The sequence below is a fragment of the Amphiprion ocellaris genome, chromosome 17, assembly GCF_022539595.1.
Source record: "Amphiprion ocellaris isolate individual 3 ecotype Okinawa chromosome 17, ASM2253959v1, whole genome shotgun sequence".
Lineage (NCBI taxonomy): Eukaryota > Metazoa > Chordata > Actinopteri > Pomacentridae > Amphiprion > Amphiprion ocellaris.
The window spans coordinates 1,371,727-1,441,800 of NC_072782.1; the positions used below are offsets into that span (position 1 = coordinate 1,371,727).

Sequence of the window (70,074 nt, forward strand, 5' to 3'; positions counted from 1 at the left end):
CACTAAAAAAAAAAGAACCATTAGGAGTTGTGGTTATTTATAGGTTATTATGCTGTGATTTTACTGGTCCGGTCCACTGCAGATCAGACTGGACTGAATGTGGAAAATGAACTAAGATGAGTTTGACACCCCTGCTCTAATAAATAACACACAACAATAACATACATAATACAGTTGTAAAATTCCCCATCTTTAAATTAACTGTAGATCAAGCTTTATTCTTACCAGACGCCTCTGGCAGCTTTAGACTGAAATAATGGATGTTGATCCGAACCTGAAAAACACAATAGCATTATTTCTTCAAAAAAGAACCACAAAAAAAGAAGAACACATTTAACAAAGTATCTGTTTACATTTTACTAAACCGCTAAAGAACTACATGAAAGTACAATATACAAAGAAATGCATTTTGGTTAGCAAATATTTAGACACAGCTTAAATAGTTAATATTTTCAGAGATTTTTGACTGTTTTCATCCAGCACTGGAACTCACCAGGATCTGGAGCATCTGGTTGAAGAGCAGGGAAGTCATTTTCAAAGACGAAGGTACTGTCATAGTTTGGATTTATCTGTAGAAAAACAGCCAAATAGACATCAAGAAACAGAAGATAAAATTATTGTGTGTCCAAAAATCTGCACAATAAGTAAAGAAACATACACATGAATTAAAAAATACTGTCAATGTTGTGGTTTTTAATTGTGCTTTTTGTGTATCAGCTACAACAGTGACTGCTGAGAAGTCTGGATGAAGCATATGTGATGTTATGTACATGCGCCTAAAGCCACGTTTAAGTTCTGGTGTTGGGTTAGCAGCACGCTGTCATCTTTGCATCAGCTTCATGCAAGTCTAATGGACGGCAGACGACATGACTGACGGGCTCAGAGATCCATTAAAATGTCACAGAGTTTACTATAACTGCAGAAAAAATTTGGTCAGTGTGAAAAGAAGGAAAACCTTCAGAGAATCAGTGTTCAGATCTATTCATGTAGCTCTTCTTACCTCTCCATTTGCTCGTGTGTTCCCTGGACAGAGCGGGTTACGAGGGTCAAACCTGGGAATGTGCTCCTCGGGGGGTTTTTCTACCTGACCGGCCCACGGTCTCTTCATACGGTGGGCTGACACCAGGACCCAGCTGTCCCGCAGAGGGTTGTAGCGCAGGTGCTGGTGCTCTGAGGTCCAAAACACATGGAATAAGACATGACAGCATAATGACAGATGCATACAGGTGTGAGAAAGAGTGACCGACGGTGGAGTGTAATCAGACATTTGTCTAGAAATCTAATCACTCAGTTATCTGATTCATCCTTGAATATTACTAGGCATGGTTACAACTGGTAATTAATTGCATTAAGGCTAAAAAAAAAGGCTATAAAATGCCAAAAAATAAACATTTAGTGGTGTGATTATCACAGATAAGTAACACATCTAACAGTATTTAGGAACAAATGGATGGAATCAGAGGAGCGCCATAATAAAAGATAAATCTCTTACAAAATAAGGGAATAAATGAGTAAATATAAAGAGGAATAAATACAATAAAATAATAAATGAATAAATCTGTTAAAAAAATAAAGAAATAAATGTCTAAATATAAAAAGGAATACATAATAAATAAATAAGTCTGTTAAAAATGACAAAAAGCAATGACAAAATGTAAAAAAAAGGAAAAAAACAAAGGGAAAAGTGAAAAGCAAAGACAAAACTTACCTTTATATGTCCATATTTTTTAAATTTTACTTATTTTTTTATTTTTTATTCCTCTTTATATTTACACATTTCCTTATTTTTATGTTTTATTTATTTCTCTTTATATTTACACATATATTTCCTTATTTTTTAAACATATTTATTTATTTCTCTTTATATTTACATTTATTTCCTTATTTTTGAACAGATTCATTTATTTATTTATTCCTCTTTATATTTACACATTTATTTCTTCATTTTTCAGTTTTTCATTTTTCATTTTTATTTATTCTTTGATTTATTCCTCTTTATATTTACATATTTATTTCCTTATTTTTAAACATATTTATTTATTTATTCTTTTGTTTATTCCTCTTTACATTTACAGATTTTTCCTTATTTTTAAACATATTTATTTGTTTATTCCTCTTTATATTTACACATTTATTTCCTTATTTTTTAAACAGATTTCTCTTTTATTATGGCACTCTTATGGTTCCATACAATTGCTGTTGCAGCAGTAAAAGCTGAAGGAAATCACGAGTCTGCGCAGCTGGCAGTGTGTTCTGCTGGATAGAAGCATTCTGTCAGTGGACAGATAATATACTGACATCAATAAACCTAGAAACGACTCTTTCAGAATGAAATTCAATACGACCGAGCTCCATTAAAATATATTGTAATTTAAAGATTACACTGGACTACAAACATTCAGCTTCAGGATAGATTGTAGATAAAGATATTGGATGAACTGCTGTGATCTACCAGTGAATTCGGCTAGTAAACATTTCACAAGAATAGATTGTTTGGTAGTTAATATTTGCTTCCAAATCATATCACTTTGGCACATAGCAGCGGAGAACTTCTTCTAGAAGCTGAGAAACTCTCTTGAAATTCCGCAGCATAGCTTACTTGTATTTTTTAGGCTTTCTGTTAGGGTAAGGTGTATATTGTATAGAAAGCTAAGGCTAAACTGGCAGGTTTACAATGGAAATTTGAATTATTTTAGAGCTGTTCTGCAGGATATTCTGAATATATATTTATCTAAGTACTTTGTTTTGGTGAATTGTCAAAAAGAAAACACACCTTTGGGGTCAAAACTGACGTCTTCGTTCCCACTCATATCATCCACTGATGCATTTAATTAACTGTCAGCTCCTCTGTGTTCTACCATTCAGCTCTATTGAACTTTAGCTAACTGCTACCAAACAGCACCCCGTGGCCTACTTCCTGTTTTTTTGACAAGCGATACAGCGGGCTGTTTGGGACAAAATGACGTAACAAGACAACCGCCTAATAGTCCAAAAATAAACAACATATAATCACTACTTATCAAAAACATGACACTCGAATGTTTTAATTCAACACATGAACTTAAAACATATCATTCCTGTCGACGATTTTTCGCATAAATGTGTAGAGGGGGATACATGATGTGCTGGCAACCCCAGACCCGTCGTTGCCTACACGACGTACTCACTCTGTGATTGGCTGAGCGGCCGTCAGCTGGACTCCACACTCGGAGCAGCCCGGCCGCCTCTGTGTCCGCATGTAGCCGAAGCCACCGCTCCGTTTCTGCGTCTGTGTTTTGTCTGAAACATGTCTGTAGTGAAAACGGGTCTCAGGCTGCTGGTGTTCACCGCAGTCACCGTCCTCTCCGTGCTGCTGCTGCGCCACTGGATGGCCAACAAGAAGTACATTTTCAACAAAGAAGACGTCGCCAGATTGGCCAAACAGTACGCAGGTGAGCTTAGCAGTTTCTGAATGGAAATCAAGCCATACAGTTCCCAGATTACCATCATTTAGGTTCTTACTTCCCTCAAATCCTTCTGTGAATGTGTCTGTTCTCAGGACAGGATCATGAGCAGGCTTTCTCCAAAGTGGTGGTGGAGCTCAGGAAGAGGTAAAAGGGTGAAGTCTATGGGAGATACCTGGCATACATTTTTATTCCTTGGATAAGAAATAAGAGATTTTAAAAATTTGGATAACCGTGACACTAGAAAGTATCTGTAGCAAAAGGTGTGCTATTTTCTTCATCAAAAGCAACATTCAAGTTGTCTGAAAGCAGATTTCCAAATTAGTATAATGCTGTAAAAGTGAAAGGGGTGGATCTGACCTCTGACAGGGTGATCTTTGGATATCAGGAGGAGGAGTCCTGATCCAGTTGGCCCCAGCCGATTTTTCAGTGAATCAAGTAGTGGTTTGCAGTTATCCCCTTATTTAAACTGAAACTGTGTTTTAATAATCTAAATATAAGACAAGAATACACTTAGACATGAGGGACTACAGATCTGTGCTGTGTGTTTAATGACTAATAAAGTGTCACCTGAACCAGGTATCCGGGCCACATCCTGCCAGATGAGGACCTGCAGTGGGTGTTTGTGAACGCTGGAGGCTGGATGGGCTCCATGTGTCTCCTCCATGCTTCCCTCACAGAGTACCTGCTGCTGTTTGGTACCGCTGTGGACACAGGAGGACACTCAGGTGAGGAGAGATGGGGTTAAAACTCCATCTGTTTACAGAATCGAATAGTCTAAACAAAAATCTGAGTAATTATAGGAATGCTTGAATTGGGTAGAGGATGACTAGACATAGAGTTTGTTGTCTTCATGCTGTGAAGGGGAAAATGTCTTCTTTTTTCTTTGCAGATGTCATTTATCTCCCGTTGTTCTCTTCTGTTTAGACACACCATTCATTTTAGTCTCTGTCCTTTTTCTGTTTCTGTCAGGTCGTTACTGGGCAGAGATTTCTGACACTATCATCTCCGGCACCTTCAGACAGTGGAAAGAGGGAACAACCAAGAGTGAAATCTACTATCCTGGTAACACATTTCAATCTGCAGTTTGAGAATTTTTATCAAAATCATGGGTGTCAAACATGCGTTGTCTGTGAACACGAAGAGCCCTTGATCTCACAGATACTCCACTCAATGTACCCACAAATACCTGCCCACACAACCATTTTTTTGTCACTTTGTAACTTTTTTGTCTAATTTTTTGTCTCTTTTTTGTTTTGTTTCATGTTGTTGGTCTCATATTTTGTCATTTTTTTTCTTGTTTTTGTCATTTTGTCTTGTTTTTGTAATATTTTGTCTTGCTTTTGGTGGGGTATTTTTTGTCTGACTGTCGTTTTGATCATAAAGTAAAATACGATATTGTTCAATTCCAGATACCTGTGATTAAAGTTAGTAGTTGTGGTTATTTATAGGTTATTATGCTCTGATTTTACTGGTCGGGCCCACTGGAGATCAAACTGGACTGAATTTTGCCCCTGAACTAAGATGAGTTTGACACCGCTGATCTAAATGTTTTTTTTCAGTCTAATCTTGTTTCCTTCCACACCGTCCCCACAGGTGACACCATCGTACATGCTGTAGGAGAGGCTACGTCGGTCCAGTGGAGCGCCGGGACGTGGATGGTGGAGTACGGTCGAGGTTTCATCCCCTCCACTCTGGGTTTTGCTCTTGCCGACACCTTATTCAGCACCCAGGACTTTGTCACCATGTTCTACACTGTCCACGTCTACGTCAAGGCTCTGCTGCTCGAGGCTGGTACACTACTCACAGAGGCTGGAGTTTTCTGAGGCGGAAGAGGCTCAGACTCATGGACAGGAGCATCAGAAGTTCACCTTGTCATGCCATTTTGTCCCTGACTGAGGATTCTAAGTGCAAAACATTAAACATTTTTTACCCTGAAATTGTAGACACCCCAAAACTGCATCAGTAGGATTTAACTCATCTTCATTCGGGTTCCTCGTAAAGGTTCTACACAAGAAAATGTTTAACTCCACCTCAACTTGTGGTCTCAGCTTTTCCCATAGGACATCAAGCTGATGCACTACTAGCCAAAATCACACACACCCGAGAGCATTTCACTCTGAAACAAGCCCTGACCCATTGCCTGGAGTTTGGCGATGAGACTCTGCATCTTCCACCACTCAGTAAGCATTCCTGTTAGAGCTCAGACTGCCTCAGTAGTCACTGAAGTCTTCATATCAGTTTTTAAAATCTGGCCTTATGGCTTCTTTTGATTCATAAGATAAAATCTGTCCATATATGCAACCACATTCTGGAGTATTAACGAGTAAGTTCAGATTGTCAAACTCTGACTTTCAGAATGGTTGCTGATAATTGCACATTTGTGGACCAAGGAATTACTTTTTAAAACAAATATGCAACGCTTAATTTGGCATTTAGAGCAAACAAAAAATATATAATGCACAGCCAAAGCTACTATTTTCTTATTAGGTACCCATTTCTTGTTTATATGCATGTGGATTCTCTGAGGGTCCTGAATTTAGCTTTAAGAAGATCCGACTCATTAGAAACCAGCAGAAAGAAGCGCTGATGTCAGGCTACTCCTGGCATTTGGCACCATCTCCTCATTCATAGCTGACCTGTTTGCACTATATATATTTTTTGAAAATGTGTAAGACTTGAGAGGACATGCTGATAATGAAAACTGCCTGGATGATGCATGTTGTGATCTCAGATTCTTGTTAGCTGAGGGACAACTAGAGGTTTTATTTTTCTAGTTACTGTCTTGGTGTGTGGTCGACTTTTTCAGAGCTTCAGTGCAGCAGCGGCGGCAGATTTCAAGCGATTTTAAGGCGGAAATTTGCACGCTTTTCTTCAAAATTCAATATTTTTTCATCCTAAAATCTATAAAAACTAATCAAAGCTGCAGCCCATGATTTTTTCTTTTTAAATTACAAAGCAGGAAATACTCTGTCGTGGTGACAGAGCAGCAGATCTGTGTTTGGAGAGACCCCTTTAAAGTGAAAAACACTGCAATTCTTCAAACCACTGCTGTGCTTTACTGTAACTGTTTCATTGGGAACTTTTATGACTCTAATGTACAATGGAGATCATCTTGAATTCTATTTGGACTCGGCTCTTTGGTGGCTTCTGTTCATGGTTTGGAATTTTGCACAAACACCATCTTAATATAACGCCGAACAGAAACTTAATAGTGTGTTTTGTTTCACTTTTTCACAAGGGTAAACAGAAAGTATACAGTGGTTAACTACAATAGTAGATGTATTACTGTACCAGATGTGCAATTTACTGGGGGTAAAGATTGAAACTGACAGTGCCAGAAGAAATAAATGTTTTTGAAATAAAATCAAACACGCCTGCTTTACTATTGTGTATTATCATAGGATTTTTTTTTGAAGATTAGTTTCAAAACAACTGATTTTCCTGCTTTTGTTCATTAAGTGAGGACAATGCATGCTGGATTTTAGCAAAATTATTAACATATAAAAGTAAAACACTGCAACTGGCAGCATGCTTGTACACATATACTATAAACAAGAAGTAAAGGATCAAAAACATTCAACATGCAAGTTAAGAGCGATGAGACATCAGATTTGCTTTGTTTGAGACTGATCTTTAAAGAGAGATATGTAGAGCACTCCTTTATGTGATAGGCTGTTCAAATATGTCAATGGAAAAATCCATCAAATTCACAGAAAACCTGCAAAATACAAATCAGAAACAATGGAACCATGTACAATCATAGTGTGGAATATCACCTTATTCATCAGTAGCCAATAACAACAGGACTGTATCAGTATTGGATCCTCTTGATTACATCATGTATTCTAGTCCAGATACATTTCCTCTGCAAAACAAACAAAACCAAGCAAACAATCGATCTTTGGTGCAAAAACAGAAGATGAGTGAAGCCACAAACCTGACCTTATATACTCCAGAGACTTGATTTAAAGATATAAAGAGTAAAGGCTTTGGGTTTTGGGGACTGTGGTGCATGTGTTATTCAATAAAACACATCAGTCCTCATCTCTGTCTGGAAATGTCAAGAGGATGCAGACAACCCGGTTTGTTTTCGGAGCCACAGCAGAGTAGAAGATTGTGTTTGCATGGAAGTATGTGAATACTCATGCTTGTGCACCTGTGTGTGTTTTTCCTTTGCCCATCTATCCACCAGTGTATGTGTTTCCATATCATCCCAGATATAGATTTAATGTCCCTCTAACAGACCAGCCTAACCTCACTGCCCTCTTCCTCTTTAAGCACTTTAAGGGAGATATATTCAGAATCGAATATGTGCTGAAATACCAGCTTGCTTGAACAGTAGTCGCACCTTAATGGGACAGACGGCAGCTTGTTTGACTAATAGTTTGGCTTACTGCAGCCTGATGATGTCTGTTAGACAAACACAGAGTTAGGGATGCAAGTATCACCATGGATACAAACACACCTTCAAGAATACACACCACCAACACAGATATGTATCCATCACCCACATAACACAATAGTCACCAGCACACAGTAGAAAACCACTCACACACAACTAGAAGAACAAAAAATGTATAGTGAAACACAAAAAAGAACATCAAAGCCTTCATTAATGTGTCTGTCTTCCTCGAGACGACATCACACCAAAGAACCAGGCAGCTAAAAGTAAAATAAAACAAGAGAGAACATCTAAAATAAACAGGACATAATACAGAATAAAACACCAAAACTAAATAAATCCAAAAGTAAACCTCACATAAAAGCAAGTCTATAAAAGTGGGTGTTCAGAAGTGATTTAACAGAAATTACTGACTCTGCAAGTCTTATCTCTGCATGCATCATGTGACTTTTTTAAAATGAAATATTAGAAAACATAATGTCCAGATGATAAAGTTTACAGACACCAGAGGTCATATTCAGATCCTTTGCTTTAGTGAAAATACTAACATAACAATGTAAAAATCTCACTTAGGTAAAAGTACATAAGCATTATCAGCAAAATGTAGTTACAGTCTATAAAGTGTAAGTACTGGTTTGTTGCTATGATTGATAGATAAAGACATTAAATTATTATTATATCATGAATATCAAAATTTCCTTTAAATTATCGCTTTCTCCTGAATTTGCAAATATACTCTTTTGACCACATTTCTTTTCATTTTCAGTCGACCCTGAAACCAGGATTACTGTGAAGCAACAACAAAACCAAGCAGATGAGGTACCAGGTTAATAACCTGTTGTGTGAACACACTCTGCCAACGTAACTCCATAAAACAATTTGAAACTTTACAAATGGCAGCGGTATAAAAGAGAAAATACAACTGTAGATATCTGTGCCATTGTGTCTTAATTATACATATGTTAAACATAAAAAGAAAGGCATTTTTTATATAGTTTTGTATTGAAGTTTGTGTTTTTCTGAATTTTGACACCAAGATTTTCATCTTCAATGCAAATTTACAAAAAAACAGTTATATGCCTCATTTAAATATTAATAAAATGTTTTGAAACGTGTAAAACAATACAAAAGTAACGCTAAAATAAATGAACTTTTTATTTTTTTAGTTTTGTTGTATTTGCGCTTGTTTACTGCTATCGCCTTCATCCTTGTATGTACGGTGGCCCTGAGGGACACACAGAAACAACGCGAACAGACTCCAGCAACAACCATAGAGCCACAGCGCTTCACAAACTTCTCACAACAATGATGGAGTTTTCCTATCAGTCCATGAAGATCGCCCATCAAGCTCGGGAGGCGGTGAGTAAACGGACGGTTTGATTTTTTGTAGTTTCCTGCAGGTTTGACGGATGCTGGTTGGGTGAGCTAACAACTTTTATGCTAACTAAGTAGCAACTGAAAGTCGGGATGTCCTCCTAAACATGACCAAAAAACGGTTCCACACGATAAGTGCTATAGTATTCGGGTCCAGAGCCAGGTGGATTTGTTTCACACATGTATGATGTGCTAAGCAGTTGTAAATTGTCACTATGACAAGTTTGGCAGTTAGCAGTGGAGCTAATCATGCTAGTTTAGCTTCATTGGTTGCCTAGATACCAGTCAGCTGGTCGTCATCGGTGGTGACTTGTCGCCCTCTGCTGGCAGTTTGTCTTTCTTCCCAAACCATTATAATACACATCTAGATATGTGTTATAATGCAGGTTATTTAACTCTGAGCAGAAACAGAAGGACAGTTTGTGTTTTGTATGTGCAGAGAATGTATTGTCATTCATCGCGCTGAGGGGTATTTATTTATCAGATGTGGTCAGCAGCCACAGGTTCCATTTAATTTATAAAGGGGAAATACTGGAGTCCTCAAAGACTGGGGGATATTTCCCAAACTGACATCTGATGTTGATGCATACCAGCAGTTTATATGAGGTTAACAAATTGTGTCCAATGCAGGGAAATCCTGAAGTCATTGGAAAACTTGTGGAAAACACTAATGTCAAAGAGTAAACTAACACCAGGTTGAAAGGCAGAACTTCACAGCCTTTTCTGGGTCACATCTAATTCTGTTCTTTTTCCCAGTATAGTTGAGTTTTTGGCACTGCGCAAAGAAGTTTAAGCCTGCCTCAAAAGAAACTTCCCAAACTGATTACTTAAAATCTGACAAGGGTTTTTTGTATTGCAAGTTTTCTGAAATTATGTGTTTAAAAATGCAAACAAGGTATTCTATTTTTGTTCTGATTTGCATTTCTTCTTTGCAGTCTGAACATTGAATAAAGTCCGCTTCAGTTTTGTTTTCATTGTTCACATTTTCACGTGTTTTTGGTTAGTTTTCTTTCCATTAGTCTGAAAGAAGACATGTTATGGAAACAAAATATCCCCATGTGAGCCATTTTAGGGAAGGTGGGAATAATTTTCTTATAAAAACTTCTAAGAATGTAACTGTGAAATGCAGAAATGACATTTTCAGGGTTTAGTCAGTGACCAGAGAGTGACTTTGCAGCAGTTTTTCTTATATCTTATTCTGTGTTGTTGTTCAACAGGAAGAGGTGAGGACCGAGATGAGGAAGAAGAACCTCCTCATCCTCATCTACCACCACCTGCTGGGACAAGGGTCAGTATCAGGCTATGAAGTCCAGATGCTTTTTAAAATGTACTTGGTAGTTCATTTTTAGCATTTAGATGTTGGGTCAATGTATAACTGCAGGACTTTTTGTATCATAGTTGACATTTTTGCTGTTTTCAGGCCTAAAATCAACAACGCCTATAACCAAACACCACATGGTATTTTAAAAAAAGATTCTTCTAAATATTATATATACAATTGAGCAAAACTGAAATGTAAAGTTATTTATAAAGATGTTGTAGGAAACCTGTTGACTACTTTCTATTAAATAAGTGAGAAAGCCTTGGAGTCTGGCCAGTCTTTTCTTCAGGAGGAAATGACATCATGTGGAGCAGGTCATGTGATCTGGAATTAACACACTTCCTGGAGAGGTGTTTTTGTAATGGGGAACTTAGTGGAAAGTGATTTAATTTGTTATTTTCCATATAAAATTTGATATATTGCCAAAAAAGAAATATCTGTCATGATTATCTCAACTTAATAAAAAGAACACAATCCAAACTATTTTTGAATAAACTCATTTTCTTATTGTTTAGCTCATTAGAAGGTGGTTGGTGTTAAATTCAGACGGTTATTTAGTTGACATTATAGTGATATCCAGTCATTTTTTATTAATAAGTGATTGTTTCCATCATAAATAATTGTGGAATTTGTAAAGACATAATCATAATGAACATAAAAAACATTAGTTTTTTTAACTTTTAATAAAAATGTATGCAGATATATCCCATGGACTTCAAAAGTCCCTCAATTATAGATTGGCACAGACAATTTGCGAGTCATTTTGGACAATTTTCTTGCCATTTTCAACAAGGTTTAATATCAGTTTGGATGTTTTCTCATCATTTTGGATCATTTTTGTGTCTTTAGGATAATATTGAAATCTTTTAGGGCAAACTTCCTGTATTTATGGCTCATTTTCAAGTCATTCTGAACATTTTTTGAAGCAATATTTGAGTCATTTTGGACAAGTTTTTGTTTTTTAGACAAGTGATTGTTTCCATAATTAATAATTATGGAATTTGTAAAGACATGATCATAATGAACATAAAAGACATTATTTTTTTTAACTTTTAATAAAAATGTTTGCAAGATATATCCCTTGGACTTCAAAAGTCCCTCAGTTATAAATTGACCCAAGTAGAAAAACTAGACTCGTTTTTTACAACAAATGTTGCACTGGAGAGTGAAAGAACACAATTTAAGAGAAGTAATGAGGAGGATAAAGTATGAAATACTTGTTGGAGGTGAAGAAGCAGATACTGGATCGATAGTAACGAGCCTACAGAGGGTCATACATGTCTGTGTGTGTGTGTGTGTGTGTGTGTGTGTGTGTGTGTGTGTAGAGAAACACATGCAATTCATCAAGAAAAACACATTGAAAGTAAATTTTACAGACAGCTGGCATGGTTGACCTTGTTTGTGTTACTTTTTGTGTTTGTGTCTCCAGCTACGTAGCGGCAGCTGTGGCCTTGGACCAGGAGACAAATGTAGGTGTGAGGAGGTTCGAGGTTTGTGATAACATCGATCTGGAGATGGTGCTGATGGAGTACGAGAGTTATCACTACGTCAAGTTCCAGAAGTATCCCAAACTTACCAGAAGAGCAGCAGAACCAGGTACAGGAGCAGCAAGAAGTCATGTCTTATACTCAGTGGTAGAAATTAAATCCAAATCCTTTTGTTTTTCTGTCAAGGTGGAAGCAGACATGCAAGAAGTGGTGGAGTTAAAAGGTGAGTCACATTACATTTAGATGTTTATTTCATTTTCAGGACCTAAACTAAATGAGTGTAGTGATTAGTTTGCCTCACCAGGTGTCGTGTTCCTTTCTGTCCTCAGGAGTCCCTGTTCAGCTGTGAAGCCTCTTCCCAAAATCAGCCCGTCTCAGAGCCCACGGTCTGGAAACGGAGTGAAGAGGACAGCTGCTGGTGTAAATGTAAATACAATGAGCACAATAATGAAACACCCTAAGTATGCTAAAATATCAAGTTATTGTCTTGATTAATTTCCCAGGAGAACGGTTCTTCTGTTGCTCCGGAGTCGTCCGAGTTTGGCCTCAATGTCTCCTCAATCAGAAATGGACACTCTGGAGGAGCAGCAGGGATCAAGAAGGTACTGGAAAGCTGTTATTCTAGGAGATAGACACAAATTAATCATAATTCAATATAAATGTGATTTCAGAAAACAATGAGGGAGTCAACAGACAGATCTTGATTGAATTGTTCCCCATTAAAAATGGATTGTGGAGCTCGTGTCCTTTAACAGGCGTCCTTTTTAACTTTTTTTTCAGATTTTTCTCTGAATAAGTTTCTGGTGTGGTTTGGCAGCAGTTTTATTTAGGCTGCTTAACGCTCATGCATCACTGCTGCTAGAATGTGTGACAGAAGTATATTTTTCTTAACTGCATTACATTAAAACCTGCATATCAAACCTCTTCTGAATATTCTACAGACCAAATACATACATATGTTCATAATTTTATGAAATTCTGAAATTACTGCTGTCAGTTTTATTCTTATTTGTGTGTCTTAGGGCCAGATTACTGACGGCAAAAGTACAATTGGCATCGACTCGGACCACATGGTAAAAACATGGAAGCATTTAAGAAACACTAATGAGCAGTTCAGCTGGTCTTTAAATTATGCCACATAAACGTTTTTTAAAATATTGTATTTTTCTTTTATTTCTCAAGAAATATGAAATGTAAAAACTGCAGTATTAACTAGTAATGTTTGTTTGTTGCAGGAACGGCTGCTGAAGCCTCTCAGCGGCTTCTCTGGAGTGAATGGAGAGATGAGAGACCTGGCAGCCATCATCAGCAGGGTAGCCAAATAAAATACTGCACAACAACAACAACAACAACAACAAACTCCTAAAGAAGCAGATTTTATCTTAACTTGTGCCACCAGCTAATGTTTTTTATGTTCATTATGATCGTGTCTTTACAAATTCTATAGTCATTTATTATGGAAACAATCACTTGTCTGAAAAAAAAAAACTTGTCCAAAATGACTCAAATATTGCTCAGAATGGTTTGAAAATGATCCACAATTATGGAAAATTAGTCCCGCATGACATGAAATTTGTCCTAAATGACTTGAAAATTATCCCAAAGACACAAAAATGATCCGAAATGAAGAGAAACGATCCAAGCTGACATAAAACTTGCTGAAAATGACAAGAAAATTGTCCAAAATGACTCAAAAATTGTCTGGGTCAATCTATAATTGAGGGACTTTTGAAGTCCATGGGATATATCTTGCATACATTTTTTATTAAAAGTAAAAAAAGCTGATTTTATCTTAACTTGTGCCGCCTAATCTGATGTGTAAACATTACTTATCCTCCATATGTCCACTAGAGAGCAACGCAGAGCTTCGTTGTGAATCAATTGATGTGTTGTATTAATGAAGGCCCAGGTTCTATCTGTTTCTCTTATCTGATGTTTTATTCTAAAGGACACCTATTTAGCCTCATCCCATCAGAATGTGTGTGTGTGTGTGTGTGTGTGTGTGTGTGTGTGTGTGTGTGTGTGTGTGTGTGTGTGTGTGCTCATTTCCAGCTGATATCCTTCACCCTGTGTGTGTGTTTGTGTGTCTGCTCACCCCTAAAGGACATCTATTTGCACAGCCCCAACGTGCGGTGGGAGGACATCATCGGTCTGGAGGACGCCAAGCGATTAGTCAAAGAGGCCGTCGTTTATCCCATTAAGGTGTGGAGGCCGCCCGAGCACGCTGGTATTTCAGCGCCGCTCGCCCGTCTTCGATTCTGAATACATCTCCTTTAGAGGGCTTTAAGAGGAGCAGGGCAGGGAGGTCAGGCCAGTCTATTAGACTGACATTAAATCTATATCTGGGGTAATATGGAAACACACACACAGATGGATAGACAGACAGGGAGCCAACATACAGAGAAGGCTGGTAGAATTTATTATAGCCACAATCACACAACTTTACCTCTGTGTATGGATAAAATCACACACACACACACACACACAGAAAACACATCCACACACTTCTATCATCATCACCCAGACCTTTCTCATGGATATATGACAACAAATCAGGCTGTCTGCATCCTCTTGACATTTACAGACGAAGATGAGGACTGATGTGTCTTATCTCCTTCAGTCTATTCTGCTGGCCTGCTTTATTGAATAACACTGTCCCTCCACCTCTCCACCATCCCTAACTTCTGTCTCCATTATTATTCATCCTGTGTGGTATAAGGTCAGTTCGTTGATTTGAGTCCGCCGCTGTTTGCAGTCCTAAAGTTTACACTAATTTGTGCTGTGTGGTATTTGCAGCAGTGACTCGGCCATACATCAGACTTATCCGCTTTCTTAGCACACAGCTCAGCTTCTGAATGGAAACGCATGTGTTGCTGCTAGAAGATAATGTTTGCAGATATAGAACAGTCTCATATTGAACGATAATAGGGTTTATCTCAGTTGATCTATTCTCATTTCAGTTCTTTCCCCTTCTTTTTGTTCAGTATCCTCAGCTGTTTACCGGCATCCTGTCTCCTTGGAAGGGCCTGCTGCTCTATGGCCCCCCAGGTAAAACCTCCAGCAGCTTATTGTAAAGACCTGCATTCTGGAATTCAACCTGACTGATATTCACACAGGCACAGGTAAGACGCTGCTGGCCAAAGCTGTAGCTACGGAGTGTAAGACGACCTTCTTCAACATCTCGGCCTCCAGCATCGTCAGCAAGTGGAGGGGCGACTCTGAGAAGCTGGTCAGAGTAGGTAGTCATTCAAAATGTACAAGAAATCAACCCAAACAAGTTTACATACATGTTGTCTCTCATACCTGTGGATTTGTCAGTAAATGTGTGTGTCTGCAGGTTCTGTTTGAGCTGGCTCGCTACCACGCCCCGTCCACCATCTTCCTGGATGAGCTGGAATCAGTGATGAGCCAGAGAGGAGCTGGAATGGGGTGAGCTCAGCCACAGAGTGCAGAAAGCTTCATTTTTCCAATCTATTTTAGCTGCTTTACTCAGTCAGTTTGAATTGTTCTATATATCCTTGTGCACTTTACCCAACTTGTCTGTTTTAAATTAATTCATAACCTAAATTCTGATTACGTTTCATTTAATTTCTTTTTTTTTATCTGCAGGTAATGCACATTAAATAACCTCTGTGTAAGATAAGGTGCTACATAAATAAACTTGCTTGCTTGTTCACAAGGGCTGTAAATGACTTATGGGGATTCAAACCAGAATAAAACTTGGATGTCTGCTTTCAGCGGTGAACACGAGGGGAGTCGCAGGATGAAGACGGAGCTGCTGGTCCAGATGGACGGATTGGCGAGATCAGAAGACCTGGTGTTTGTTCTCGCTGCCTCCAACTTGCCCTGGTAACACTTAAACACATGTCAATGTCAGATTTATTTATTTAGCACTTTTAAAAGGCCTATGGCCAACCAAAGTGCTTTACAGTGAAATAAATCATCAACAATACGAAAACAATAAAAGAGTAAAATAAAACAGATAAAGATCCATTAAAGGTGACTCTGCTCAGCCAAAGGCCAGAGTGAACCAATGGGTCTTAACCCTCCTGCTGTCTTCATTTACCAGCACCAAAAAAATATTGTTTCCTTGTTTGAAAATAAAATCAAAAAATTCAGCAACAAAATTCGCGAAATATCTGAAAATTTGCAAAACCTTCAGTACCAAAATACCAATAATTCCTCGAAAGTTTTATTTTTTAAAAAAATCCCCCAAATTTGGCAAGAAAATTCTTGTAAATATTTTCAAAAAATGAGTAAAAATCTTCCAAAAAACTCCTAAAAATATCTAAAGTGATTACATATATATCAGTAAAGCTTCCTATATTTTCTTTAGGAACATTCACAAAAAAAATCAACCAAAATCCAGCGAAATTCGCTGGATTTTGGATGATTTTTTTAAAAATGTTCTTAAAGAAACATATATTTTTTTTACATTTCTTTTTTCCACAAAAAAATGTTCAAAACATTTCCCAAAAATGTTGAAAATGTGGACATAAATTTTTTTTTTCTCCACATTTTCAAACTTTAAAACGGGTCAATTTGACCCGCAGGACGATACGAGGGTTAAGACATGTTTTAAAAATGGAGAGGTTTTTCTCAGACTGTATTGAGAGGGGCGATGATCGACAGCGTGGAGCCACAACTGCAAAGGCTCCATCTCCTCTGGTTTTCATGAGGGATGGAGGAACGTCCAGGACCATGTGGTCAGCTGACCTCAGGGCTCTGGAGGGTTGAGGCACCTTAACAAAGGCAGACAAATATTCTGGGGCCAGTCCATTCAAAGACTTAAAAACACATGAAAGAATCTTAAAATTAATCCTGAACCTGACCGGAAGCCAGTGAAGTGAGGAAAGCACCGGCGTTGTGTGCTCACGGTTCTTCGTCCTGGTTAGGAGACGAGCTGCTGCATTCACGTGCCTTTCTATTTAACAACACGTTTGTGTGTCTGTTCCATTTAGAAATGGAAATAAAGATGTGTGAGAGATGAACTAAAAGTCAACTAAAAGTCTGCTTTGTTTTTCTTTCTGACTCAGTTGCTACTTTCCTAAAACAAGAAAAAAAAACTCATTATGGTCTTACCATTTGCAGTAAACTCTATTAGGACTTAAACATCAGTTCTAAATTATTTTTGCTGGCCAAAAAGAATAAATTGCACGATCTTTCTTGGATCCAACATCATTTTTTATGTCAGAAACAGAATAGTAAGAAAGGAAATAAGGGTTTGAGACAGATATGAAGGGCTAATAGATCGTTTTCTTCCCTCAGGGAGCTGGACCACGCCATGCTGAGGAGGTTAGAGAAGAGGATCTTAGTGAGTCTTCCCTCCTCATCAGCTCGACAAGCCATGATCTCTGAGTGGCTTCCTCCTCTCAACTCCACCGGAGGAGTGGAGCTACGAACTGAGCTGGACTATAAAACACTGGCAAAGGTATTTGATCATAAAATGTCTCACATTTTCTTTGCCACTGCCGTGATAACTGTTGTTTTGTTGTTCGGACAGATGTCTGTTCACTCATGTTTCTGTTGCTCACATAAGGAGAAAAGCTGTCCTTTGTGTGTTTCAGGAGATGGAGGGCTACTCCGGCTCTGACATCAGACTGGTGTGTAAGGAGGCCGCCATGAGACCGGTCCGCAAGATCTTTGATGCTCTGGAGTCACATCAGGACGGTAGGACGACACACAGCAGATGTCCGGTGGATAAAGAGCTTTACGATCCAGGCTGACCCTTCCAGCTGCCACGTTTTCTGTCTTTACATAAACCACCGCAGGCTCACCATGACTCTCGTCCACAGGAGACACCGACATGCCGGCCGTCCAGCTGGAAACGGTCACAACAGCCGATTTCCTGGAGGTGATCGCACACACTAAACCCTCAGCACGAAGCCTGATGGACAGATACATGGCCTGGAAGAGAGAGTATGAGTCCGTCTGACACTCAGCCAGGCTTTAAAACAGAAAAAAAGACTTCCACACCAACTTCCACAAATAACTAAGGATAATACTGAGTTTTTCTTGATTATAAGCTGTTAATGTTTGTCCCACGTTACTGTGAGTCAGAGCAGAGCAGGTTTCTAACAGCTTGGAGCTTTTCAAAGACATGATGAAGGGAAAAAGAAAACCCAAAGTTTTAAAATAATGTAGAACAGTAACCTCCTGCTAATTTATTTAGTGTCTATGCAAAATCCAATGAAAAACAGTAAAATAAAAATGTTTGCTAATGCATGTATTTTTTTATTTATGTATAATTGTATACATCCTAATATAACAAAAAATCTGATCTGTGAACTGATTGGCCACCCCGTGTGCCTCTCCAAAATTTTCGTTGGAAATTTACATTACTGAAATTCCGATTTCCGACGGTCCTGAACGCAACTTCGTTGTCCCACTGCAACTGAATGCACCAATGACGTTAGTTTGATCTTTTGGTTGTATTTCGTTTGATTTGAAGAAGCTTTGAAGACGTTTCCTGATGCCGGAGGAGAAGACGAGCAACTTTGTACCTTTGCGGTAAGAAGACTATGGCCGTTTCTCAGTACGTAACATAGACTGTATATAAAGATATGTGATATATGCTACGTAACTGTCCGGACTTGGTTCTCACGTACTCGTGAAACGTCATCATGGAGACTGCATTGGACCAGACTAGTGGCATAGATATGAATCAGTAGATAAGACACGTCAATAGATATGAATCAGTAGATAGGACACGTCCATTTGAGCTGCGTACTAGATATATATAGATCTATCATCTATCATGATGATAGATGATAGATTTATATAGATCTATGATATATATAGAATACTAGATATGCTAGCGCGCTGTAGCAGCCAGCTATGCTATGTGCCTACGTGGCGGCCATCTTGGAGGGGGCAACGTTCCGTTAAAAGCAATCCATGTACATTGAAAATAAATCATAATTTGCTCATTTCTCAACCGATTTTCATGTGGTTTACTTTATTGTCAATGTCAAAACATGTGCTATTAATACAGAACATTTGATTTTTAAAAAATGGAAAAAATCTTTCTACATTCAGCCATTACGTATATAAATGTAAAATTTACATTGTAAATAATTAGATATATTGCTATATGAACAAAAAAAAGATAAAGATATACATATATAGAAAATATGTTTTTAGATCAAAAGATTGAATTGTAAAGGTAATCAAATAATAATTTAGATTTATTTATCTATCTATCTATCTACCTACAGCTATAGGTTGTTATATACATATAACATGGAGATAGAATAGAACAGAATAGTTTATTGCCATTTACAAGAAACAGGTACGTTGAACTGAATCATTAAGCATGACAAAAATAATTTAAAAATACTTAGACATACTCTCCTCAGAGCTGCTTCCACTTCCTCCTCAACCCATAGTCTCTGGGAAACCTACATGGAGTAAGAAAAGTAGACAAGTAAATAAGTCTGTACACAACATATTTAAAAAGAAATCATGCTAATAAATTAAGGACAAAGAACCGAATTAGCCAATATACTGGAGACCAAAGCTATTTAATTTGATAATGTATAACCTTGTTTAGTAACATTTCAATTATTTGAGAGCAGTCCTAAAGAACTGCCTGTAATCCCAATCATAAAATGGGTTTGGAGGAAGAACATAGATGGTAATCTGGATATATATGAGTTAGGCTTTATAACTACTATTGGTAGTATTGGTGGTAGTAATAGCAATGTGACTCCTACTAGTAGTAGTGGTCTTACACTAACTACTGCTGCTGATACTGGTACTGCTACTACAAATTGTAATACTATTACAAATGCTGATACTACTTCTACGACTCTAACAGATCTTTATACTACTACTGCTGCTTGTACTTTTAGTATTACTACTACTGCTTGTACAACTATACTACAGCCACTATCAATCATCTGGTATTTGGATGTCAAGCTACTAGCTCGCGTTAGTGTTTTGCTAGTGGCTAACTAGTTAGCTCTCATAGACTGGAAGCTCTCAACAAGATTTAATCATGAAAAAAGAAACAAAAACTATTCTTACCTATGAAAAGTTATTCCAAGTTTCCTTGTCTCAATCGTACGACGTAGTGTGTAACTGTATGCAGCACAGTGAGACGGCATACTTGTTGTTTCTGTTTTCACGCTGTCTACATCAACGGAATGCACTGAAACTTTGCCCCCACTAGCTTAGCCTCGCTGTAGCACGCAGCTCAAAGGGACGCGTCCTATCTACTCATTCATATCTATGCGCGTAACTGTCCGTACTTGCATTCTCAGGTACTCGTGAAACATCATCATCGAGACTGCATCGGACCAGACTAGTGTGAGCCTTTGGTCCAAAAACGTCATAGTCTTTTAAAAACACATTTTTTTAACTTGGCGTATGGCTCAGCTTAGAGCTGACTTTTACTGTACAACCTGTGTCTTGTGTCTTACTTTTATACTAGCATTATTTTATTTGTATTTTTATTTGGTTATTTATTCTTTTATTCTATTATTTAATGTGTACACCGCTTTGGTCGACAGTGTTGTATTAAAGTGCTTTAGAAATAAAGTTGGATTGGATTGGATTGGATAGTATAGCATGTCATCCAAAAAATGTCAGAGTATAGCATTTCACTCTAAAAATGTCATAGCATAGCCTTTGGTCCAAAAAACGTCATAGAATAGCATGTTGCTCAACAAATGTCATAGTATAGCATGTCGTCCAAAAAACGTCATAGTTTAGCCTTTAGTCCACAAAACGTTGTTATGTCCCGGATGTCTGAAGTAGGTGAGGAGCAACACAAAAACAGTCCAAACGCTGGTTTCCAGAGGGTTAGATGAGTATTTATTTGAAAGAGTAAGTTTACAACAACACAAAATGTGAGGGGGTTAAAAGCAAATGGGTGTTAGTAAAATAAATATAAATAAACAGAACTAAAAGTGAACTTCATGTTGACATTGATGGGCATTCAAACCAGGAACAAAGTAAAAGATAATCAATAGGAAAAAAACTATTTCTGTTCACCTCTTAAAACCCCAAAACACACCGCAGTAGCACCCTAAACTTAAACTACCAATGGGTTCCCTGTTTTCCTTTCTGAACATTTCAAAGGTCCCTCTCTATCTCCCCACACATCCACCAACCACTGGAACACATCTCCAAAGTTCTGCTGGGCCAGCTCAGCTTCCCCTCAGAAGAAGTGCTGCCACCTGCCAGATGAAGGATCCTTTTGAGAGGCAGCTGGCATCATGATTGGACTGTACTTTGGTCTGTTCCAGTCCAGCTTCAGCTCCAGAGACGGCAGGCGGGACGAGTCAACAGAGGCCTGGTGGACGAAGACATGAAGCTGAGTACAATGCAGAAAACAACAGAGGAGGAGTGCAGCAGCCCAGAGCCAGAACAACCAGAGTAGCATGGTATGTCTCCTAGAAAACATCATAGTATGAAAAAATGCCATCATTTACATCGTATATTGTACAAATAACAAGTCAAAGGAAAGAGACATACATTGTAGAATTGTAGTAATTGTGGGCTGCCTGATTTACTGATTATCAGTATTTTATGTTTTACTGATTTCCGGTAATAAATCAATTTAAAAATGGCGCTACTTTGGCTCTGAACCTTTATCTACCTGTGGTCGCTGTCTTCTGGAGTGATTTGATTGGTTATACGTCACGAATAAAACTCCTTTAACTTAACATCTGTAAACAAAACAAAAATGTATCAACAAAGTTTTCTGTTAGTTTGTGTTCTTCTAAGTTTAACTCCAAGATTTTAAATACTTTCATTTACTGCAAATGAATATCTACTCCAGATGTCTCACTAATAATCATTATCAGCCTTAAAGACCCACAAAACACCCCTCTATACTGGACCACACTTAGTACAGTCCAGTTCCCCCTTCTATAAATCTGCTTGGAATCTTCCACTTCCTGTTTGTCAAAGTGGCCTTCTACCTGGACAGGTTTTGTTGGAGCTCATGCAACAAACATTTTGGGTAACTGCACTTTAATATGGATGGATGACACTGAATTAGAGTCTGTTTTAATGAGACTGAGTTAAGATGTGTAGCTCTGTCATTAAATAGTAAATTATTTCTCAGAATTCACAGAGAAAAGTCTGAAATGTTTGCTAGGTTAGCGTCCCACATGTTCTTTGGCTCAGCTAAAGCCAACTCTCCAACTTCTGGATCTCTTGAGTTGCTTGTTGTTAAAATATCTTGCTAGAGGTGCTAAAGCTCAGAAAGTCTGAGATGTTTGTTCAAAATAAGCTCATTCTGAAGTCTGATCTGAACTGTCCTCTTTTGTTTGAACTTTCCCTAAACTTAGGAGTTAATGACAGAGCAGCACATCCAGACTCGGTCTCATTTATGTAGAGGTTAAACTTCAGTGTCATTCATTGATGTCAAAGTGCAGTTTTTCAAATGTTTGTTGCACATGCTCCTGACCAAACCAGTCCAGGTGGAAGATGATGTGAAGAGAAAGCTCCAGAGGATGAATATCACACATTTACGTTGGAAATAAATGTCCTTTAATTAGACATTGTCTTGCAAAAGTTGGATTTCCCTTTAATGATGTTCAAATCTTTGAGTGTTTTGTTGATGTTGGTTTCTAAATGTTTTCTGACACTCGGCCCCAAAGATTAAAACCTTTTACGGCTCACAAGCTGCAACAATTCACACATTATCAACTATCTTTCTGACTAAACTAAGATAAAAAGTGAAAAACTGTCTGATTCCTGCATCTTGAATGTAAATCTTTTTGGTTTTTATGACAGTAAACTGAATATATTTGGGTTTGACATTTTATAAACCAAAACAAGAAATGAATTAGTGGAGAAAACAATCAACAGATTAATGGACAAAGAAAATGTGTTTTCCAACATATATGGCTGAATTACTCCAACATTACAAGATACATACAATTTTAATTCAATTTTATTTATATAATGCCAATTACAGGTCAAATTGTCTCAAGATGCTTTATTTTTATATTTTTTGTCATATTTAAAATATGACAAAGTAAGAAATTTAAACTTCTTGACTAATCCAATTTATTATTTGGTTTTTAAGAGACTAATAGACAATTAAAATAACTTTCTCCACTAAAACTAATAAACATGAGGTCAAATAGAAGGAACAGTTTTAAATACTGCAGTCCCACGATGACAAGAATAAAGTTTGTCAACAAAAACTAAATCTGCTGGTAGATTCCATTAAAGTCCAAATAAATGATAATAAAGTGTGATACTAAAGGTTTGTGGTGCTAAAAATCTCCAAGTAAAGATGTAAAGTTGAACATCTGGATGGAGGTTGATAAAAGTTGACCTCCCTTCATTTCTCTGGAGTCGACTCCATGGATTTTATGGATGATGGTTAAAGACCTGCTCTTCTAGTCGTCTTCCTTCTAGTTGCTGTAAAAAGTCAGTCCATCCTGGCCGACTTCAACACCTCTTCATGACAATTTGTTCTGCCTCCGACTTGGTGGAAACTCCAGAAACTCGGGAAAACCTGTCGAGACTCGAAGAACTCGTCGGGCGGGGGAAGGTGTGGTGGGTGGTGGGGAGAGGTGGGGGAGTAGAGGGGGGAGGCCGCCACCCACCTCCCCACCTACTCTCCGCCCTGACTCCACCCAGACTCCGCCTTGGCTCTGCCCATGTGGTGACTTCAGTAACTACGATGCCAAAGGGACGACGAATTTATTTCTTTTTATCTGATCTGTAGCTCAGTGAGTTAAGGATTTGCCTATGGAGCTGCAGGTCGCTGGTTCAAGACCAGACCCTTCTTAAATTTTCTCAAAATCCTGACAAAGACAAAGAACGAAAACTGCCAGTGGCGGGTCTTGAACCTGCGACCTTCCAGTTGGTAGTCTATCTTCTTATCCCCCTGAGCTACTCGCTCAGATACTAATTCTTCTTTTTTTTGCGCATTTATCATCTATTTTTTGTCATTTTTGAGTTTTTTTTAAACTCGAGTCTTGACTCGACCGTTTTTCTCAGGAGGTTGGGCTTCAGCCTTTGTGCTGGAGGGTTGAACCCTCAGTTCCAAGACTTTCCAAAGCCTCCACACCTCCCGAGTCTTCAGGACCTGTGCTTTCACACAGTCTGAGGGCTTAAATTTTCTAAGTCCCACAGTAGTTCTCTGTTAGATTGAACTTTCAGACAGTCCAAGGACTGATATCTTCTAAGTTCTTGAGTAGTTCTCTGTTAGTTTGAACCTTCAGACAGTCTGAGGACTGAAATCCTGAAAGTTTCTCAGTACTTCTCTGTTAGTTTGAACCTTCAGACAGTCTGAGGACTGAAATCTTAAAGTTTCTTAGTACTTCTCTGTTAGTTTGAACTTTCTGGTTAACAGAAGCCTTAAAACTTGTGACCATGAGTCTTGATTTCACATTTAGACCATCCATCTGAGTTCTTCTCAGACCTCCACCTGTGGGTTTTTTAGAAATCCTCAACAAACTTTGATTCTCTTCACTGAACAGTAAAGTTTGTGGAGATCAGAAGGTAACATTAGTTTGATCCATGCCTTCAACTACTAGTAGACTTTATCTGGAAAGCAGTTTTCTGAAATTAATTCTTAGTAAATCTGTCCACAATCAAACCAAGAACATAGAAAGAGGAAATGTTTGAAGAAACAACTTGTTTTCATTTCAGACTCGAAAACACTTCAAGACCTTTATGTGTTTTTGCTCTTTTTGATCGTTTTATTGTCTCTTCTGTTTAATTTGATCTTCTAAAGTTTAACTGGTGTCTTTTCAAATGTTTTGTCTTTAGTTTGATTCTCCTTAAATGTTTAGTTTTGCTCTTTTCTCACCTTTTATTCTTTTCTAATGTCTGATTTGATTTCAAAATGTTTTGTCTTTTTAATTTAATTGTTGTTTTTTCAAATGTTTTATTGGCTTGTTTGAAAAATGTCCTTTTCTTTCCCAATGTTTATTTTTTTGATTAAATCTTTAAGGTTTTTCTTTTTAAATGTTTTACCACCTTTTAATGTTTAATTTTCTTTTTAAATGCTTCATTGTATTTTCACTTTAATTCATATTTAAAGTTTTATTGTCTTTAAGATTTAATTTTCTAATTAAACATTTAATTTTTTAATTAAATGTTTTGTCTTTTTAAAGGTTTAATAAACTAATGTTGTGTATTTTTTAAAAATGTTTAATATTCTTCTTGTTTAATTGTATTTTTAAATGTTTATCTAAAATGTTTCATCTTTAATGTTTAATATTTTTGTTTAAAAATTGTGTTTAATTTCATAATTGAATATTTTGTATCTTCTGTTTAATTATCTAATTAAATATTTTGTCTGTTTAATATAATTTAACTGTATTTAATGTTTAATTTTCATTTTAAAAGTTTTATTGTATGGATGCTTTTTTCCATTGATTTAAATGCTTTTTTTTTTTAATGTAGTTTATTTCTTTTATCTTTTTTTCTGTCAAGATTTTAACCCCAACCTTAAAAATGAAACAAACCCTTAAATCACAATGAAAATACTTCTGTTGTCACAATCATGAGTTAGTCAATTATTCAGTTTATCAATTCAACTTTATTTGTTTAGCACCTTTCACACAGATGACAAAACTAAACAAGCAAAGAGAAAAAAACTATGCTAAAACTATGATTAAAACTCAAAAAAATATTTTAAAAAAAAGATTTAACATCATAATAAAATATGTTGTTTCCAGGGGATGGAGGGAGTTTATTGAAGTCTTGTTGGACTCACATGGGAAATCATGTAAAACATAAACTTGATATTCAGTCTAAGGAAACTGCAGAGTGACAGAAGAACCAACAATATCTCCTGTTTTCTCCTTTAATGAGTCGACTCTTCTTGTGCTGTCAGACCAAAGAACTACAGACTCTTCACAACCTGCTCAAACTCTTGGTACAGGACCTCACCACACGGGTCAAGAAGGTTTTTGTCTCATTTCTACTCTGAAGCTCACCTTCTCCTGCTCAAACTGCTGACAAATGTTTCTGCTGCTCTAAAGTCTGGTCTCCAGAACTTCCTAAACACTCTCAAAGTCTCTTCTGCTGCAGGTATCTTTGTAGAACTGTTCCAGAAAACCTCACTAAACCACATGGAGGGGCCTCAAGATAGTCGTCTAAATGAAACCGTACAAAAACCAAACTAGCACAACCCAAACGCTAAAGTCTCCTGCAGCCTACCAGAGAACCTCTGAGAACAGAGAATCAGGACAGGAACTCTTACCTTCTGGACAACCAATGCTGGTTCTCAAACAAGAATACAGAATGTGTCTGAGCAAAAATCTCTGAAGACTCACTACAGCCAAGATAAAGACACAACTCAGCTGAACCAAATCCACTAATCACTGCACACATTAGTACCATGTGCTAACTGTGGCTAAAGAACCACATTTACCAAGACAACTATCCAGTACAAAGTCCTAAAACACACCAAGAAACACATTAAAGACGATTTTACTGCTGGAAGCTGCAAGCCAACGCCTAAAGAACAAACTAAAGCAATGGAGCCAAACCCGGTTCACTGGTGAAGAGAAGAGGAAATGTTTGTCTGCAGCTAAACAAAGCAGGAAGACACTGAGCTGCTCAGGTGTTCCTGATAACACCAAGCAGCCATCTGGACAGCCAATAGGAACACAGCCTCCTGGAAGTCCAGGGGGCTGGCTTAGTGAAGGAAATTTAGTTTAAAGTTGAAGCAGAAAGTTAATAAAGAAAGTTGAAAACCACCTTCTGATCCCTGAAATCTCTGAGTTTTCACACAAAGAACGCCTGAACATGTCAAACTGGTTCCATAGTAGAACCCTCATTGTAAAAACGTCATAGTATGGTGTGTTGCTCAAAAAACATTAGGACCCGGCTGTCTGGGGTCGCTGAGGAGCAACAGAAAAACAGGACAAACGCTGGTTTCCAGGGGGTTAGGAGGTTATTTATTTGAAAGAGGAAGTTTACAACAACACAACATGTGAGCAGAAAAATCACAAAGTCTGTCTTTAGTTCAGCTGAAAATAACAGTTTTTGTCTTTTTTATTGACCAAACTTTTCAGGAAGTAGATGAAGAATAATTAAAGCTCTCATGTAGAAGTAAACTTATTTTGGATCCTTGTGGAGAGTTTAATCTTAGAGTTTGTAAAGCTGTTGAGTTTTTAAAGTCACATGGATTGTTTTAACATTTAATAACCAAGTCCTGAAATAAAATTACAGTTGTGGATTTCTGTCATTTAGTCTGGACTAAACAAATAACAGCAGCATAAATCTCAAACGTCATTATGAGGAGTCTGGATTGAGGTTTCTCACTTGATAATGATCAAAACATGAAATTTAGCTTGGTTTAAAAACTTAACAGCGGTGTAAAAAAGCAAACACTCAGGCATAGATTAGGACTCAAACAAGTATCTGATTGAAGGAACTTCTGCAGAGTCCTGGTTCCAGAACATGATGACAGAATTATAGACAAACTTTAACAAAAGCTGCCTGAGAGTTTACAGGTTTTTATGTCAGATTTCTTCAGTAATTTAAGCACGAGCTACATCAAGCCAAACGGATCTTGGATAGAAAGAAGGCAAGTGGAATGAAGGATCTCACCAGTTTGCTTGAGTTCACAGTTTTCTTGGAAGCATTCAGTGAAGTCTTTTTGAACTCTTCAGACTGTGCAGAATTGCAGTTACCCTACCTGTAAGCACAGCTGCTTGTGAACGTAGCTTTTCAGCACTGAAACTAATAAAAAATCACTTGTGCACCACCATGAACAATGACAGACTGAGTGACCTCGGGGTGCTCAGTGTGGAGTCCAACAGAGCCAAGGCCTTGGATATGGATGAGTTCATCAGGTTGTTTACTAGCCCACATGGAAATCACAAAATACAGTTGTTTTGAAGTGGTTTTGCCTCTAAAAAAAAAAAAAAAAAGAGAGAACTTGAAGTTGCACTAGACTGATTACTTTGCACAGCACTAAAATGCTTCAGAACCAGAGCTGAGCATGAGGTACTTATTAAGACTAAATAATGTTGCTCACTGTGAAAGATTATTGAGAGCAGCTTTTTCTGATTTCTATGCAGAACACTATGATGTTTGCTGAGCTGTGCACTATTAAATGACTTAAGAATATGGAATATTGTTACTGTTTATTATTGTTCTCAGGTTTCCTATTAAATATATAGAGTGCTACTTACTGTATTTTATTGTATTTTGAAATTTACATTACTGCACAGAATGTTTCAGATTATTTTACCACAGATCAAGGGTAAAGATTGTTATTGTTCACTGTGTATTGGGTAGTACTCATTCTGATTTAGACTGATTAGCATACAGAACCCTGTGATGTTTATGGTTTACAGCTGAGAACTGGTTGCTAAAAGTACAGAATATTATTTCTTGTTTTATGTGTGATAATTGGCAGTAAACATTCTAAGAAGTGGAAATTGACAGGGTTGTAATAGTGCTGTTCTTGCACAATATTTGTCACTTAATTGCCCTCAGGATGCTGTCGTTGAGCTACCAGTTTTACATAACAGGCAGATGTTGCAGCTAATGATGCTGTAATTCACATAAACAAGGAAACAAGTCCATCATAATTTGAATGTTAACAGTCCAAAATGAAAAGGTCATGTACAGCTTTCCTGTTGGGTTAAAGAGCCAAAAAAACCATGAAAAATACTTTGTGCAAGCGAGAGCAGCTTTCATTTATTCTTACAACTTTTCGGTGACCCCCCCAAAAGATCTGTTGTACCCCCCTGTGCCCCCCTACTGAAATTAATCTGGATCCACCCCTGGATCTGACCTTAATCAACATGTTTGGGATGAGGACAGTGATTTCTGGAACTTCCTTCTCTATGTTGTTAACACACGACTTGTGTAAATGAAACATTCCAGGAGCAAATGAAGCTCTGGTGGTTTGTTGTTACTTGTAGCTCATAGCAGGTTCTGCAGGATGTGTTCAACAGCATCTGGGAAACTGTCACATGTCAGGTGGGGAGGTGGGCTGATTTTATTCTCATCTCCTTCTCTGTATTTACCTGAGAAGTGACAGGAAAGAAGGTGTGAAAGAGGAAGCTGAAGGGATGATGTTGAGTTAAGATGGTGGAGGAAGGTGAAGTGAAGCTGGTGAAGGACAACATGCTGACTGTTAACTCACCGGTTCTGACCAGAATACCCAACATTCCTGCATTCTGAGCTCCGCCTACATCATCCCTGGCGTCCTGTAGGGACATAAATCACCAGTAAAGTGTACAAAGTTAATACCCTCATGTTCACAAGCTGCTGAAGAAAAATATATTACTGAGTTGTACTCAGGGAAGAATGGAAATGTTTTCTAATTGGTATTTTTCCAACCAGTAAAAGTTGAGGGAGGTTCTAAAAATGACAATAGTTTGACTTTGCAGAAGAAATGTGGAATTGGAGTGAGTGGTCTCATGTTTGAGTCCCAGAAACAGCCTCTGAACAAAATGTTGAAAGTTCTACTTACGTCTCCTATCATGACAGCTTCACTGGGGCTACATCCCAGATCAGACAGAGCCTGTTGGAGGAGAACAACCACCAGAGAATGAGAAGAGACTCTTCATTTACAGGGTCATTGTTAGCTCCAAAAATATTAAACCAATTCATCTAAATAGAAAGCACTGACAGAAGCACTTCATGATGTGAATTATAGCCCATTAAAATTACATTATGTTAATTATTTGTGATAAATGGAAAACCTTCTACTTTTCACTTGGAGAAAAAGGAAGAATCCAGACCTGAGCAAAAAACGTCTTTTCAGGTTTTCCCACTACAGTAGCTCTACAGTCGGTGGCGTACTCCAGGCCGGTCACAAACGGTCCGGGTCCGAGGGCCAAACCGTCCTTACGTCGGTAGTAGCGAGCCTTATGGATGGCGATGAGAGGAGCTCCGTCCACGATCATTCTACAGAGAAAAAAATACAAAAAGAAAAAGGGAAAATGAGCACAATACAGTTTACATGGTAGTTTCACACACAAACTTTGGTAGAAAGAAAATCTGTCAAGTTCTATTAATAATCCTGCAACATCGACTGATCATCAAGCAGGTTTATCATGAAGTAGGACACAAGGAGAAGTAGAACACCCACACCTTCACTGAAAAACTCAAATTTAACACATCCACAATGCTCTGAGATGTTATCAGAGAGGTGGCCACCTGAAAGCCTTGTTGAGTGTCTGGTAGTTGAAGTGATCAGGAGCGAGTCCGATGACGACAGCGTTCGGCTCTGACGTGTCGATACCTGCAGAATAATGGAGCAATCAGAAGCCTGGAGAGGATCAGTGAGTTTTATTTTTTTTTATCACATGTTCTAGTCGGTACAAACAGCTACAGATTGCTTGATAAAATCACACATTTTAACCGTGGTACCGGTGAAGTCTTCCAGAGCGCTGTCCTCCACCAGCAGCAGCGGTCGGTGTTGTTTCTGCTCCAGCAGACTCCTCGCTGCACTCAGAGACGTGAAGATCTCGTTTTCCTGCAGAGCAAAGCTGATTTTAAAAAACAAGGGCAACAGCAAAAGAATTTCTGCATGTGTTTAACTCATCAGTGCATCACAAAGTAAATGTTTGGTTATTATTTTGATCCCTAAAGTAGCATCCTTTTGTTTTGTTTGGAGCTCAGGAACATCCCATCTGTTCCCTTTAATGAACTTCACTTAACTTTTCAATTAAAGCATTTGCAGAAAAAAACTGTTCTGGATATTTGACCTGCAGGTCAAAGTTGAGGTGCTGCAGTCGTTCCAGAAGGTTCCTCTTACTCTCCTTGGTTGTGTTGGTGACAAACTTCACAGCTACAGACGCCTGTCGTAACCTGACGATACCAAAACACGAAACATCCAGCAGTTAGAAACAACTTCACACTTTCTATCGATCCATCACAACAATGCACTCCTCCAAGGCTGCTCAGTCGTTGTATGGTTTCTAATGGATACATCCTGATAAGTCCTCAGCGGTGGATTTGTAGTAGGATCACAATCATGTGATCGTCAGCAGGCAGCTGACGTAGTGTTCACTTGTTGTCATGGTTACAGTGACGCCGTGCCGCTATCTGGCAACGATACAGAAATCTTTAACTAATCCGTGGATCCAGACTATAAGCCGCATCACTGCCAAAATCTAATCACTTGGTCCTTGTGTAATTTTTTCTGTCCAGACATGAACTATAGGTTACTAGCGGAGAACATGTTCATGATTGAAGCCTTCAGTTTAGAACGAATCCTAGAACTCTGGAATCACTGAAACACACAAATCTTTGTCACAACAAAAACAATCCTGTATTTCAGTCCTTTCATAGATTTATTAAAGGTCTTCTGGTTTATCTTTGACTCCTCTGGACAGAATTGGTTCAGTTCCACTAAATGTGTCGTCTCTCTGACTGGTTTCTTCATCAGTCCACAGGTTCTTCATGGTTCTAAGTCCAGCCTGATGGAACCATTTCTTTACCACTAACTGAGTCATTTCAGACCAATTTTGAGTCATTTTAACCATTTCTGAGTCAATTTGGACCAATGTGTTTAGTTGTTTTGGAAAAAATTTTTTGTCATTTTGGACATTTTTTTGTCATTTAGGACAAATTTGAATAATTTTGTCTAAATTTTAAACCATTTTGGACCCATTTTAAGTAATTTCTAAATCCTTGGACCAATTTTTTAGTTGTTTTCGAAATCTTTTTGTCATTTTGGACAAATTTGAATCATTTTGGGCAAATTTTGAACCACTTTGAACCAATTTTAAGTAACTTTGAACCATTTTTAAAGTCAAATCCGTGGATACAGACCAAAAGCTGCATAACTTCCAAAAACTAATCACTTGGTCCTTGTGTCATTTCTGATCTTCCCTGAAAATTTCCTCCGTTCATCCATTTTTGAGTAATGATACTGACTGGCAGACAGACATAACTATAACAAAGTAAAAATGATGTAATATACAGACTTTTGCCAAAGATCACAGGTGTAAATCCTGTAATTAGTCCTGCTAGTTTACATTTATGCAGTACCATTACAGCTCTCAGCCCTCTGTTTTATATCTGTCTCTAGTCTGCGGTGTTTCCTACCTGTTGAGGGCTTCCTGAGCTCCAGGTACCGCCATGTCCTCTACATGTAGAGTTCCACTCAGGTCAATGAGCACCGCCTTCAGAGCCCGTCGGCCCGCCATGCTGAAGGCCTGAAGGACACAACAAATATTATTTTGATACTGATCAAAATCCCTTTCAATCACAACATCATGGAAGCCAAGATGACACCATGAAAGTTCCACAATCTAAACGTCTTCAGATAAACAGCAGCGAATCGTCACGCTGAAGAAGCAAAACCAGAGAATTCGGAGCAGTTTGGATGTCAATGATTCCCTGGTGTAAAATTCATTTTCTGTCAATCAACTAATTAATTAATCAGCTAATTGTTGCACCTCTAACTGTGTCCTGAATTCATAAATATTCTGTGGAGAGCCGGTGGACTGTGATGACTGTGGAGAACTTATTTTCTCGACACTTTTAAAACCAACGTTACACAACTGATAATCCAAACCAGCAGAGGTTCTGATAGACTGTTTTAGAAAATCACATATTCCCAGAAAACTATTCTGATTCTAATTATTTTCTTTCATTTGCTCGTCAACAGAGAACATATTCAACGTTTTAGAGAACGTATTAGAGAAGCTTGGGCTGCAGTCTCTGATTATGATTTTCCAAAACGCTAAATATGACCAAGGTTCTCTGTAAGTGGAGCTTTACTCAGTTTTAAAAAAGCTTATTCTTTCATAATAATACAATATTTTAGAGATTAAACGTTCATAATCATAATTCATATTGGTAGTGGCAGAATTTATCAGATTGGGGACCAAATGAGAGGATTATTGAACGGTTTCGATGATGGGCTCCTGCCTAGAATACAGATTTTGGGATTGGATTCTGTTGGTTTCTGTGATCCCCTATTATTTAGACATGCTTGGATTTCTGTCATGTAGTTATCAATGTGAGAGTACAATTAATGCTCTTAATGCCACCTAAAAGAGCACGCACACAGTCTGTGGGTCATTTATCTGTTATTTGTATTTATCTGAGCTGATAACTGAACTGTCAGGAAGCGTCCAACTGAGAAGAAGCTTATTTTATAGAAGCATGTGTGGTGAAAGAGAGAAACCAGAGCTGGAACTTAATTTATTCTCTAACACCGGCTCCTTATGGTTTAATAGTTTAGGAGAAATTTTTTATTGTTCAATTTTATATTATTTGGATGTTTGTCATGTAGTATAGATTTTTAAAACAGTGTTTTTATGATTTGTAAATTGCTGCTGCATCTGTTTACATATTTGTTGAGGTTGTTGAATGAGCTGTAATCTAAGAAGGCAAACTGCACATTTAACATTCACTGAACCCATTGGAACTGTGCAATAATCACCTGAGAATATTTGTATATAGAATCTTCTCTTAATTAGTCTGGACCAGGACATTTACTGATATAAAAATCTGCTATATTCAGTCGCTAATTAAAATTAAATGATGTAATGATCTTGGTTTTTCTCATGTCTTCCCTGTAACTGTGCTGCAGTTCAGGGGAACATGAACCAAAGACCTCTATGTCAAAAATGTAAAGCTGACTAATCAAAAAACAATAATAACGTAGATGTTATGTAGATTAAAATGCATAGCTGTCCAGGCCTGGAAGAGGTTTGCTCAATTTTTAAGGAACTGGAACTGCTGCTAAATAAAATATTATCAGAATCGCAACATAAACAAGTGAAATGTGTCAGAACATACCATTTTAAATGTCAAACTATTGAAGTACTACAGAAATGTCCTGCCGTAGTCCCCACATGTAAAGAAACATTCATCATTTTTAGATTTTCATTCTGTGGAAAACAAACGTTCTACAATATTAGCCAAAAATATGCAATATTTTTTTTCTCACATTGGTCAACCGTGGTTGAAACTCTTGTAGATCCACAAGAATAATCTGTACTGTTGATGTCAATAAATACGTTTTTTTCTTCTTGTTTCTCCCTGAGAAATCATTTATCTTGAAGCCAAACATCTCAAGCTGGTCTTATTTCTCAGTATCCAGGGCTGTGTGGGTTGTGTTAAGTGAAACAGAGTTCATTTTCCATGAAATAGTTTGACTTTTTCTGAAATATTCTGGTGATCAAACAGTGATTTTCATGGGTTTGCTATTTTTTTGTCTCACAAGCACTGAAAGAAATTTAAGACAGATTAATAAGTAATTATTCTGATTTATCCAGCACATTTATTCACATTTTTTTTTCAGCAGGTCGTGATTTGTGTTGTGATGCTTTTAATGTAAAAGATGCTCAAGTTGTTTCTCCATTTGTGGACTTTTCTTATTAACTGTCAGTTCTACACACTGAAAAATACTTTAACAGTCTCCATGGATTAACTCTCAGGTTGACTGGTGTAATATCACTAGACTTAACTGCTGCATGGTTTATTAACTACAGCCTAAAACTCCTCTTAATTAGTTAATTAATCATCATCAACCTGCAGTTTCTCCCTATTAAAGCTAAATGCTAAAGCAAAAACCTAATTTACGACTCGTAACTTTAAACTTTTCATTTACGCACAAAGAACGACTTCCCTCCTGTTAGGAAATGTTGCTGTTTTAATTTTCCAAACGGCTCATTAAGTGAAAAACCTGCAGATATTCAGTAAATAAAGAAACTACACAGCTAACCTTTAGCAGCAGCAGCAGCTACGCTACTTCCTGTTCCTGGTGACGTTTTCTTCTTCGTCAGTTTCGGTCTCTCATTGGTCGATGCTGCCCCCTGCAGCTCAACACAAGCAAACGCTTCTACACGTTATCAATTTCTGGATGATGTTAAAAGTATTATACGTTATGTTTTACATTATGACAGAAAAAAACATGTTTTAATGTGACTCTCTCTTTTTAATATCATTCAATCTTTTAAAAAATATTTTGTTATTATGTTTTTCCAATTTATAGTCCATAATCAGTTAAGAGGGTTATCCTTAACCCCTTAATCACTCATTAGAATAATAAAAAAGAAAAACATATGTGTCCCATCACACTAACAACCAACAGATGTATCGCATTAGTGAGCATTCAGATAGATTATGAATTATAAAAACCTCCTCTCTGCACGATGCCAGACAACACTTCCAATCCTCTTTTTACCTCCACATAGTGAATAACACTAGGGCTGTTTTTCAGTCCTTCACTTTTTCCCAAATATTTTGCTGCTCAGATGATAACTGTGGAAAAACAAGATGTTGAGGAACTAATGTCACGCTGTAAATGTATTTGTCTGGATGGAATATCTCAATCCATACTGTGTTTTAAACCCCTTCTTAGTCAAATACAACTTTAAAGTGATGTTTGGTTTCTGGTCTGAAGGCTGTATTCTGCTCATATTATTTTTTTGGAAGCCCTTGTTGTTTCTGTATTATTGTAAAATCTAATATTAATTTCATTCAAACTTTTTATTCTGCACCTTTTTTCTTGTATATAATAAGTAATTCTTTTCCGCAATTTTTGTGTTGAGTTAATACTTTTGTATTTTGTTTCAATATTTATTTAAAAATGTAAAATGCCACTATTATTATTATTATTATTAATATTATTATTAATACTACTACTACTACTAATGATAATAATAATAATAATAATAATAATAATAATAATAATAATAATAATAATAATAATAATAATAATAATAATAATAATAATAATAATAATAATAATAAAATTAATAAGAGAAACAAGAACAATTAGTATTAATAGTAGCAATTTGTCATTCTAATTAATGAAATATTATTATGATTATTAATATTAATAATAAAAACATTAAGAAGAAAAAGAAGTATAACAATGATTATTATTATTATTAGTAGTAGTACTAGTAGTCATAGTTATAATTCTTATTAATATTATTATTATTATTATTATTATTATTATTATTATTATTATTATTATTGTTATTATTATTATTATTATCATTAGTAGTAGTAGTAGTAGTAGTATTAATAATAATATTAAAAATATATTTATGTATTTATTTATTTTTATTTCAGTTGTTCTTAAAAACAGATTTTCTGCCCACACATTCTATTTCATGTGTAAATTATATTGGTATATTATTCCATAACAGCTACTATGTAAAATAATTTGTAAAATGTACGTAACTTCATATATTCTGTGTCTTTCATTTTTAAAATGGTGACTTTGTCTTATTGGGATTTAATGCCACAAAAAAAAAACCTGAAAAACTCAGCAGATAGAGGACAGTCAGTCATTCCTCTGGTTTATTATTTAGAGACCCAGACACCCCACATGACCCATGCAGAGCACATACATGTTCATATACAGTCGCCTGTGATCGCTTACAGATTTTTCTGTGAATCCCCAGATAAACTCGGACTAATCACATATCAAAGTGGCTTTACTGTGCAAATCTGCCTGGTAAACATATGCTTCTAATTCCAGCAGATCCCCTCCTCACCACCTCCCACACATTTCTAATGTTAATAAAAGAGGCTGTGGAGCTTAGCAGGAGAGGAAACGCTGATAATTCACAACATACGGGGATTATTAACGAAGTGAAGCGATGGGGTAGAAGCTGAAAAACATGACAATATTTATGTAGTACACAATGGAGGAACTGCACTGTTGTATTAAGATGTATTCAAATGAAAGTACTCCTATTTGGTCAAGCAAAAGTGCAAATTATTCAGAGAAAAACACTTTTAATATGACCTTTAACTGTCCAAGCAGTTTCTGGATTCTCTTTTGCTCCTGTCACAATTTTTTTCTGACTGCAGGTTCACTTTTTACTGCAATATAAAGTAAAGAACCTCTATGGAAACAGCACAACTATGAGTACAAGTAGAAAGAACAAACAAACAAAAGTGTTTTCTGCAGTAAAACACTTTTATAATGCCATAAATCATAAAAAAGATAATTTGTTTTACAAAAATCAAATTCAAGTGGAATCAATATGTACAGCATTTTTCCAAATGCCCATAACAGTCACCAATACTGGGATTAACCCTCGTGTCGTCCTGCAGGTCAAAATTGACCCGTTTTAAAGTTTGAAAATGTGGAAAAAAATATTTCCACAGTGAAATTTCTGATGTCCACATTTTCAACATTTTTGGGAAATCTTTGAACATTTTTTGGCGGAAAAAAAGAAATGTTCCAACCTCTCATGACAGTCCGGACTGAGCGGATGAGGTTCAGGATCTGGGCTTTGACTCCTGGATCATCCCCAAAACCTCCAACTCCCTGGTCGACACCCCAGCCGACTGGAAAAACAGAATAACAATCAACCAATCAAAGTTTCTTCCTGTAGCCCTTCACCACAGTCCGAAGGGCGACTAAAGTGCTTTACAGTAACACAACAGAATAACTTAAAAACAACACAGTAACTTAACCCTCGTGTCGTCCTGCGGATCAAAACTGACCCGTTTTAAAGTTTGAAAATGTGGGGAAAAAATTGATTTTCACAGTGAAACTTCTGATGCCCACATTTTCAACATTTTTGGGAAATATTTGAACATTTTTTTTTGTGGAAAAAAAGAAATGTTAAAAATGTTTCTGAAGAATATTCACAAAAAATATCAACCAAAACCCAGCGATTTAAAGAAGTAAATTAACTAAAAGTAGGTTAAAAGCAGAAAGCTAAACTAACTAGCGAATTTCGCTGGATTTTGGTTGTTTTTTATGTGAATGTTCTTAAAGAAAATATCAGAAGTTTTACTGATATATATGGAATCACTTTAGATATTTTTAGGATTTTTTGGAAGATTTTTACTCATTTTTGAAAATATTTGCAAGAATTTTCTTGCCAAATTTGGGGGATTTTTTTAAGATAAAACTTTTAAGAAATTTGGAGAATTTTTTTCCTGTATTTTTCTATTTTTTCAGGCAAGGAAACAATATTTTGTGGTGCCCGAAAATGAAGACAACAGGGGGGTTAAATATGGGCTATCCACACACTATAGAGGTATTCTATTTATATTTTCACATTCTCTGCTAAACAGACGTTTTAAACACATTTTAGAACATTAACTCTAGAATGATGTTTCATCACGCTGATGGCTCTTCAAACTTGCTCCTCTGTGTACCATTTCTGAACCATGATGTATAAAATTTCATAGATAATTATATTTTATTCTCAATACACTGCCTGCAGTTCAGCTGAGTTTTTGTCACAGGACTGTTGGTTGCAGCTGAGGTGAGCAGAATGTTTAGTTTTTCACTGAATCTGGTGCAAACTGTTGATTTGTGGTAGGATGCAATTATTTTAACTGAATATCACAATTTTAAACTTATTTTTGGTCATTTTTTTTCTGACAGAACCTGATGTCACACACGATGCATTCAGAGGCAATCAGAAATCTGAACGTCACACAATTCTTTCAGTTTTTTTCGTTTGATAAATGGTGTGATTTTTAAAAGAAAACCTGCCTTTCAAACGTGTTTTAGGTTCACAATGTACTTTGACAGACGAGGCAACAATAGGACACCAAGAAGGTGAAATAAGAAGCAGAAAGCAGGCAGGAAAGCCAAAGAAAGCGAGGAAAAATTAAGACAAAGTTAAAACAAGAAGGTCCAAAAATACCATATGCAATTTATCAATATAAACAAATTCAAATAAAATAATAAAATTAATTAAAACCTTGAAAAGCAAGTTAAAAATGATAGTCAATACAGTATTGAGTGTATAAATAATGTCTAAATGTAAACCACTGAAGGTTACAGTGGCATTAATCTACCTGCAGGTCAGCGATAGACGGGATGATCAACATTTATCTCTATTTGCTCTCCAGTCAGAGAACATTCAGAGGTTAATTTAAATGGAAAACAGCTGCAGCTCTTATCTACATTTCATTTTCTGTATCCTTCCACTGTCACAGAAAGATGACGAGGATTTAATGAAAATGAATTTATTTCAAGACAAAATACCACCTGGATGTCTGAGAGGGTATCAATGTGTAAATAGTACAAAGGACATTGGTTTGAGTTGGGTTTGGTAATAATGCTTAAAATTTACATTTTACATTTAGTCTAATTCTCAGAGATCATACAGAACGGATCATTTTACACATTAATAAGCAGATTGCTGTAACTTTTATTCTTGGTTTTTGTGAATTGCACTCACTGTCCTAAAAGGCCCAACAGGCAAATTACAAATACAATCTTTACTTTAACTTAACAGACCAGCAAATCTGGGACCTTTCTCATCTGTGTGTTCCAACATTTAACACAAGTTTACACTTTACATCTCTGTTAAATTGACCGGCTTTTTACAATTTTAAAATCCCCAAACATGATCTTTGAGCACCTTGTCGAGTCTTCACTGCTGAGCTGAACTTTATACAAAACATACGACACAAATCATTAAATCATCACAACAGATTCATCTCAATGTGTCCAGAATAACATAAGAAAAGTGAGAACTACAACTCTCTGTGCAGCACAAAACCAGAGGTGAACTGTCCTCCTGTGTGGTGCTGAAACTTCACCAGAGTTAATGAAGTTTGTCCTGTTGGTGCTGATGTTAGGAAGTTGACACCACAGATGATTTTTTTTTCTTCTCTTTGCATTTAGAAAAACATTTCCAGCCGTCTGATGACCAACGATGGCAGAAGTCTCTGAATGAAGAACCGTTGAGTGTGAGAGTGTGTGGTTGTTCCCTGGGCAGCGGTCAACCAAACAGCAGCAACAGGACGATGCAGGCAGAATTCACTATGATTAAAGGCACTGTTAGAACAAGAAACGTGGAAAAGTTAGTTAGAAAACTGCTTTCATCAGTAGTAATAGTAGAACTGGAGTCAAAACAAGTGAGATATTTCTGATTTATGCAGCAATTTTGCTGTTTTATTACTTATTTAGTGTTTTATTTGGGAAACATTTTAAACCAGGGGTGTCCAACATGAGGCCCGTGGGCCAAAAGTAGTCCTCCAGAGGGTTCAATCCGGGCCTCAAAGTGTAAAAATTACAGAGAAGACATTAACTGCAGATTGTAAATTTGTAAAACTCCAAATTTAAAATCATTTCTAGACCATGACAAGTTGTTTTGATCATAGAGTAAAATACTAGATTGCTCATTGTTCTTCTGTCATTTTTTGTGTTATTTTTGGATATTTTTTGTCTGACTTTTGTCGTTTGTCTCATGTTTTTGCCGTTTTGTTTCTTATTGTTGTCGTTTTGGGTTTTTTTTGTCTTGCTTGTGTTGTCTACTTTTTTGTGGTTTTGTTTCTCGCCTTTGTCATTTTTGGTCTTGTTTGTGTCATTTGTATAACTTTTTTGTGTCATCTGTATAATTTTTTGGTCTCGTTTTTGTCATTTGTTCATTTTTTTGTCACTCTAATTTTTTTGTCTAATTTTTTGTCTCTATTTTGTTTTGTTTTGTGTCATTTGTCTAATTTCTTGTCAATTTGTGTCTTGTTTTTGTCATTTTGGTGCCTGACTTTTTGTAATATTTTGTCTTTTTTTTGTTCGACTCCTATCATTTTGATCATAAAGTAAAGTCCTCTATGGTTCAGTTCCAGGTGACTAAATGTTGTGTTCCTTTGTAGACACTCTGTGATCTGGAAGTTGTAATGTGGAAATGATAACCTGAGGCTGAATGTTGCTGAAATTGAATTTATTTTTCTTCAGAAATTTCAGGTTGTTCATAATGTTTTGTGTAAAGATAATTCCTTAAATGTGAACATTTTCAGAATGTACTTTTTTGCACTAAAACAAAGGAACCATTAGCAGTTGTGGTTATTTATGGGTTATTACGTTGTGGTTTTACTGGTCTGGCCCACTGGAGATCACACTGGATTGGATGTGGAACCTGAACTAAGATGAGTTTTTCTCCCCTGCTTCAGTATGACTGCTTTGCATTAAGACTGGGTTAAACATTGATGTATGTGGGAAGTTTAGCTGCTTGAATCTGTATTTTTCTACTTTTCCAACCTCTCATGACAGTCCGGACTGAGCGGATGAGGTTGAGGATCTGAGCTTTCACTCCTGGATCATCCCCAAAACCTCCAACTCCCTGGTCGACACCCCAGCCAACTGGAAAAACAGAATAACACTCAACTAATCAAAGTTTCTTCCTGTAGCCCTTCACCACAGTCCGAAGGGCGACTAAAGTGCTTTACAGCAAAACAACAGAATAACTTAAAAACAATGCAATAATTAAAACAGAGACAGCAGCAAAAGCAATAAAATAAACCGCAATAAAACAACACTAAAATACACATCTAAAAGCTAGTACAGAAAACTGAAATAAAATGTCACCATGCCACTAAATAGAAAGGTTTTGAGCTTTGGTTTAAACAGATTTAGGTCAGTGATGGACAAATTAGAACTGAGAAAGAGGACAAAAACACAGAGACAGAAGCTAGCAGCTGATTATTAGAGATAACCCTGGCAGCACATATGCAGTGTTTGCACATATTTTACAAAAACAAGCAGTTTAAGGTCCTATTTTCACATCTTACATGTCTCTCTAACATTCAAACTTCAATTTTCTGCTTGTAAATCTCAATAGGAGAGCCTGTTTCATCCAGATAATAGAGTCCAAACGCCCAGCTAGCTGCTTTTAGCATCCTGTCCACCGTTAATTCATGAAAATAAAATATGAAAGGACACTTACTCTTGCTGAGAAACCTCTCTTCATGCAGCACAGCGACTGCATTCGTGCAGAGAATAGCGGTTTGGATGAGAGAGTAGAGAGTAAACGCCATGCTGGCAGATTCTTCTTCTCCTACTGCCACTCCCAGAGAGGCAGCTGCCGTAAACCGCCAGCGGAGGTCGTGAAACAGAAGCAATGGGTATCTTCTGTTATTTAACCCTCCTGTTGTCTTCATTTACAGGCAGCAAAAAAATAGTTCCATAGTCTGAAAAAAATTCCAAAATTCAGCAAAAAAAATCCCCAAATCTATTTAAAAAAAATTGCAAAATCTTTAGGAAGAAAATTCTTTAAAAGCTTCCCTTAAAATTTTTATTTAAAAAAAAAAAAAAAATTGGGCAAGAAATAAAAATGTAAAAAATAAAATAAATAAATAAAAATTGTAAATATTTTCACAAAATGAATAAAAATCTTCCAAAAAAAATCTCAAAAATATCTAAAGTGATCACATATATATCAGTAAAACTTTTAATATTTTCTTTAAGAACATTCACATAAAAATCAACCAAAATCCAGTGAAATTCTATGGATTTTGGTTGACTTTCTTCTGAATGTTCTTTTATATATATATATATATATATATATATATATATATATATATATATATATATATATATATATATATATATATATATAAAAATCCAGAAGAGACGTTATTTCTATCATTATTTCAGTTGTTACTTTTGAAATTTGTCATAATAAAACATGTTGAGTAACCTCTGAGGACCCGAAAGTGTTATTTGTATTACTACTATTACTGTATCCTTTAATATTAGGCTAAATACAACACAAAAACGTAATGTTAAGATGAGAAATTCATTTAATATTATGTTTTACTTCTTTACCTGAGATATTAAACTAAAACCCCTCAGTATTAGGATATAGATAAAGCAAGTTCATCAAATTAAATTGTCTAAATTAAAACAAAATAGGCTTAAGACCCGATAATATTCTGTTGTACACAGAATTTAAATAAAAAAAACATGAAATCGCTCTAATCATGAAAACACAGTTTTTTTGTATAGACTTTTAATTTACACATAAATAGTAGAGAAACTACAAGAACATTTTGAAATGCATCTTCATTAACAGCTTATAATGATAACTTTTTTTTCAGTCGATGAGATTTATCCATTCATTCTATAAACAAGGCGGGTGAGTTTTTATTTTTATTTTTTAACATACACGTGACTGCACCATCATCATCATCATCATCATCACTGTTTCTCTCTTTTTCATTTAAGATTATAATAAATAGTATTTTCACAATCAGGGGATTGAAATAAATAAACAAACAAACACATATAGACTGACTGTGAGCTGGATATTCTCATGGATGATGTTTTATACAGTCAGGTGGAATCATTTACAGGTAAATACATAACAGGGACAGACTTCTGTCTTCTGCTCCTTGTTGCCTGGATCATTCTTTTGTAAAGAAAGCAAAGATTTTCTGTTCACCATCTATTAAAACCCAAAGGCAGATTGAATGTGGAAAAAATACTGTCGGTGTGAATTTAAATAAATGATTTCAACTCTAGCTGGTCCGTTTGATGTGAAGTTCACGTTAGAATGTTGGGGTAGAAAATATACCACCAGATGTTACATAGCAGAGAATATTGTAGGTTTAATACATGAAGAAATCACTCCCAAATCCTGCACCTAAGGGTACAAATTCTTAGTGTACATTTCTGTGATTCCTTTCCATCAGGTTTACAACCCAGAACATCAATACTGCTCGTATTGTGGTGGTGTTTTCCTAAATGTTTTGCTCTTCATCTGACAGACCAAGTTTGTATCTATCGTTTGTGTTTACAGCTGATGAGAAGAACCCCTTTGGGATTAGAAGTCGAGGATAAACTAAACTTGTTCCTTTCTTTTTAAAGGTCCCCGTTTGGTGAAACCAGAGCAACAACAACAACAGAAGTTTCAGTGTGAAGTCGGTCCTCACTCAACGTCTTTATGTACAGTTGGGAATCTCACATCTTCCTGGTGGTCTTCAGCCCTGGAAAGTTCCCAGAGGGCAGCAAAGGCCCGGTTTGCTTTGGTCCTGCTTGGATAAAGCTTCGACACACGAGTGACGACAGAGTTTCAGCTGTGTTCACTTCAGTCGGTTTGGGGAAAGAAACTTGAACAAATGGAACAGTTGTGAGTCTTTACCAGTGTGTTACCCCAAAGCAGTGAGTTCTTAACAGACGGAGAGTTAACGGAGGAGAAGACGGAGTCAAACGACCGCTGTCCAGGAAAAACAGGAAATGTATGCTATGCTCTGTCTCTGCTATGCTTCTGTCTCTTTTCATGTCTCTTAAAAACAAAACCAAAAGAGGACATTCACAAAAGCAGCCTCTACCAGCCTCCTGATTCTGTTGACTCAGCCTGTTGAAGACGATAAAAAACAAAGCAAACATTAGTCTCAGATTCTGGGTCGCTCCTTTCCAAAGTCTGACAGACACTCCAGAGACTCCGCTGTTCAGGAGCAGTCTGTCGAACCCACAGTGAAGCTAAATTTAACAAGCTGCAACTCTCAGATGGGGAAGGTTTGCAAGAAAATTCATTATCAAGGAAATGAAAACCCAAAAGTAATTGAATTTCACAGTTTTGCTATTTTTAACCCCAACCTTAAAGAAAACACACATTTATCTGTGTGTAAAAGTATTAATAAGCTGCATTATTACATGAATTTAAATACTGTTACCTTTAGCTACTTGTTGAGATGGGAGCTGATTTTTTCTTTTCTGATGATGTTTGCGTAGGGAATCTGAAAGAAACAGACGACAGTTAGATCAATCTGGAATGAACAGACTTCATTCTGTGTTTATTAGAAAAATACATATATTCTGTGAAGCTAAATACATTGTTTTGAAGAAATCAGTATTTCATCACTGCAGAAACTTCAGCCAAGATGCAGAAATTTTTAAATTTGTACCACAAATTACAGATTTTGTTGGAATTCATTTGACTGTCTGGGTGAACTTAATGTGTCATTACACTCAGACGGATCCATCTGCTGCTTCTAGACACATTTGTCAATTTCCACGCGTGTACGTGCGCTCTGCCGTGCACGTACAGACTTATAAATGAGTGCCATTGTGTTTACATGAATGTGGCGAGCTCTTGCATGTGTCTTGGCGTGTGTGCACGCTTCGCCGTCATGTGCATACAAGCGTGTACAGTCGTTGCATGTGTCAGAAAGCAAAGACAAACAGCGTCTGTCATTCTGTCTGCCAGCTGCTCCGCTGATTGATGTCGACGGAAACACTCAGACGGCTGCCGAGGAACTCGCCACCCATGAAAGACAAACTAGATGATTGGATGTTTCTTTCTGACGGACAAATAAGTAGCAGCACCAGCGTCCAGTCGAGTCCTACTGATGGTTTTATTTATCGTTTCATTTCTGTTTTCTTTTTAACCAGAATTTCCTAATTGTGTCTCCAATCTGCTGCATTTGTGGTGATAATTGAGTAATTATTGTCACGTTCCCTCGTCTGTTTTTGATTTCTTATTTTTCTGTTCAAACTGTGCACCTATATTTTAATGAGAAGTGCTTCATAATTACTCCTAATTATATTTGTTCTTGAAATCATTACAAAGATGGTTGTTTAAAGCAATCAGTGAGGCTTTTTTTTCACTCATGTATCTATAATGGGATGTTTTATTTGTCATTTACAAGCATGTTTTTGTGCCATTAGTCTTACCATCTGTAGCTGCTGGACCATCTCCTCTCTGTAGGCGAGCTCTCGTTTCATCTGATCTTGAAAATTATCTGAAACGAGCGTAAAGACCTATGATTACCTGGAGCAGTGTTATCATCTGAGTGACTGATGAAGTAGAGTTGGAAAGGTTTAGAAAAACAGAGGAAGAGAAGAGTGGAAAGGTGAGAGAGAGGAGAAAAACAAGGAAAGGTTTTAAAGACAGAGAAGGAGAAGCTGCCCTTCAGAAAAAAAGAAAAGTGGGGTGAGGAAAAAAAAGACTTACGGAAGACAGGAAACGGTGAGGTGCCCTTCAGAGCGTGAAACTCCTGCTCCAGCCTCCTCCTGAAGTCGATCTGCTCCAGAAGAACCTTCTGAAGCTCCTCTACAGAAGGACAAGCAGAGGAAGAAGACATTAATACACAGAGAAGAGGCAGAGGAGAGGGGGTTGTCTGATGTTTGCATGATATGACTCAGAATTATCAATCTACAGAGATTGCTACCATCTGTCTGAGAGGAAAACAAACACTCTTTACCTTTCTCCATGTTTTCCACATCCTTCTTCAGTGGTACAGGAGATGCAGCACCTTGGCTTTGATCGCCTGAAAACAATAAAACAGGCTTCATTTTAGATTTTTTTCCCACATACAACGGCCCACAAAAATGATTTAGACAGTTAAACTCCATGAGGTTCATATTTTCAAGAATTTTAGAAAACAGCATTTGATAGAAAGCATAGAAAAACACATTTTGCATTAGTTTAAATAGATACTCTCTAGTAAAGAAAGGGAACCTCGTTGTCACCCCTGCAACAAATCTCAGGTATTTGAACAAGTTCTAATTCCTGTTGAACTGTTTAGTTAAAAGCAGCAGCATACGTGGCAAAAACAAATAAAGTGACCTCAACATAAAGTTAAAAACATGGATGACTAGTTGCTGAACACAGGCAGATCCAGAAGCACCTGCAGCAACACATACTGGTGAGTAAAACACAGCAACAAGGACAGCTTTAGAGCTCAGTGTGAATCACCAGACGTAACTCAGTTAACAGATCCTCCAGTCTGGACACAGAGAGAGAGCGTGACACGGCAGGAGCCAACCGAGAGCTCAAAGACAGCTCAGATTAAATTTGCAAACGAACACACAAAGAAACATGACAGCTTTAGGAGATGAAACCAAATTCAACCTTCATGGTTCTGATGGTAGGAAGTTTGTGTGGAAAAAGCCAGGTGCATTGTTGAAATAATACAATATTTAGTGAAGCTGCTGTTAGGTGAATAAATACTTTTTGGCATCATGTTGTATTGTTTTATTATTTAAAACCTAACACACTGTTTCCACTTTCTTTCATTAAAATAAATCTCACTTACTTTGACCTTGCGTTCTTTAATACAATGGAATAAATGCATTTTTAGTGTGACTCAGGTGTCTAAATAGTTTCATTATTAAACCAGACAATACACTTTCATGTGCAACACATATTCAAATCTTCTCTGTTTGTTTTTGTCTGTGACCTTTCTGTATTTCTGCACTGCAACAACAAGCCTTCCTTCTTTGTCAGTATTTAGAGCTGTAATTCCATCTTTGGCCTCCAGGTGTCAGTGGAAGTTTGTGGTAACTAGAATAGAGATGTGTGCTGTTCACAACCTGGCCTGAGTCTCATCTTGTTGTCAGATTAAATCATGGGAATTAACAGTCAGTTTGGTACTTCTTTTTAAAGCTGAATGAATGCAGGAGTGCTGAAGAGTCAAAGTTTAGATGGGCATTACGCCAGTTTTGCTTAAAAATTTAACACAAATGCTGACAAATGTTGCATTAAGATGCTATTTTTTTGGCAGGTGAATGAATTTCAACGTACCGGTTGCTATTAAAAGCTTCAGCATGAGGTAAAAACAGCCACTAACCAAGTGTAAAACAGCAGCCTGACAGTTAAACAGCGTTTCATGTGACGTATATTCTGTCTGTACCCTCCTTGGGGCTAAACCTACTTGTTGCTTTAAAACTTCTCCATCTTCGGAACAAACATCTCCATCACATGCTCTTTTCAATCTTACCAGTGTGACAGTGTCTATATTGTAACGCGTGCATGCATGTGTTTGTACTAACGTCTGACTTGTGACAATGAGGCATTGAACGCCTTAAATGAAGCAATCCAGCAGCCTGGATGTGTATATTCTCCTCCAGTCATTCCATGTCCTGCCTCCTTAAGCCTCCCTCGGCTTCTCTCTCATTTAGAGCAGCTCTCCTCTCTCTCCTCCTCTCCTTTCCTCTCCTCTCTCTGTCTCATTTGACAAGCAAATTTGCAGACAGTGCCCGAGGATAACAACCTCGTTTGACAGTCAATTAACCGTGAATAGTCAAAGCCAAGGCGGTTTGCATTACATAAATGGAAAATTAGATTATTTTTTCTCCCTAGAAACAGAAGGAGAGTTTAAAGACAGTGGAGGGGGGGTGGTGGGACTCGGAGGAATCAGGCCTTCTAATCACGTAGAGCTTCCCACCGCCCAGGGAGACGTTTGGCAATCAGGGGAAAGGTGGTCTCATTTAATTTGTTTCGTGTAATTTTTCGAAATACATTATACATTATGCGCAGGGATCATTACGGTGTGTGTGTGTGTGTGTGTGTGTGTGTGTGTGTGTGTGTGTGTGTGTGTGTGTGTGTGTGTGTGTGTGTGTAGGGGATCAGGGAATGGGGGGGTAGATATAAATGTTGGCACAGATGTCATAAAGCACTTTTAATGTCTTCCTGACAGATATAAAAAGGCAATAAGCTGTGATCTTTTTCAAACGGGGAAAGGTTTTTTGCGCTGAGAAAGGGAAAAAAAAGGCAATTATGTCTGTGGCGATATGGGTCTAGGATGGAGATTGCCGGCGCGGCTGCTTATCTCTGAGCTGATGTTTTCTTGTTGAACTATAACGGCCCCCCTAAGAGTAACAGCCCCGGCGACAACGCCGCTAAAGAGAGCCGCCGTGGCAGAAGCAGCTTTCCTCTGCTGTTCCATCTCCGGGTGTATTTATCTGGATCCCTGAACATCTGAGAGGAGACGGATAAAGACCAAGGAATGTTCTCTCACTGCTTCAAATATTCCGAATGTCATTTGCTAAATGTAATTCTTTAAAAGCCATAGTTTTATCAAGTGAGAGTTTTTACTTAGCACTTCTAGTTTTATCTCTATATAAAAGATCTGGGCAAACAGCACACACCCTGACTAGCAGCTGTTCAGCCTGCTGCCGTCAGAGAAGAGACTCACATCCTTAAAATGCAGGACAAACAGGCTGAGAAACAGTTTTTATCTATCGTCCATCAGACTTCTGAACTCCAAACACCTGAAAACCTGAAAGCAGCGTCACTTTTCATTGTTCAAATGATGCTCACGTGCAATTTCCTGACCATATTTATTCTATTTTATTGGTTTTTATTTAATTTCAGCTACCTCCCATATTGTATATATCTGGCTTCCTTTGCATTTGTTGTCATTTTTAATTTTGTCTTGTTTTAAATGTACATTTGATTTTATTATTTAATGTTGTTGTTTTATTTCTTATTGCTTCTTATCAATGCACCTTCCAGCAGAAGCTATTTATGTTTTTGTCATGCCTCCATGTATGATGACAATAAAGCTATTCTATTCTATTCTATTCTATTCTATTCTATTCTATTCTATTCTATTCTATTCTATTCTTCTATTCTACCTTTTATTTTATCATGGTTTAATCTAGAGTTTAGTGATGGCTCGACATTCAGATTACACAGGCATAAAACCAACATGCAGAAATTAAATTTACCGTGCAATCCAAATAATATCACTTTCACGACTACCTAATTTACCATTTTCACATTGTGCTTTTTTCGATTCATTTGCTGTTTTCCGTCTGACTGCGGCTGCTCTGCAACCACTTGTGAAAAACGTAAGTGTGTTTGTACCTGAGCTCTCCCTCCAGTAGTCCGGCGCTGACGTCTCACTCTCCGCCACAAAGAAACTATTCTGCTCTTTGTTTTCATCTGGAAAAGGAACGAGAGAGACAGACAGGAAGAGAGCTTCAGTAAGGCCCATTGGCTGAGCCGGTTATCCGGACACATGGAGATAACTAAGTGTACGCATGGTGTGTGTCTCTTTTGTATGTGTGTGTGCATGTGTGTGTGTGCACTTGTGCGTCATGTGGCCGAGTGTACCACCAGTGTGTGTTTGTGCCAAAACACACACAAGATATTTTCTCCAGCAGAAGGGTCAGAGTGGGAGATGAGAGGAGCAAATGAAACGTCACAGGAATATGAGGCTCGCAGGGACACGAGGACGCCATAAAACCACTCAGTCAGACAATAAATGAAACAAAAACGCTACAACACAACTGACTCTGATGAAACGGAGAGTGTGTCACAGTTTGGTGAAATAGATTGTGTAATGCTGTTTGATGAAAGGGTGTAAAAAAAAATCCAAGACATGGTAAAACAGGGTAGTGTAACAGTCGAGCAGATAAAGCAATATTTGTGGGGCTTGTATATGAAAGAGAAACTCTTTTTTTGGTTCTGCAAATACTATGTGGAACGAGGACGATTTATAAAGTAATCTAACTATTTTGCAAATCCAAAGTAAACTCTACCAAACAGATTCATTTAGTTATATTCGTAAAAATGTTTGCATGCCGTGCAATCTGTAGTTTTAAACTGAAATATTGAGAAGATGAAAACGTGTGTGCTCACCAGAAATGCTGGAATTGTCTTTGGTTGCATATGCAGGTAATCCTTCGTCTCTGTTTTTGTGAACCTGGAAATCACATAAAGTCGGTGAGTGTTTCATTTACAAACTAAACATTATATAGTGGAATAACAACAGAGCAGACGAACAGCAGTGTGATGTCATTATGTGTGTTTTTTTTCTCCAAACACCTGCTTTATTGTCTCATATTCAGGATTTTATTTGATCTTTTTGTAGAATTTAACTCTTACTTGACACACATGGTGTCTGTGGTTCAGTCTGTTTTTAATAAGCCAATATGATGATTTAATCTGGAGTATCTGTGTTTGGGCTTTATTCTTTCTTCCCTCTCTGAAATCTGTGAGACATTTTGGCAGTGTGTTACTCAGTGGATAATCTAACTAGTTTAAAATGCTCCTCCTCTCCCTGCTCTCGGAGGCCTGGTTAACGTGGGAGTCGACAGGTTAAAGATTAGAGTTGCCCTAACAGGCTGGGGTGACAGAGGGAGAACAAACACATTGTGGCCATTAAACAATCCACGCCTGGGCCTATTAGCCAGGATCAGAGTGGGGTGACTGTTTCAATTTCTACAGGGAGAAAGCGGCCTATCAATCTGCTTATGCAGATCACACCGCTGCCTGACTGCAGCACCATTTAAATAATAATTAGCTAAAGTGGCCTGTGGGGATATTTACGTTTTTGTAAGCTGTGTCCTCTCGGTGAGGAGGGGTGGAGCTGGAGAGAGGCAGGCTGGCAGGGGGGGAGGCGGGCAGGCTAGGGGAGTCCTGGTGGACGGGATCTGAGGAGGATCGAGGGGAGGTGCTGGGATACATGGCGCCACTCCCTCTGTCCTTCCCCCTCTCCTCTCCGGCGCTGTCGCTCAGCGCTGGGAGGTACAGGTTGGTTTGAGTCTGTGGTGGCCTGCTGCTGAAGCTCCCCTCCTCCTCCTCATCCTCCTGCTTCGACGACTCCACGTCCACCTCCCCCTCCTCTTCGCTCTCTCCTCCTTCTGCTTCTCCGTCGCCTCCGCTTTCACTTCCGTAGCTACAGCTGCTAGTGGGCGATAGCCGCTGGTGTCGGTCCGACCCAGCAACCACAGCCCCAAAGTCCTCCTCTGTTGCCCCGGCGACTCCTCCACCGTTGCCGTGGAGCTTGGCGATGCTCTCTGCATCTTTAATGACGGGACGGAAAGCGGAGCCATAGCTTGGCTTCCTTGTCTGGAGGGTCGGGGTGTCCAGCAGCTTGAGCCACCCCTCTGATGTCACAGGGCGGAGGTCAGGGGTAATTGTTGTGCACTCTGGGTCAAAAAGCCCAGATCTCTGTGTGGCCGTCCCGTTGTTGGAGGCAATAGTTGAACTGACACCGTTTCCATTGCTACTTACGGCTGCAGATTCACTGGGGTCTGACAGGTCCAGGAAGGCCTGCCGGAGGGAGGGGTTGTCTGCCAGGGAGGAGAGGCTGCTGGGCTGAGGCTGGAGGTAGGTCGGAACTGGGATTCCTCCTGCTGCTCTCGGCGGCCAAAACATGCAGAAAGGAGGATAGAAAGTGTCTTTGCGGCCGGGCCATAAAAGACCAGACAGCCCTGGTCCTTTCTGACCAGCTGCAACATCACTGTCCTCTTTCTTCTGCTGGCACAGGCCGAACGCTGGGAAGGGATACGGGGAAGGAAAGAGTGATGTGGGAGGGAACTTCTGCAGCATGCCGAAGCCTTTGCTTGGGACGGGGATGACAGGGTAGCTACGTGGGGTCTTACGGGGAGACAGACTGTCTCCGTCTAGATCGTCGTCGTCTTCGAAGCGGGATCTTTTCTGAGCGCCCAGATCGGGTCCCATCATGTGAGGCACCACCGAACCCGACAGATTCTTCATAGCACCCATGGAGGAGCAGTGAGGAGAGGAGGGCAGCGCTCTCTTTCGGCTGCCTCCGTTGAACATAGCTTTGACATCCTCCCACGCGTAGACCAGCTCATCAGGCGGGTGTTTGTCGGAGAGTTTGAGGTGTCGTCGCCAGGAGTTGAAGTTGGCGGCGTCGGGCTGGGTGTACTTGGCGTCTGGCGTGCGGTGGGAGTGGAAAATGAACTTGTTTGGGGAGAAGTACATGTTGCAGAAGGAGCACTTGATGCATTTGGCCCTGGAGCTGTTGTAGCGCGCCGGGATGAAGTTACCACGGCAACCCCAGGCGCACTCGTGCGTCACGTCGAAGGCGAAGTTGTCGGGCAGTTTGGGCGGCGCGTTCTCTCCCAGGAAGGACTTGCAGAGGCGCTCGGCTTCACGCTTGGTGATCATGCCGCAGCGTCGCGACGAGATGGGCATGGCTCCAGCCCGGCGGAGGATCTCCAGCTGCACCGGGGTGCACTGGACGCAGGTGATGCCCAGCGCCACGCGGCGGTTATGGATCTCATTATAGCTGTAGTTCTTGAGGAGCGTGTTGGAAATCTGTGCCAGGCAAAGTCTCTCGTTGTTGTCAATGACCAGCGACACGATGGGGACGCCGTACAGGATGACCTGACCCACCTGGTTGGGTTTGAGGGGCGAGGAGGAAGAGGAAGGAGAGGGCGAGGATAAGGAGGAGGAAGAGGAGTGCAGATGGGTGGGCCTGGGCGGCGTCAGGGGTTCCTGCTGATAAGGGCCTGTGGAGCTCGTCATTATGATGTCATTAGTGCCGGCGAGATGGGCCTTGTCCATGCTGTGAGAAGATCTGGCTGTACGGCGACCTGTTTGAAAAGAGAGAAAAAAACAGATCCACGTGTTGAAGATTTTACCATAAAAGAGTTTAAACACACTCCCTTTATTTCTGTATTACACTTAATTAGAAATACCTAAATAATTACTCATAATACTTCAATTCTACTGCATAAGTAGAAATAATCTGATGCGGTGTAACATTTATTTAAAAGAGTAAAAAGAAGAGAAGAATAATGATCATTATTAATTAAATTAATCCAATTTATAGTCAACTTTTTAAAATCCCCTTTAAAGGATTTAACACAAATTAAAATACTTCAACATCATTTAAAAAAAAAGAATCATCTTGTCTTACAGAATGCAATTACTGTCATCTAAACTACTCTTGCAAAATCATTAAAGCAAAGGAAAATCAAAAAACAAAACTGAATTAGCACAGCGAATTACTGAGAAAGTAAAACATTAATATTTTTATATCTTTATGAAGCTCCTCTGCATTTTTAAAATTAAATAAAGACAACCAACTGATGTGTTTTACCCAAAGTGTCTGTTAATAAATCTAAAATGTTTCTGCCTGTGTGTGTTTTCAGCAGTACAGTCAATGAAAGAGGATGAGAAAACACACAAGAACAATATTATCTAAAATTACCCCCAAACACACAGACTCGGGCATGAGTTAATTCTTAAACGCAGTGTTTTGATCAAAAAAATATGTAACTTAAAACATTAAGCCTGGACCACCACTGCTAATAAGAGGATAACACCCGCAGGATGCACGCAGAATTTAAGTGCAGCTTAATGCCATTTTATTCACATCAGAATTTTGTTAAACTAATATTTCATTTTAATTTTATTTAAGAAAGCTGCACTGTCTGTGCTACACTAGTGCATTCCTTCATCTTAAAAAAGCATTCTTTTATATTTTTAAAATATCTAGATTTATCTGTGTTTTTAAAAAGCATTATTTGCAGAAAATAAATTCAGTGTGAGACAGTAAATTAATGACAGACATTTTAATGAGCTGTGTGACAGATTTTTAATTTATTTTTGCTGCATTATTTTAACAATGATATTTCTGAATTATATACAAAGCAAATTGTTTTATCCCTATAATAATATATTATCTCAGTAGGGAATCTTATCTGGCTTCAGCTAGTCACTTTTATTATTTATATTTTAATAATTCACTTTTAAAAATATAGATATTTCACTCAGCACACTGATATAAACCTCTGTGTGCATCACCTTTGTTTTAACAGTAAAAAAGCAAGGATGGAAATTTAGTTAGTTTCAACTAAATGAAGAAATAAACCGAACAATTAAGCCGCTGATACATTTGCAGTTAATTGCTATTTATTCATGGAAACATTATTAAAATAAGACATTATAATAACATAGTTAGAAGGGAGCCAAAATGTAAAACAAAAAGCAGCTGTTTAAAATTAACATATAATTGCAGCGCAGCAGACTAATATGACATGTAGTAAATGAAACTATCTGAAGAGTTTAATTTCAAATTACACAATATATTCAACTATTTTCAGTTTCTCTTCCGGACAAGTTTTTTTTCTCCTCCAGGCCTTCTGCGGTAAAATTCACAGCTTCACGTTAACTTACACGGAGCAATATTGAACGTTTTTTTTAAATAGCATTAAAAGTAGAATATTCAAAATAATAATTATAATATTAATGACAGTAATGTATTATTATTTTACAGTAAGATAACTGTAGACAGACATGCAGCGGAATGTGACACGTTTCGAGCGTCAACACTTCTTTAAATCATTTTCATAAACAATTTCTGGTGTAATTTTAACAAACATTGAACATTTTAAGTTAAAGGAGCGCTTGTTACCTCAGACTTGTGGGAATAATCCCGTCACCAAACTGTCCCCGTCACGACGCAGATCGATTTATCCCACGCAGCTTTGAAAAACTCATTTTTTAAAACAACACAAACACGCTGAATAACACCGAAACTGGATCCGGGAGACACGTGGAATCGGTAACCGGCTTTTTTCCCTCTCACTCTCTCCAGCTGTGGAGTGAGTCCGCTCGTGAGGTGTGAGTAAACTGCGACGCTCGCGCCGGCTTTATTCCCTTTTCAGAGACTCCACGCGCCGTTCTAATCCGTCTCACTCTCTCCCCCGCTCACTCCCTGCGTCTCTCACCCCTCTCTCTCTCTCTCTCTCTCTCTCTCTCTCTCTCACTCACCTGCCTCGAGCTTGATTGGCGTGTCGAGCACGAGCTCAGCCCACCGTCCAGGACACACACGTGCGCGCGCACACTCTCTCTCTCCGTCAGTGACGTGCCGCCGAGCTGTCAATCAAAAATCAAACCAACAAACAGTGAATTTAAGATCATTTTCTGCTCATTTTCCCTCAATATTAGTCACGTAATGAATATTAATATTAAATTAATTCATATTTCCACCCCCCCGCCCACACACACACACGCATGCACACCCTCTCTTCACACGCACACGCACGCAGCTCCACGCCTAGTCCTAACCACAGTAACAGCCATCAGGATGGGTGTCTGCTGCTCCGCTGCACATGCACCCTGAGTTGCAAATTAATTACCAGCAAACTGATGTTAAAAGTGACTGCTGGCAGCAGAAGAGGCTGGCATTGGAGATGTGGCTCTTAAACACAGACACAGTGCGGAGGAAAAACATTAGCCTGACCATAGGGGCTGGAAGAGAAAAGAGGAAAATAAAGACAGACAGAGGATCAGTGCAACATTCAATGCTGCTGCTGGAAACGTGACTCTTCATACATGTGCAGGTTGTTCCCAGGAGATAAAAAGAGGCTCCCATCACCCAGGCAGGGCCTGAAAAATGTTCATTTTCTTTCTAAGGGGTTCAGATCAGGGATTCCTCTTCAAGCTCCTAAAAACCATCCATGTTGCTGCTACTGAATTACTCCTTCCACTAAAAATATGCAGCAGATTACTGATATGAAGGTGAAGGCCTAAATAGGGAAGTCCATAACCCAGATATGAAGGATCTGAGAGGAGGCTCTCATTTAACTCTTCATGGGACTCATGGGGGAGTGGAGTTCCAAATACTGACGTCCTCATTAATTAAGGGAGGCTCAGAACAAAGTTGTTCAGATTTCTGGTGTCATGAAGGAAAAAGATTCAGGTAAGATGGCAGTTTGAGTACCTAATCCTGACCCTGGTTAGAATTTTGACCTGAATGCTTTAAGTACAGAAAAGTTGGAATAAATTTGCTTTCTGTGGTTGAAGGATTATTAAATGCTCGTGTGCATTCAGAATAAACAATTCCTGGAGCAGGAAGGGTTAGAGGCCATGCTGACCCTTCCTGCTCCATGGGTTTATACCATGGCTGACCCTCAACATTTCACAGTGCTGTAAAAATGTATTTGTGATAAATAAAGCTTTCTTCTTCTTCTTCTTCTAAAGGTGAAATAAACAATATGGCATGGGGACAGAGCAGGCAGGGATGCAGGGAAGTATCATTGTGCGATCTGTGAGCCAGACTTAGATCAGGATAGAATAGAATAGAATAGAATATCCTTTATTAGTCCCACAAGGACAAATTTGCAACGTCATAGCAGCAAAGTGACAGCAAGAAAAATCAAGAGGACACATTTATAAATCAAAGACATCAGATAAATGCACTATATATACAATATACATCAGAAAAAAATACACACGAGGATTCTAACAAAATTTAAGAATATATACACAAATGAATCGCACTTTGGTTTATTGCACATGACATAAGGTAAGATAAGATAAGATAAGGTGTATTAATCCTTCATAGGGACATTTACAGCAGATACTATAGACACTAAATGGGACATGGAAGAAATAAAAAAGTACAATAAGGCTGAAAATAAAGGTATAATAGAGACTGTGCACACCTTTGACATTACAATTGCTTTGTGAAAGAAACACTAAAAAGTGCAACTTCTTTGCAAGTTTTTAGTAAATTCTAAATTATTGTTAGTTTGGTAAAAATAAAAATAAATAAAATCTGCTGGATATTGAGATTGGCTGTAATTTATTTTTTCTCAGCAGCATCTTGATAAACATGATGGGATGCTTTTTTTCTTTTTTAAATTTCAGATTCAGTCTTAAATCTGTGCGCGTGAGCTTCCTGCGTGTGCACGCCACACACACAGAGTAAGAGAGAGCGCGAGCCCCATCTGCTCCTTTTCAAACCAATTTAGCTCGTCATCGCGCGTGCTTTTGTGTCGCGGACGGACGCCACGGGAACAACACGGCGGGGGGTGACGGGAACGAGCACGAGCCACACGCGCACGTGCACGGGGGGCCGCCGCAGCTATTATTGAAACGCGTGACGTCACAATAGCGAGATGACAACAAATAAAAAGATGCAAAACAAACAAAATAAAGCAGTTTTAATAGCTGATTTTAAACATTTAAAAAAAGTTTTAATTATTATTTTAGCTGTTGCTTTCTTAAATTGTATGTTATTGTAAAGATTATAACTATTTTTTTCTGTATTATCTATATATTTTTAAAAATATTTTGAAACCACATTTGGCAGTTTCTGCATTTTATCTGTGCATTTGTTAAGGTTCATGTATAAAAACCTATAAATATGCACATTTCCAAGCTACACTGTGTGTGTGTTTCTCAATGACAATAATAACCGTTTTATTTTATTTATTTATTTATTGCTTGTTTTGAAGCATAATGACACACACCTTCCCCTCCCTGAGAGAGCTGCTGTCTGACATGTTATCAGAAGCGAAGTATGACTAAACCATGTGAAGCAGGAGAATACAATAGCGCTATTAGCCCCGTTGGAATACATTTCACTTCTCTTTTTTTTTCATAACGCATTAGTCTGTCGCCCTACTGAGAAATTAATCATGCGTTTAAAAAAGAATTGCTTGTGTGACCTCAGAGGGTCAAAGCAGGGAGAAAGAGAGAGAAAGAGGGAGTCCAAAAACAGAATAAATGAAGAGCTGCAGCACTAAGTGAGCTTGAATCTGTCAATAAATGAAACACGCCCCGGGTGAGTGATTTCCACACTGAAATGCATCACCTCCTTTCCTCAGAACGCACCGGATCAAGTCTGAATTTCCACGCAGCATCGATCTGCGTTTTAGGATCAAATCATTTCCTTTTGCAAATATTTTGAAACTGATTTTTTGTTCGGATAATTTCATTTCATTTAAACTGAAAGCCTGCGTTTTATATGAATTTAGTGTGGATTTAAAGGCAGATATGGTGACGTTTTAATCCTTACTTAATTCTGCGCGTCTTTAAGATTTACAGCGCATTACAATTAACACACGTCTTTAATACATTAGTGTGGAAAAAAACATGAATTAAAATGAGTGCTGCTGTTTTTTTTTTTTTGTTTGTTTTTTGTTTTTTTTTAAACCTTGCAGTGGGTTTGGACTCAGAGGGGGTCATTACTCTTTCCTGCTTCAATACATTAGTAGAATAAAAGAATGCGGAGACATGATTGGTCTATTTACAGTATTAGTCGTGCCACGTCACAGACTATTAAGCTGCTTTTTCACACTCCATGCTAACAGCTATTTAAAGCAATGGGCCGTCGTGTAAAATCAGTTATTCTTCTTTGTTTTATGCCGTTTTGGGGTGAATTTGGGTGTTATATGTGGGTTTTTGCGCCTGTATATTAACCGTTCAGGGCCATCTGTTCTAATTCAGCTTTTATTTGTCATGCTTCTATTTTTGCAGTGTTCCCTGTGAGCTGCTGTCCTCAGTTTGTTAGATGGGAACTTGGCCTCAGGCGCTTGTACCAATTAGCAGAACACACCGACCACTAAAGATCCCCATATTTCATCGAAGATCTGACACATTTGCGAGTGAATTATTCAGATAATTTCTGCAGGAAGGCAGGTGATGCAATGATCACAGGAGCACAGTTTTATTATCAGCATCATAAATGCACTATTAGGGCTCAAATCCTTTATAGTAGAATGCATTATTTATTGATTTAATACAAGAAAAGAAAAGAAAAGAAAAGAAAAGAAAAGCAGCAGTTTCTCTCTTGTGGTCAGTAATTAGACCAATCAAAGCAAGCTTTAAATGTAAAGATGGAGGAGAAATAGTTTTTAATTCATCTAAAATCCAGACAGTTGAGCTGATTTTTTCTAAATGTGCCTGCATGTGTTTATTCCAACTCTTGCATAATGACACCAATTAAAAAACAAGTAAAAAGCTGTCCTGACAACAATAAAAGCCCTCTTTCAACAAAATTTAGCTAAATGAGATCTCAAAACACACTGTTTAGTTCAGTGTATCTTTATATTACAGAAACACTAGATCAGAGTGTCAAACATGAGGCCTGTGGGCCAAAAGCGGCCCTCAATCCGGCCCTCAAAGTGTAAAAATTCCAGAGAAGACATTAACTGCAGAGTTTAAACTAGTAAAACTATAAATTTAAAATAATTTCTAGACCATGACAAGTTGTTTTGATCATGAAGTAAAATACTAGGTTGTTCATTGTTCTTTTGTCATTTTGTGTCTCATTTTGTAATATTTTGTCTTGCTTTTGTTGTTTTTGTCTGATTTTTGCCATGTGTCTATTTTTTTGTCATTTTGCTTCTCACTTTTGTAATTTTTTGTCTCATTTGTGTCATTTATGCAATTTTTTTATCCACTATTATGTTGCTTTCTAACTTTTTTTGTGAAATTTTTTTGTCACTTTTCTGGTTTTGTTTCGTGTCATTTGTCTAATTTTTTTGTCAATTTGTTTCTCGTTTTTGTCATTTTGTGTCCCGTTTTTGTAATATTTTGTCTTGTTTTTGTTGTTCTTTCTTTTTTGTCTAACTTTTGTCGTTTTGATCATAAAGTTAGATACTTTATCAGATACCTGTGACTAAATGTTGTGTTCCTTTGTAGACATTCTGTGATCTGGAAGTTGTAATGTGGAAATGATAAATTGAGGCTGAATGATGTTGTTGAAATTGATCTTATTTTTCTCTAAAAACTTCAGATTGTTCATAATATTTCGTAAAAAGATAACTCTTTAAATGTGAACAATTGCAGAATGTATTTTTTCCACTAAAACAAAAGATGGTGCGGCCCACTTCAGATTAAATTGGGCTGAATGTGGAATCTGAACTAGGATGAGTTTGACACCTCTGCACTAGACGTCCGAGAGAAATAAATCCTGTCATGAATCTGTCTTGTTGGCTCGACTACTCAGACTGCCTGCAGGTGAAACTGAGAGTAGGTCAACAACACTGTAGGTTCACCTGCTCCAAATCTTTTACTCCAGAGACGTCTGTCAGACACCCTCGCTAAGTTTCAGTACAGAGAAGTGTCTGTACCACGTTCCCAAATCTGGAATGTAAAAAAAGACAAAAAAAAAGTTGCTTAATTTAAGTAATTGAAAAAGTTTTGAGCCCCTTTAATGCAGACACGTCTTCCTCTGAGACAGCAGCTCCTGAAAATGGAGCAGAGTGTTGGAATCTACTCATCCCTGCTCATTTAAATCCCCATATGAATCTATTGCTTTATTATTTAGTGTAACCATGACACACAGATGCATATTACTGCTGTGATTGCTTTGACTCCTCTATTATTGTTAATTAGAGATAAAATGTGTTTGTGAGACTCAGTAGAAACTTTACAGTGATCTCCCTTAACATTATATTTTAATATCCCATCAGTGCATTTTTTTCTTCCCCTTCAATCAGCTCAGACGTTTTCTACATCTTCTATTTCACCAGTGATTTTGTGAAAGACTGAGTGAGGGTATTGTACATTGGGAGCTGCAGATTTATTTACTCAACGATCCGGGTCCATAATTAAAGGCTTGCTTGACTTTTAATGACCCCTGAACACAAGCAAACTTGTGCAAGTTATTTTAAGTGGAATGAGTAATGAGACGTTAACAGTGAACACTGAGCTGAAGCCAATTAGCTGCTCAGAGCAGACAGACTGCTGGGCGCTATGGAGAGCTTTAAAGACAAGCAGAGAGCCTGCAAGGTCAGAGGGGGAAACTTTCCAGGATCTCCATTTCTCTGCACCACAGGGGAAAATGTTGCAGATAGTCAGATCTTTTAAAATGCGATGACATGTAAAAATATTTAGTTGGGTTTATTTTTCTGGTCAAAATTACATCACTGCTGCATCATAACTCAATCGGATGCCAACCTAAGCAAGGATATCTATTAAAAACCTCTGCTATATAAAACTGAGTGAAATAACATGCACAATAAAACCACTGGTATGGTTCTTTAAATGTTTTATCTTCTGGATGCAGCTCAGATTGAGTCTGTGTTGAAGGCTGCTTCTGAAGCATTAACAAGTCAGTAGAACTAATGGGGCATCTACATTGTTTGTGTGTTTTTGTGTTGGCTGATTCCTCATTTCAACATTGGACTCAGCCGGAGTCGACTTGTATGTTTTGAGGATTTATTCAATGCTGTTTCACAGTGAAGCTTCAAACTGGAAATAAGAAAGACACAGAACTATCTCCCATGATTTTGTCCACTCTGATGTGCAGATCTTCTGTTTAATGAGTGCATTTGTGACAGTAAAAGTTACTGTGCAACCTACACACAGAGCTGCTTTCCATCTAATTATGGTTAAAAGCATTACACAACACTGAGCGTAGAAGTTTTTTGATCAGGTTTGTAGATGGAAGAAGGAGACAGAGAGAAAGAAAGAGAGAGAGACACACTGTAAGACTATTACCTCTCGTCCAAGAGAATCATTCAGCTCTCCGCGGGGTGTCAAAGCGACACATCTCGGCGGGGAGAAGATAACTAACCGAGATGATCTCACAGTATCATGGCTTAATTTTCTTTACTGGGGAATATTCGGCGGTAATGTAACTTAAATAGGCCATTGTGGAGCAAACTGCATCGTTTTATATGGGACATAAAATCATGGAAACTCACCAAAAAGGAAGATTGGCACTTAGGCCTGCACAATGTGTTAAAATGGATTCTGAATGAATTACCACAAATGTTGTCCCATAAGACCTGTAGTCAGTATCTCCTCGCTGTGTGTGCATGTGTGTGTGCATGTGTGTGTGTGTGTGTGTTTGAGATAGAGAGAGAGAAAGCTCGTTTTTGAACTAAAAAAATCCTCATTGTCATTAACCTTGTGCGTGAGCTTAATTCCAACATGATATGAGCACATTTGAAGATAAAAGGCGTGATTAACGTCATGATTGCCTGTTTCTGCTGTGTGTGTACGCTTACATTTTACTGGCGCTCTTGTGTAGCGGCTCCAGGTAACAGCTGAGAGTGTTGTTCAAGGACACAACAGCAGGACACGTTCTGGAGGATGCTGGGATTGAACTGACAGGACTGCTTCAGTTTCCTGCAAAAAGACCAACAATTAGAGTAATCAGTGCTATACGATACATACAAATAAGGACATCCTTGTCAGATTGTGCACTATTTTTTGGGGAAAATTGTCATGCTTTTCATTGGGGTTCATGTTAGAATCCAGTTGGAGCTTGACGACATTGCATACAATTAGGGATGTCCAACAATATCGGCCCACTGATATTATCGGCCTGATATTGGCATAAAAATGTAATATCAGTCAGGTGTCCAGACAGCTCAACTGGTTGAGTGAGTGACCTGTGTATTTGTATGTATTTGTATGCATTTTCTAATCCAATGTACACAGCGGCCTGGGTTTGATTCCAGCTCACGACTCTTTACTGCATGTCTTCCCTCAATTCCTCTCCCTGCTTTCCTGTCTGCCTCTTGACTGTGCCTAAAAAAATCAAAATAAGGCCAAAAAAATGACTTTAAAAAAGAAAAAAAAAACGTATTATCGGGATTGTTTTTTTTTTTTTGCCTATCATGAAAACCAATAAAATTGGATTTCTCCTTCATTTACCAAACTCAGAAAGGGAGGGAAGGAGGGTGTCAACTGTTGCTTGGGACAATTAAAAGAAAGCTAACAGGAAAAGCACTCAGAGAACGCAGTACTCCGCCATGACTGTGCATTCCTTGACCTTGCGCTGAGTACAGACGTGTGTTCTGCATATGTATGTTATGTACAGATACTGAACCACATGACCTATATATGTAGCGGGAATTGATGGGACTCAGAAACACCCCCACAGTTTAATCAGTTGTTCTTTGGATCATTTCCGATAAGTCTGCAGCGGTGGATTTGTAGTAGGATCACAGTCATGTGATCGTCAGCAGGCAGCTGACAAAGTGTTCGCTTGTTGTCATGGCTACGGTGACGCAGTGCCAGCTGCTATAACTCACAATGGGAAATCTTTAACAAATCAGTGGATCCAGACTATAAGCCAAATCACTGTCAAAACCTAATGAGGTGGTCCTTGTGTCATTTCTGACCTTCTCTGAATATTTCATCCAATTCCGTCTGTTTTTGAGGAATGTTGCTGACAGACAGACAGACAGACAGACAGACAGACAGACAGACAGACAGACAGACAGACAGACAGACAGACAGACAGATTCACAGACAAACATACGCCGATCATCACATAACTCTACCGTGTTCCTTGGCAGAGTAAATATGGCATTTTTTTTCACAACTTAAGTTGAAGTAGTTTTCTTATTTTGCACTGACAGTGTTTATATCTGAAAGCCTTGTTGCATCTGAGAATGCATCCAGTGGGGCGTCACAATAAAATGAGGCCTGATGTGTTAATTCCACCACAGGAGATATGTGATGTTACCTAAAATTAGATAAATACCCCACATATATCGGTATTGGTTGATATTGGAATCGGAAATTGAGAGTTGGACAATATCAGTGCATTGTTTATTGGCCAAAAATGCCAATTTTGGACATCTCTACATACAATGATATTTCAAAATGCCTCCATGTTTGTAGCAACAGTTTGGGGTCATCTTAACCCAATTCAGCATCTCTGGAATGAAACATAACTGCAACTGCAAACCCGGTCTTGCTGCTCACTAAACAGTAAATCCCTGCAGCCCCACAAGTGCCAAAACCAAGAAGTACTGAGGCTTTTATAGTAGCTTTTTCTAATGCACATGTGCGTGCACAATGTTCAGCTGTCCACATACTTCTGGCCTCGTAGACATGATGCATTTATGTGTCTCATCTTTCCACTCGTCCGTGTTTCTGACTCGTCTGTCCATCCGCTTGAGTAAACAAGAGCTACGTTAATGTGAACGTTAAGGGCTCTATTAGTGCCACAGACAGGAAGCGGAACAACCCATGCTTTTTCTATTCGTCTATTATTAATGAGGACTGGAGGTTAAACTATCGCTTAATCACCAGGCAACATGGAGAGTGATGCACGGATGGAGGGGGTAAATAAAAGGAGGGAGCAGAGTGAGGCGATTTTCCACAGAAATCAAACCGAGCAAATGGAAGTCAGAGCAGAAGAGGCTTTATTGATTTCATCAGCTATGATCTCAATTAGCATGTGTTTGCCCACAAAAGAGGACGTCTGTAATCGTCCCTGTGACAATTAGTGACATGACATCACCCCGTTAGAGCGGTGTGGAGGAACTGTTGTCCCGATCCTTAGTTAAAAAGCTTCTTAAGTTAGAAAATGAAACCTGGAAAATGTCCAACAGGAAGGTGCATTTTAGAAAAGCAAAAGACAACAGGTCAAAATAGGCTGAAGTTCCTACTGCTATGAGATGTTCATGGGTTTTTTTTAGGTTCCACACCAACATTTCAGAAAGCTGCGGCTCAGGCGACGGGTTGTATGTCTCGATGTCAGAGGTTTGAAAGAAAAGGAAGCAGATTCTAATAACTGCTACCTAATCTGGAACCCGTTTCTACAGTGTTACAAGACAGCACAATATAAACTTCATGTCAGGGCCAACTGTTTATCTACAGCCACAGTTTTGTGTTGTAGTTGTGTTGGTGTACCTCTTCCTGTTGTCACATTAGAGGCCCCCCTCACCCCAGACAAGCTTTAATTGTAATCCTGTGATCCGGCATGTAATCCCCTCAAACATACAGTACCGGGGCCATCATGCACACAGTCACACACACACACACACACACACACAGTCACACACACACAGTCACACACACACAGTCACACACACACAGTCTCACACACACACACAGTCTCACACACACACACACACACACACACACACACACACACACACACACACACACACACACACACACACACACACACACACACACACACACACACACACACACACACACACATCAGAGATCTCTGCCAGATTAAACAGCATACAGCAGATCTGCTTCTATTTATTGTTTATATGCTGCTGTTCATATTTCACTAAAACAAAGACTTGTTTTGCTTTTGTTACCGCATACATGTTGATTCATCATATTAGGAAAAGCACAAGTGTTACTAATATTACTGATCATGGCTCTATACTTCCAGTGAGCCATGACAGTGTGAAGGTGAGGCAGCTTGCTCAGTAAAAGCTCAGAAACTGAGACAGATAAATAGAATTCAACCACGATCATGTATTTTACTCTTTACATGTGTTATTTTCCTAATCTAACCAGTCCTTAAAAAGGATTTCGTCTGTGGTTTAGACTCATGAGAGTCAAATATGAACTGAAATTCAAGTCAAAACAAGTGCAACAGATCTTGTTGTTGATGAATTTACCTAATTTAACCAAATCAAAAAAACCTTCTGTGACAATATTAAACAAATTAAAACATGCATCTGTTTGGACATAACAATTCCAACATGAATCATATATATTTCTATAAAATACAACATGAAATCTGACACCAAACACGACCAGGAACAGCCTTCTGGAATGAACCAGCTCGCATGTTTCTCTGGCAATTAATCTTCAGATACAAGAAAAAAAAGCCACACTTTTCATTTTCAATTATTTGATTTTTAATTATTTGATATTTGTGTTAAATGTAGTTCTGCTCAAGGGCTTGCCATTATAGATAGAGGCTGGCTTTTAAAGAGGGGCCACCGGGCAAAATGGTAAACAACAGAATTAAATGGTAATAATTATTGTTCCAGAAAATAATTATTGTTCAGTCGCCTATCTGCTCTGGTGTTTAAATAACAACGAATATTAGCTGACCTTTTTTTTTTTTTTTTTGTCGGCTGCGAGACAGAAGGGTGTGTGTGTGTGTGTGTATGTATACGAGGTGGCTTAAGTTGAATCACATATGCAGGACTCAGATATACAAACACAAAGACATACACAGCAGGAGATTAAAACACACACAGCAGGCTGGACAGATAAGAAATAACACGTACTGACACTTTTATTACTAAAGGTATAGTCGTTTCAAGTACTTTGATTACTTTCAGTAACTTTCTAATTAGATTGCCCTGAAAGAGCTGGTGCACTGTGGGAAATTAATTTTATGTAAGATGAGGAGAGCGTTTTTAGTGTTTCAGAATAAAACGTCTTTTTTAAGGCTATCAATCACTTTCAAAATCAAACTTTGACACAACAGCTTCGTCCAAACAGGATCACAGCAGCACATATGGATGGATTTTACATCTGTATTGTTTTTGATGCTCTGATCCCCCACATTAAAACATTATTTTTTTCTTTATCTCTATTATTGTTATTCTGCCGTATCGCTCATTGAATTACCGCTGATCCACTGATGCGTAAATACCCTTCTACCACAGTGTGAGGGATTAACGGAGCGACATGCAGTGATCTGACAGCGCTAATGACGGCAGAATGTGAGCCTTTTGTTGTTTTTGATGATGACATCCAAACAAGCTGGAGTCACGGTTTCATAAACACATGCATGACGCATGCTCGCTGCTGTAAGTACACACACAAACACACTACTTTAATACGCACTCAAACATTAGCTGCAACAAGATGTTTTTCAGTGTCTGTTTTTGAAGGATTATTTCTCTCTCCATATCAATTTAATCTTCAGGATTTTTTACAACCTAATGACAGATGTTATGAATAAAGGAGATCAGAAAAACAGCCACACTGGACACCTGCTGAGGGTCATAAATATACAATACATCATCCTCATATAATTATAAGTCTTAATTTTTGGAGTTTTGATTACATTTTAGGGTGATAATCAGGATAGATTGCTATATATGGAGCAGTGACTTTACATTTTGACACTGAAAAAACAGCTATCTGAACTGACAGAAAAAACACTGACATCGACGCACTTTGTAGATGTTTTGGCAGCTACTAAGTTATGTTAGTTTGTTTACGTGAGTTTTTCTTTTCAGTTACAATCGTCAAACTTTCTTAAGAGTTGGTTTTCAGTTTCAGCTCTTATGTTGGAAAGCTAAACTGTCAACCATAACAAACTTCTATAAGATTCCAGTCAGTCAGTTTCACCTGACAGAATCTGTGACATGAATAAAGTTCTTCGTCCAGCTCCCTCTGTCCAGCATTGCAGTCAAAAGTTCTTTGCCTTCCAGACCAGTGTCTTCTTCTAGAACCTTCCTTAATGTTGTGCTCGGCCTGCCAGCCCTTCTGACAGTATCAGGTTTCCATAGTAATGACCAGCTGCTTCGTTGTGTCTCACCACATGTCCATCCAGGGCTGGTCAACGTTGCCTAACGATGGTTGACCAGCGTGGATGTGAATCATATAGCGACTTGATGTTTTGTACCATCTGTAGCATTCTGGTCTAAGTCCCATCAATTCTTTTTGAGAGTGTCTTCATTAGTGACCAGGAGTCGGATCCATAGAGCAAGATGGATTCCACTGATGCCTTGAATACTCTCACTTTGGTGCTGTTTTAATTGGAGATTAAACAAAGAGTTTAATGCTCCCCAAGCTTTACTAGTTTTTGTTTCTATATCATGTGCTGTGTTGGTGTAGCTTCCAAGAAATAGGAAATCATCATTTTTTTTCGACTTCTGACCCATCTAGTGCTGCAGTGTCTCCTCAGATGTTGGGTTAAGGTGCATGAACTTCGTCTTTGCAGCATTCAGGAAGAGTCCAGTCTGTCTTGTTTCTCACTCTACCTGTTGCAGGAGGTCTTCTGCTTCACTGAGAGTGTTTTCCAGGAGGGCGATGTCATCTGCGAATTAGAGATTTATACTTTACGTTGCAGAGCTGCTCAGTTCAGACCCCTCTGCGGACACAATTTGTCATTGCACACTAAAATTCATCAATTAAAGAGTTATCATTGAAGTAGTTGCTTCAAAAAAAAAAAAAAAAAAAAAAGAAGTAGTTGCTGGGGTTCTTAGATTTGTTGCTACGTGCTTTCTATCAACACAGTAGGAAGTTCTAAACTCTTCAGAAATCCTTTGCTATGTCTGCTCACTTTGGAGAATAATCACATAGACACGGTGTTGTAGCCCAATCTGTAGCTAGTCACAGCATTTCAGAACTATTGACAGAAGTCCTGTGTATATTTATGTCCGATGTGAAGGCCATTGGGACCATCCATGTAGCAGGCCGACGCATACATTTTACAGTATGATGCAAAATGCATTTCCACTCTCAAAGTCTGCATCAGTTAGCATACAGGGACGCAGAAACCATGAACTGGACTAGTGTCTAATAAATGTCCATGTCTGGTAAAGTGGACCAGACAGCAGACACCTTAAAGGAATTAACTCAGTTACAGAGGGTTACAGCCCAGCAAACAGTGATCTCTGGAGTGATTTGTTGGAGATAAAGGTGTTTTATTCCTTTTTTGCTCACGACGAACTCCAAGCAGCAACCTACACACAAAACAGCAAGTTTTGATGAAGACTTGGACTATGCATTATTCAGTGAATTAGCTCTTAACATGCACATATTCCATCAAAACAAGTTTCACTATCTTGCAGGGACACCATCGTAGCATCCTGGGCTTAGCAAAGTCCAAGATAATTATCAATTGTTTGAAGATGCATAAACAAGACAAGTCAGACCATTCTCCACCGCTCACATAGCACTGTGGAGATAGGTCTGGCTATCAGTAACTAGACGTCATCTAGGAAACACCATCCATCCATCCATCCATCCATCCATCAGTCAAAGATGCAACCAGAAGCTTGTGGATTGCTAACAAAAGCGTCTTGTCATATTTCCAGAAGACTTCTAAATCTATAAAAGAAGCAAAATAGTTTTGTGACAAAGATCTGTATGTTTCAATGATTCCATGAGAGAAAATTAGGATGTGTTGGAGTCACTGCAAACTCAAGACTCCTGTTATATATGGTCTTTATAAGTGTGTGTAAACTTTACTTCACAACTTTATCTCGCTATATATAATACAAATACAGGAGATCCTCGGTTTACAATGTCCTCGACTTACAGCGTTTTGTCGTTACGCTGGAACTGGTTACGTGGAACTAGTTGACGAGTGGAGTGGATGAATACGTGGCGCTATCAGACGGCTTTGTTTCCATTCTCCAGTTGTACACCACCTTGGATTGTGCTACATTCACTAACTTTTTGTCCTTCATTATGGCTCCCAGCGTAAGTCAGACTCTTCTGATGCTTGGAAGAAAAGGAAAGCCGTCTCCATGGAAGTGAAATTAGATAGAATAAAACGCTGGGAACAGGAAGAAACGGAAGAAACATGGGTCAAGTTGTAAAAACAGGTCAACATATTGTAGTGACCCTCTGATGAATGAGTGAGACTTTATCTGGTTCTCTGCTGGTTTATTGAACCTTCACACAGGCTACTGTGGGCCGTAGCCAACGCCAGAAGAACTAGAAAAACCCCATAACTTAGCTCCAGAATTAGCCACCGTTCCCAGCTCTCTCTACTGCTGACTCTCAGCCAATCAGAGGTGAGCTAACTAAACATGGCACGTTCACTGACATTAGGTAAATCTGGAACTGAACAATAAACATTGAAACAACAACATCAACAACAACATCAGTCTGTTACAATATTCTGTTATCTTCTAGTGAAATGATTCATACATGCATGAAAGTCAATGGTATTCATGACTTTTATGAAGAACTGATCGATATCGTGATGCACAGAACGGATTTGTTTACATTTTCGCTGGAGTTCCGACTTAGGGCAAAAATCAACTTACGTAGATCAGTAGGAACAGAACCTCCTATATAACTCTTGTTAAAAAAGAACTTTAACCAGATTGAGTGTGAAGAAACAAAGGAAAACCAGTATAATTCTGACTTTTCTCCCTTTCTATCCCACTTCTCACCTAATGAGAACCATGTCATCCTGTTTACTGGTTGATATTCACCAAAAAAGGCTAAAATGAAACAACTACATTTCTCTGTTATGAAGGGTCATATTTAGTCAGACTGACACACATGATGAAAAAAATCATGATATATTAACAATTAACTGTCCTCATTCCTCCCTGAACCAGAGATATGAGGACACTCAGAGGTTTAACAGATTCACAGCACAGCATCATATCCTCATAATGAATGAGTGGACTGTTAGTAAGAACAGGAAGTTTCTATCCAACACACATGACTGAGATAAAAAGTGTTACATGTTCATTTTTAGCCC

The 70,074-nt window shown here is 38.2% G+C and overlaps 6 protein-coding genes across 9 annotated transcripts in view; 2 read left to right on the plus strand and 4 right to left on the minus strand.

Annotated features, from left to right (window-relative positions):
• galt (galactose-1-phosphate uridylyltransferase) overlaps positions 1 to 2,911 on the minus strand; it is a 38,029-nt gene extending 35,118 nt beyond the window's left edge. The window contains exons 1-4 of the mRNA XM_023271024.3: positions 2,774 to 2,911; positions 1,001 to 1,170; positions 494 to 569; positions 226 to 274 (exon numbers count right to left, since the gene is read on the minus strand). Of these exons, the coding sequence (XP_023126792.1) occupies positions 226 to 274; positions 494 to 569; positions 1,001 to 1,170; positions 2,774 to 2,810 (332 nt within the window). The 5' untranslated portion in view covers positions 2,811 to 2,911. The remainder of the gene's footprint in view (positions 1 to 225; positions 275 to 493; positions 570 to 1,000; positions 1,171 to 2,773) is intronic.
• Positions 2,912 to 3,190: 279 nt separating this feature from the next.
• sigmar1 (sigma non-opioid intracellular receptor 1) lies at positions 3,191 to 6,815 on the plus strand. Its single transcript, XM_023271026.3, has 5 exons — positions 3,191 to 3,431; positions 3,539 to 3,590; positions 4,023 to 4,171; positions 4,416 to 4,508; positions 5,040 to 6,815. Exons 1-5 carry the CDS (start codon positions 3,287 to 3,289, stop codon positions 5,267 to 5,269), a joined length of 669 nt encoding a protein of 222 aa, XP_023126794.1. The 5' UTR covers positions 3,191 to 3,286; the 3' UTR covers positions 5,270 to 6,815.
• A 2,268-nt stretch (positions 6,816 to 9,083) lies between these two features.
• katnal2 (katanin p60 subunit A-like 2) lies at positions 9,084 to 21,605 on the plus strand. 3 transcript variants are annotated; one of them, XR_008599359.1, is made up of 17 exons: positions 9,084 to 9,207; positions 10,440 to 10,510; positions 11,973 to 12,139; positions 12,217 to 12,253; positions 12,360 to 12,456; positions 12,534 to 12,632; positions 13,053 to 13,103; positions 13,266 to 13,343; positions 14,134 to 14,232; positions 15,015 to 15,078; positions 15,147 to 15,265; positions 15,368 to 15,459; positions 15,769 to 15,879; positions 17,299 to 17,461; positions 17,598 to 17,700; positions 17,826 to 18,540; positions 21,115 to 21,605. XR_008599359.1 is itself a non-coding variant. In XM_023271030.3 (16 exons), the coding sequence occupies exons 1-16, from the start codon at positions 9,154 to 9,156 to the stop codon at positions 17,963 to 17,965; spliced, it is 1,545 nt and encodes a 514-aa protein (XP_023126798.2). In that variant the 5' UTR covers positions 9,084 to 9,153; the 3' UTR covers positions 17,966 to 21,605. The 3 variants fall into 3 exon arrangements, 2 of the variants coding, with proteins under 2 accessions (XP_023126798.2, XP_023126799.2); XM_023271030.3 differs by having other exon boundaries at positions 17,826 to 21,605; XM_023271031.3 differs by lacking the exon at positions 13,053 to 13,103 and having other exon boundaries at positions 17,826 to 21,605.
• A 5,287-nt stretch (positions 21,606 to 26,892) lies between these two features.
• Positions 26,893 to 34,733, minus strand: hdhd2 (haloacid dehalogenase-like hydrolase domain containing 2). 2 transcript variants are annotated; one of them, XM_023271033.3, is made up of 9 exons: positions 34,667 to 34,733; positions 32,035 to 32,144; positions 30,690 to 30,792; positions 30,352 to 30,457; positions 30,139 to 30,223; positions 29,721 to 29,886; positions 29,450 to 29,500; positions 29,120 to 29,183; positions 26,893 to 29,000 (listed from the first exon to the last, which is right to left on the minus strand). In XM_023271033.3, exons 2-9 carry the CDS (start codon positions 32,133 to 32,135, stop codon positions 28,897 to 28,899), a joined length of 780 nt encoding a protein of 259 aa, XP_023126801.1. In that variant the 5' UTR covers positions 32,136 to 32,144; positions 34,667 to 34,733; the 3' UTR covers positions 26,893 to 28,896. The 2 variants fall into 2 exon arrangements, with proteins under 2 accessions (XP_023126801.1, XP_054860064.1); XM_055004089.1 differs by lacking the exon at positions 34,667 to 34,733 and adding an exon at positions 33,890 to 33,914.
• A 4,149-nt stretch (positions 34,734 to 38,882) lies between these two features.
• On the minus strand, positions 38,883 to 41,764 carry ier3ip1 (immediate early response 3 interacting protein 1). The gene is made up of 3 exons (XM_023271032.3): positions 41,604 to 41,764; positions 40,919 to 41,020; positions 38,883 to 39,715 (listed from the first exon to the last, which is right to left on the minus strand). The coding sequence occupies exons 1-3, from the start codon at positions 41,692 to 41,694 to the stop codon at positions 39,660 to 39,662; spliced, it is 249 nt and encodes an 82-aa protein (XP_023126800.1). The 5' UTR covers positions 41,695 to 41,764; the 3' UTR covers positions 38,883 to 39,659.
• Positions 41,765 to 42,795: 1,031 nt separating this feature from the next.
• Positions 42,796 to 54,802, minus strand: skor2 (SKI family transcriptional corepressor 2). Its single transcript, XM_023271028.3, has 9 exons — positions 54,565 to 54,802; positions 50,721 to 52,738; positions 50,031 to 50,094; positions 49,254 to 49,331; positions 45,865 to 45,930; positions 45,615 to 45,713; positions 45,335 to 45,402; positions 44,335 to 44,397; positions 42,796 to 44,015 (listed from the first exon to the last, which is right to left on the minus strand). Exons 2-8 carry the CDS (start codon positions 52,707 to 52,709, stop codon positions 44,341 to 44,343), a joined length of 2,421 nt encoding a protein of 806 aa, XP_023126796.2. The 5' UTR covers positions 52,710 to 52,738; positions 54,565 to 54,802; the 3' UTR covers positions 42,796 to 44,015; positions 44,335 to 44,340.
• Positions 54,803 to 70,074: the final 15,272 nt, after the last annotated feature.

Bases quoted from the DNA above. Each gene is read 5' to 3' on its own strand.
- ier3ip1 (XM_023271032.3), bottom strand. From the start codon at position 41,694: ATGGCGTTTACTCTCTACTCTCTCATCCAAACCGCTATTCTCTGCACG. The intron at 41,021-41,603 runs GTAAGTGTCCTT...CTGTTTTTCCAG, and splicing joins AGAGAGGTTTCTCAGCAAGA to TTGGCTGGGGTGTCGACCAG. The intron at 39,716-40,918 runs GTTGGAAAAGTA...TTGTTCTAACAG, and splicing joins AGTCCGGACTGTCATGAGAG to TGCCTTTAATCATAGTGAAT.
- katnal2 (XM_023271030.3), top strand. From the start codon at position 9,154: ATGATGGAGTTTTCCTATCAGTCCATGAAGATCGCCCATCAAGCTCGG. The intron at 13,104-13,265 runs GTAAAAACATGG...TGTTTGTTGCAG, and splicing joins GCATCGACTCGGACCACATG to GAACGGCTGCTGAAGCCTCT. The intron at 15,460-15,768 runs GTGAGCTCAGCC...GTCTGCTTTCAG, and splicing joins CAGAGAGGAGCTGGAATGGG to CGGTGAACACGAGGGGAGTC.
- sigmar1 (XM_023271026.3), top strand. From the start codon at position 3,287: ATGTCTGTAGTGAAAACGGGTCTCAGGCTGCTGGTGTTCACCGCAGTC. The intron at 4,172-4,415 runs GTGAGGAGAGAT...TGTTTCTGTCAG, and splicing joins GGACACAGGAGGACACTCAG to GTCGTTACTGGGCAGAGATT. The intron at 4,509-5,039 runs GTAACACATTTC...CCGTCCCCACAG, and splicing joins GAGTGAAATCTACTATCCTG to GTGACACCATCGTACATGCT.
- hdhd2 (XM_023271033.3), bottom strand. From the start codon at position 32,135: ATGGCGGGCCGACGGGCTCTGAAGGCGGTGCTCATTGACCTGAGTGGA. The intron at 30,458-30,689 runs GTCAAATATCCA...TTTGCTCTGCAG, and splicing joins ACCTCAACTTTGACCTGCAG to GAAAACGAGATCTTCACGTC. The intron at 29,184-29,449 runs GTAAGTAGAACT...ATGTCCCTACAG, and splicing joins AAGCTGTCATGATAGGAGAC to GACGCCAGGGATGATGTAGG.
- skor2 (XM_023271028.3), bottom strand. From the start codon at position 52,709: ATGGACAAGGCCCATCTCGCCGGCACTAATGACATCATAATGACGAGC. The intron at 45,931-49,253 runs GTACAAACACAC...TATTGTTTTCAG, and splicing joins CTACTGGAGGGAGAGCTCAG to GCGATCAAAGCCAAGGTGCT. The intron at 45,714-45,864 runs GTAAAGAGTGTT...GTCCTTCTGTAG, and splicing joins TGTGGAAAACATGGAGAAAG to AGGAGCTTCAGAAGGTTCTT.